The 72,089-nt window shown below is 31.7% G+C and overlaps 1 protein-coding gene across 1 annotated transcript; it reads left to right on the top strand.

The window, feature by feature from the left end:
- Positions 1-29,085: 29,085 nt before the first annotated feature.
- Positions 29,086-57,411, top strand: LOC129001632 (ras-GEF domain-containing family member 1B-like). The gene is made up of 11 exons (XM_054429002.1): positions 29,086-29,207; positions 44,042-44,305; positions 45,098-45,184; positions 47,779-48,006; positions 49,539-49,805; positions 51,184-51,738; positions 52,151-52,294; positions 53,428-53,624; positions 54,535-54,686; positions 57,095-57,167; positions 57,293-57,411. Exons 2-11 carry the CDS (start codon positions 44,120-44,122, stop codon positions 57,312-57,314), a joined length of 1,911 nt encoding a protein of 636 aa, XP_054284977.1. The 5' UTR covers positions 29,086-29,207; positions 44,042-44,119; the 3' UTR covers positions 57,315-57,411.
- The last annotated feature ends 14,678 nt before the right edge of the window (positions 57,412-72,089 follow it).

Genomic DNA, 72,089 nt, shown 5'->3' with positions numbered 1-72,089 from the left:
ATATTTAACATTGAGACAACAATAATTGGTGTCAACTGTACTTTTTTTACATTAAAATAGGAGCTATTATCCAAAGAAATTTTAGATAAAACTGGTTTAAATAATAACATTTGTGTTATTTATAAATAAAACTTAATCAAATAAATGGTCAACTTTATCCATGTGAGTCTAATGTGATAAGACAAAACACATAGCCATCGTTCTGTTACTTAAATAATGAAAACTCTACTACTAATCAAAACCAAATAACACTAAGTAAGATAATTCCATACTTATGTTCTAATACAACACTTAAAATTATTCTCTTTTCCTACTCTCTGACTCTCGTTTCATTGGTAATATCCCCATCCGATTTGAATTTCAAGAGATGGCGATGACATAATTGATATTTTACTTGATATCTTTCGTTTAAACTCTCCGAAGGGTGTCGTTACATTATAAGAGACTGCAATAAATTTCCTTATGCAAATTGTAATACTCTTTTTGTTGAAAACATATTAAATTTTGTATTCCTTATGTATAAAATCGGTTGCTTTTCTTTTCCTGTGATACCGTCTATATATTTCCGATGTATATTTTGCCACTTTATTAAAAGCAGTTCCCAAAAGATGCAAGTTTGTGTGATATTTTCTTATATTTTTTTGCTGCCCCTATACACAGTGTGTATGGAGCAAATAGCCTATTGTTTTCTTCAACATTTTCGAGATTGAGTTTAGGATGGAAATCTTTGTTTTTGATCCCACAGAACTCATACAAGTGAATTTGATATGATACCTATTTGTTCGTGTGTTTGTTTATACATTATTATTTTTAAATCATTAGTAGGCCTACATTTTTACATTAAATTAACAAACACATAGAGTGTGCGATTTTGGTTGTAAGTAGAGGTGTAGCCCCAACAATGCTGGAAGTTTGTCTTAATGAAAACTGCTGCCAAGTGTAATTTCCGTCTGCTGTTGACGTCCCTTTTCAATATTTTACGATTTCATTTATTTTGGAAACTAATTAGGAGCTCAATTTGAAAAAACATATATGATGCTCTAAAAATAGACTATTGCGTAGTACCCCCTCTCAAACTGTAATTCTATGATGTTTTAAGAATTTCATATAAAATCTTTAAACAAATTAAAATGTAGTGGATTAGGCTTTATTTGTTCATATTTTTATAATGGATAGGCAGTGTTTTTTCTGTTAGTAGCTTGAATTATAGCTGTCAATATTTATTTTATTAAATAACAACAGACCTACTAACTATCAATACTATTTTGTTACAGTCGACAACATGACGTGCAATACTTATGTGCTGCTTTAAACGTTTTTACGTTTGTAAACTCTAAGATAAAACACAAATAAGAACATTTTACCTAAAAGATAAAACTTTTTCTAATATATTATTGTATGCGTGGGCAAATACACATAAGGCAGTTTTAATGTTATAAGTCAAGGGGTTTACTATGCAAGGCATTAGTTTGCCAAAAAAATTGTTAAACTCCTCCACTTTTAGTCGTGGAAAAACCCGACAAGAAAATCATATTTCATTCATCATTGGTTGGGGTGGATGATACATCCATTCTTCAGCATTTTTGCACATCTTACCTACTCAAATACAGTCTATCAACAAATACTGTCACACGTATTCTTTTACTTGCCGAAAAAAGCGTGTTATAACGATTAAATTATCGTACCCTTGCTTTATATTGACTAACAAACGTAATTTGAGATATGCTTGTTATTATAACTTGGATAATCTATTTTAGTTAAACAATTCAGGCCGAGAAATCTAGCCTTCTTATTCAATTTGCTTTTATGTAAACTTTGAGCATATTGGCAATGGTTTGGTAATCAATCTTTACATGTTGTTATTATTATACAAAGGTGATGTATCTTTGAAAGCAAAGCCTTGACACCCTTGCTTTCAATGTGTGATATTCGTATGTACAAAATAATGTTAAGTGTTAGGAGTGAACATGTGTGCTATTACTATAAACTAATTATATGAGTCTGTTCTTGCACTAGAGTATTTAACAGTGGACAGGCAATAATCTTCTAAAAAAGATTGGAATAGTATTGTTTGACTAATTTGACGTACCTATATTTTATTTATTTGTCGTTATAAGATAAATATGCAGTTTCAAAACACCTATACATAGAATAAATCTAAAATTATTGTTAAGTATAGTTTTTACCAGCTTGATAATTCAACTAAAAAGTCTGTACTCTAGATATATACATTTAACTTACACTTAATTCTTGCTTGTCCTTCTTTTTGTAGTTCTTTCTTTCGTTAAAAATCAATGTAATTTGTATTAATGTTGTATTAATGTAGTATATTTATACTTACTCTTTACTCATCCTCTGGAATCATTTATTTACTATTTCAGAAAGAATTGTATGCCATGAAATAGAACTTATAGTTCAGATATCTAGTAAACCATCGGGAACCAATTTCTGAAATTATGTTTGAAAAGTTTATGTTTGGAAAGTTTAATTTGGTGAAGGATAAACAAACGTCAGCGAAACAACACTCCGTTGATTCTCAGGAGTGTTGGTCTTAATTAACCCGCATTTCTCACCTTTATATTGGACCTTTCATTTCAGAATAGCTTTCAAGTGAATTTGCTAAGCAATTAATTTTACGTCAGTGTTTTGAAAATATATTTTTGACATTTTTCTAGTATTCGTGTTCTAGACGAAATTTATATTTTTCGGAAACAAGTAAAATTGTTTTTAAATTTTCTATTAGTATGAACAAGGATGTTTAACATCTCATGTTAAACAGGATGTTTAACATTTAACATCTCAAGAGAAATATTAGAAAGAATGCAATTCTTTCAACTATAGTACATATGTAAGTGATGTTTTATCATTGGAGTGGCATAGACAATGGGAAACAACATTAAATTAAAATTCGTTAAAGCCATAAAAAGAGCAATTGTTATAGTATATTTAGATCCTTCAATTGGGTTAATAACAAATCACACTCTGGATGATGAAATTCAGGAAATAATGTGATATATATAATAATAACAAGCTAGTTGTATTTTGTTGTATTGTATTGTATTGTGAGAGGGGCCGTACACTTCATTTCCGTATCAATAGGCACAGATCTAAAACAAAATATATACATAAACGAGCGTTGTATACCAGATGTATAGGGAGAAAGTTCAAATATGTGTTCACTCATTGACTGTTAATAGTGAGGTGTGTATAATTTAGAAAACTTGAAAGTAACTTGCAAATTCTGTTAGTAACCCAGCGTTAGATAATCACCAGAGACTTCACGTCTCTTGTTAGTAATTAAAACAGTGATGAAGAGTAATTTACTCATGTCATTAACATATTCAAAGGTGAAACCTTGTGAAACCTGTACAACGATATGTTTAAATAAAAATTGTTATATGAATGTTGCTTTATTTTAAAAATTATTAAACTATCCAAATTGTAAGTAGTTAATAAGTTATACATTTTACTGTATTTATTTTTAAATATCAGTTGTTATTTCATTTTGTAACAATCCTATTTATGATCCTAATTTTGGTTTGGAAAAATTCCCCCTATAGAAAAAGAAGCTATTACTAACAATACCTTGAACCAAGAACGATTAACCTTTTTAATTTGATGACCCCAAATGTAGAAATAGGTAAACATGGCCCTAAATGTGTTATATACATATATGTTTTTATCCCATGTTATCCTTATGAAGAATGGGATTTAATTACTTGGTTTGGAATATGTAAAAATGTAAATAGCATTTAGCGAAAAAAAAATATTTTGTATTTATTTATGGTCGGTGTTTGCTGCTGTTGTTATAGCTATGAAAATTGCTGTTTTGAAGTAATGTTAATGCAATATTTCCGTATTTGCTTACAAATGCTTAAGCAATTAAAATGTTAGTTTATATGTTTTGTTTAAGGTAGTTTTATTTAAACTGAAACTTGATAACAAAGCTCTAACACAAATTATTAAATTCGTACAATAGGTAGGCATGGTAGTTTTAAATCGGCACAAAAGAATATTCTGGATGAATTGCTTTTCAAACTAAGTCTGGTTAAAAAAAATAAGCATCCATGATATACGGAAAGATGTCTCTTTTGGTTTAGCTTGATATAAGGCCCCTCATGCATTACACCCTTGAATTATTAACAGACCTAAAGTAGTGGTTTATCCTTGCATAGAACCTGGTGCTAGATACAAGTTTGGCAGAATGGTTTTTCACCCATTCTGTTAGAACATATTTAACTTTTTTTTATAAAATAATGCATTTTTTTGCCAACAATATGTTTTACAATTGTAAAAATGAAACATTACGTATGATAAAGCGGGTTTTTTTTTATTTTGCATTAAAGATTACAATCAAGTAAACACTATTATTTTCATGAAAATACTTCCAAAAAATAGGAAAAAATCTAGTAACAGCTAGACGATCTGAGAAACCTGACTAAGCCTACATTTGCCTATTATTCCTTTATGATTTTGATTTGTATGGACTTAGGTTGATATGCTACACTATACGTATATAATTTAAACATAGTTTCCGTTTGCAGTTTGCAACACTGTACTACGATTACTACTTAACATAATAAAAAAATAAAATCTTACATTTGAAAATTATGGGAAAACTGTTACATTTGTAGAATAAGATGGCGTACAATTTATGTTACATATTGAGATTTTGGTAATTTGCTGTAAATAGTTTCTTATTTGTGAGGTATAATGAGCTATTTTAAGGGTGCTTAAAAATTTAAATTATAACTTTGTAAAAAAGTTATTTATATTTAACTCAAACTAGTAAAAAAAAAAAAATAGAATTCTGCTAATTGTTTAATTGTTGATACAGTGGGCCTTTGAAAGTTAAAGAGCTCTAAAATTATGGAATCCTCTAATTATGTACTTGCTCATTAGTGTATTGGTCTAAGAGGATGATCCCATAGTCCAGGTTATATACCCTTCGGGAGTGTGTGGTCAGAGCATTGGGTATTGAGTCGTGTACCTAGGCGATCTACATGTACCCACGACAGCAAACTGAAATTAACTATAACTAACAATTATTAACAATTAACCATCAAATTAAATCTACCAAACTAGGGGAGAGAAAATGACAAGATATTACTATTAGTTTTCTGATGACCATTAGTGTTAGATATCTTGTAACATAAAATAACCCTGAGAAAAATTTATTTTTTCATGCATCGTTGAGCTACAACTGTAATTTTGCAGCTAAATTATGAAATATCTATCAGCCAAATTAAGCAATCAGTACGCATAGTTATTCAATAATGAATTATATTTCATTTAAACAAAACAGCATTATGTAAATTAAGTAACTTACTTGTTCTGTGATATATCCTACAATGATGTGGATACTTATACATCCATGTCTTTTTTTTAGAGTAAACACAATAGAATAATCATTGTAAGCGACAGCTGGCCATGCCAATGTTGTATGATCGCTCCAAGCCTCTACTCTATTTTTAATCAAAACTGCTGCCAAGTGCAACTCATTTCTTTTGTATAGGTCTACATGTTTATTTGAAATTCCAATTATTAGTTATTTATATATTAGTAATACACCCGTTTTTAACGTATTTATACTGTTTTTATTCATAGTAGTTTGTTTATCATTTTCGACGTGTACAGCTCAAGATGGATATCCAGAGTTTATTGCTAATCAGTTTTAATAATATTTAATTTTATGATCATGAGTCGTTTAAAACTTGTAATTAAAAGAAAATCCTTGCTCTTTTTTTAATTTTCTGTGCTGTAATACCTCTTATCCCACTGCAATATATTATTTGTTGTAAAATAAATTAACCATGTTTATTTTATGCTGCTCAACACATACAATCCCGTCAAGCTCTATTAGTTAAAACAATTTTCGTATTTTATTTTCATTGCACAACATTTAGTTATTATAATCATCACTTTTTAATTCACTATGCAACACAATTATAATATATTTTCAACGCTATTATATTTCCTTTCGCATTCTACTTCATAATGGATATTACAAATTAATTACATACTTTACCGCTATCTGTTCACTTGAAAATGCTACAGAAGAAGAGTTGGTTGGATCCCAATAGAACTATATTTGTAAGACTTTGTGAGTTTTGATCAAATGTTGGAAACACAGTCTATTAAGATAGGGCTTAAAGAAAGAATTCTTAAAGAAGTTCTTCTTCACATTAACATGTATGCAACTAAATACAAATTTAATTAATTGTACTTTTTATTAGTACCGGTACGTCCAAAGAATAAAGTTTTAAAACGAATTGATTCGGGTTAAATCAATACTAAACGTAGATGGAACCAAATATTGAGCGATACTTTGCAGTTCTTAAATGGTTAAAATGAAAAATTAAATAAACATTTTACGTGGCCACAATGGCACATTTTTTATTAAAAATGTCAAGAGTAAATGTTAGCTGTGAGAGCCAGTATAAAGCCGCGGCTCAGTAGTTAATTAAGAACTCCGATGCCAACACTCTTTAGAACCAGCCGAGTTTTGTATTTTCTCAACTTTTGTTTGTACTTCACTAAATTAAACCATTCAAACAGAGTTCAAAAATTAGTTTCTTGTGATTTTATTCTCTGTTACATCGAAAACATACTATTTGTTACTAAACATATTTACATGCATAAAATGTATTCTATAAAAAAAATTAATGAAATGTGTATACATTTTACATAGAGGAGTATATAAGTATTTGGGCAATATAAAGCTAGTGCAATGAAAATACGAAGTAAGATTTATAAAAATTATAACATCATTAAATAAATGGGATAGTGCTATAAGGAAATTACACTTAGCTGCTGTTTTACTTATAAACTAGAGACGTAATGGATCTGGCGGCTGGATTGCACTGTTACTACGTGTCTTAATCTGCATTAAACGGTACTTTAGTTTTTGATGAAACAACATTAAGAATTTCAGTATACCAATTAATTTTAATAATACTTTTAGCCCTAATAACAGAGCATACGATTCAATCCTCTACTACTTTTATGGCTTAACTATTTAGCCAAAATCAGTGCAATAGAGCTTCTAGACCTATAATATTGGTGTTCAGCTATCATGAGTGTGTGTAAAATTCTTGAAAAACATTAAGAGTTGTCTGTATACCGTATACAGTATATCTGACTTGTTCTACAGTGTAGTTTTTTCGTATGTAGCTTTAATAACGGATTCGAGATAAAAGATAAATCAATGGTTTTTTTTTTCTGAATGACATATTTTTAGGCACGGTGTTATTAATTTATAAAGATCATTGTGGGCTACACTTACCTTTATGTTTGACTGGGATGTCCAGGAGTCTGCAAACACATACAAACACACATATACACAATCACGTAATTGATGCCATGGACGATTTTAGTATTTAGTAAGATGTTTGAAGTTATTTCAATGTATTTATTTCAATGTAGCCTTCTTATTTTAGAGCAGGTAGTTGTCTTATGTAAATATGAAGTTATCTTTTATATATAAGTAGCAAATTGATATTCGTATTACCATTATAATGTTGACCATAGAACTATCTCATAATTATAATGAAGATGCCATTTCTTGAATACAATTTTGCCCTTAGCTCTTAAATTTTCTCCAATAGAATCAATATGTTTATGGATAAAGCATTTGTGACCTGGTGGCATAGACGTGATGTGATGTGAAGAAAGATATTTGAAGTGATAAAAGCTGACAAAGGAACTTTTTGTATGAGAACTTGCATCACTCGTCATTCCTTTTAAACGTACAGTTCCTTTTTTGTAGAAAAAAACTGTTTCAGTCGTTATAAGATTACGTGCATGAGGTCTTACTTTCAAGAGCTTACTATTTGATAATTTTAATAAATACACTTTTTTGCCATATAATTTCATGTAAGGAATATAATGTTAACTACCTGATATGCATAATAAAATGAGTATTAGACCTGAGCTTCGATATCTAACCAAAAGCAGTTTTATATTCGTCTACTTCATTATAACACAGCTTCGTTATGTGAAAATAAATTGATAATGAAATTATAGCTTCTCTCTTTTTGACTATTCGTTAAATTCTAACATAAATTGCGACAAAAGAGAAAAAAAAGACAGTGTTTCCTTTTTAATCATTAAAACTAATTTAACGCTAATTAATTAGTGATATGGATACATAATTAGTAGTATGTTTTATTATGTCTATATCAGATTATGAAACAGAATATTTATGACGTAGATGACCTTTGGGTTGGTTTTATATGATGAAATATCTACTTGTTATAGTGATAGTAGTTCTTAAAAATAAATGAGTCAATTCCCATGCTTCTATAAAATAAGTTTCTACCTTTGTATTTTATACACATCAAATAAAAAAAAATTATTTATATGATTATAACTATCACTTAACCCATAGTCCTAACAATAAACGTTTACAATCGATGTTTTCGACAACGAACAAACGTTGAACTAACGCCAGACCTGATACGATGTGGAGAGTCAGCACTTTCAACTAAAACGTGCTTGTTTGACTTTCCCTTCCCCAATCCTATGTTACAGGGAAATGGACGATAGTCAATTTATTATTTTTAATTATTTTATTTCTGGGAGCTTGATTATTATTATTTTTTTTTTTTATAGCCTAAACTTGATTTAACCTTATCTCATGTCCCCATTGTTTTTAACAATATACTGTAACTGCATGTAACTAAAGCATGAATTCCATAAACATATTTTAATGAATTCTTTAAGAATGTTACGTGTAAAAATAGGAAAGACGGTTAAATAAAATTACTGTTAGATATTATGCTAGGAAATAATTTTCAATCACTGGAAATTGTGAAAACATATTTCTACATTGTAGTTACTCTAGGAGGAACATCAGTTTATTATTATTGCTACGTTCAAGCCTTCACCCCTTAGCCTTACCCTGGTCAGACGCCTTCCCAGAAAATAAACACGGAACTAGACTCTTTAAATTAAGAATTTAGTAATCGAAATTGTGAAATGTGTAATAGCCTGGGGTACTGTTTTAACCTTAAAAAACGGTGACAGACAGATATAATTTGAATCTTCACCTTGGATTACCAAATAGGTTTGCACACATTTGACATACCGAACATGTTTAACTTAATCATATAGTTTCGTACGATGTAAACCAACAAATTACAAGGGTAGTTTTTGGAATCAATTAAAAATGAAAAGTTACAATAATTGTGATGAAATGGTCACACATCAAGCTGTGAAACGTGATATCACACATGTCAGTTTCAACGATAATATTGAGCAGTTATACATTGAAGCGTTGTTGATAACTCTACTTATATAAAGTAACACCCCTTTTATTACGAACTGATTTAATAATGTAATTTAATAAAACTATCTTCATCACAACTCAAGACAAACTGAATCAAAACATAAATAATTAACAATACAAATTAAAACAAAGACCATATGTCAATTAATATGTGAACATTACCAACATCTTCCTTTTTCCAAAATATTTTTTAAGTTCTTAAAAGGTTTCTATTTCTAATGTAATATTTTCTTCAACGCACATAATGTTTTTTTTTTATATCAAACTAATTTAATATTGTAATATCATGAAACCACATTTATCACAATTTAAAAGAAACTAAATCAAAACACAAACAACAACAAATAAAAATAAAGAACCTATGTTAATTAATACTAGCAGCCTGTGTCCCTTCTTGACTTCAAAATCCGTTATCTATTTAATAATGTAATTGATAAGGATTGAAAAGAACTGATATGGATCATAAACATTAACAAATGAAGTTTTTGGCCCGAAAAAAAGATTATTTAACATAGCTTAAATGGAACTGCGAAAACATATGTTAATGCTATTAGTATAGGATTCAGGCCAACAACATCATTGTTTATGTTTATGATCCATGCTGGGTACTATTCTAGTATTCGTAATAAGGATGAAAACAATTATGTCTTATCATATTACTTGTTATTATGTCCTATTACTTGCATTGCGAGCCCTATTATTTTCATTGTGTGTGCTATATCTTCAAGGCATCTTAGAAAAAAAAATAGAGATACTAATGAAATATACAATGAAAACAGAAAATCTATCGCAAGTAATTTTCTTCTTTTTTACACTAATAACATTATAATATTTTACCTTAACTTCCTAAAACATGAATAAATCATACTATGAAACACAAAATCCTCTCGCAACACAATATCTAACGGAAGCAATTTTATTTTTTACATTTTACAAATAACAATTTACTTGAATTCACTGAAACGTCACCGACTAGAGATAACCCCATTTTCATATAGATGTAAACGAAATAATTGAATCTTGGCCATCTGTTTTGATGTAAACAAAGTAATCATGAAAAAATTCAGATGTTTGAAAACAGAGTTCAGCACAAACTATGGCATTTTAAAAGCCTAAAGGACGAAGGGCTTTCACGGGATATCATCCAAACCCGCAAAAGGCACATCTAGAGGATAGCTTTAATTTGATACCCAATATGACTATACAAATAAATATTTAGAAGTTGATTTGCTGCACACAAAAATCCTAAAAAGTCTTTTAATAATATAGATGTGAATATTACTAACATCTATCTTCTTTCTATCTATCTTTTTCTACCAGGTTTTTAAGTTCTTAAAAAGTGTCAATTTTTTTATCTTTAGCAAACAAATGATCGCATATCAGCTGCTCGTCAATTTCCTTTTTCAAAAGATTGGCCAAGGCTTCAAATTGATATTTATTTTACCAACGAGTTCATGAAGTCGGTTGATGTAATCCGTGTATGATTCTTGAGCATCTTGTTTGGCACTATTAAAATAATATTGTTCGTGTGTAGAATTCTTTGCCTCCTCAAAATATTCATCAAGTCTTAAAATAATTTTATCCGCGTCAGATGGTTCATTGCATAGCTTGTTATTAATCTTACAGCCTTACCTCCTATTACTGAAAGGAATAGAGCAAACCGAATCTTCTTATTTGACAATTTGGTAGACTTTGAGCTGAAAGGTTCTGCCAAAGTACCGTAATTCTTCCATTGGAATTGGAATAACTTCCAGTTTTCTGTCGCATTACGTTTTTTTAGTAAAATCAATTGGTTCAGGAGGTTGTATTATTCATGTTCTCAACTTTTCATACATGACACTATGTTGGTAACTCTACTTATATGAAGTAACACTACGTCTATATCAAACTATTTTAATATTGTAATATCATGAAACTACCACAACTCTAGACAAACTTAATCAAAACATAAAAACATAAACGTTTTTTATTGCTGTTTATTTAATAAACAACAAGAAAATAAAAACAAAGAACATATGATAATTAATATGATAACACTTCCAACAAGCGTAAAAAATCTTTTTAAAATTATAATAATATTTAATTATAAGTATACTTTTGAATAAGTATTACATTTTCGCGTATGATGTTATAAATATAGTCCTGTTATGTATTTATCTGCATACCATATATGTTATTAAAATTCAACATCTTAAAACATACATTAGTGTACTCATCTGAATAAAATAGATACTTCTTTCTCCATGGATTTCAAAATGGATTTTTCTTTAAAATGGATATCTACTAGCATGCTACCATATAAAGCACTGTGAGGTATACATTGTCTACTAGTGTGGGCCTGTATACTATGATACATAGGTTATATAATTTAATTATTTATTTATTCATACGGTAAACACAATTTTTACAATCAATGATATTTAATTATAATTATAATGTAGCACTATGATGTATACAGACTACTAATGTTGGTCTGCACCAGTTAACAATCTGAATGTCTGTTTCCTGAAGGACGTAGCCATGCATGGGTCGTGATATCCATTACATTCCCCTTACACCTATACTATGATGCATCACTGTGTGATATAAAACTACTAGTTTACTTATCTGTCTATACCAACCAAATGTGTAATATAGGTTCCTATCAAGGAAAGCAGTAGGTGAAAAAACAACATTTAATTTTAGTAAACCTGAAAAACCATATAAAATTTTAGTGATTTCGGTGGAATGGAGAACAGCTTTTATTTAATAATTTCTGGTCGAACGCTGTTTGTCAAAGACTTGAAAGTGGGTTATGATTTACTGTTTATAATACATTACTATGTACTTAAAACAGTACAATGGTTATTTAGTTATTTCCACTTTGCATAGTATAGCCATTGACTAAGGAAATTAAATTAGGAAATAAAAACGTTTTTTCCCTTGTCTGTGGTATAGCTCTGATATGCTATGCTATAGTTATGCAGTAAGAAGTAGTTAACCTGTTTCTATACATTTACTTCATGTTTTGTGTATTAATGAATTCCTTTTTCCTGGCTAATGGCAATTTCCAGGAAGCTTTGACATAAAACTGTCCAGTGCTCTGAGCCACACATATCCAGCTCAGTGGTTCTGAATACTTTATGTTACCGTTTGGTGATGTGTTAAATATAGGGTTCGGTTTGAATTCGGCGACATGAAATATTGTGATACTGAAGGAAGGCTCTTTTAATTAGCTTAGTGGATATATCTTCATTCATATTTGTGTTAAAATATGACACAGTGGCGTCCCCATCTTAAATAATTGATATAATTTGATTGATCAATTTTTTTTCTATTTTCACCCTTTACATTTGTACTGTATTTTATTGACTTTTAGAACACTGCAAAATGCAATTTTTATTACATTTACATTTTATCTTATTTACCCAGGTGAAATACTTAGTTTCATATAGAGACAATAATTTGCCTTATTCATAATTAATTTGACTATTAATCATTTTCAAAGATCATAAAATGGGATATATAAACGTTTACGAAGTACTTGAACCAACTAAGACACTTTCATAGACACGTAAATTATAAGAAACAAAGTTTATCTGGATTTTTTTGAAATATATTAAACGTGTATAGTTAGCTTATACGACATTATTTTAAATATGATTAAAACTTATTACACACCTGATTAATGGTTTTCTATATTATTTAAGTTAAAAATGTATTATTTAATGAATCTGAACGTGCGTGTGCTTAAAACCTGAATATAACTCGGAACAGACCAGTTTCTCGTTTCAATTTCGTGACGTGATCGTGATATTTCAGAGAGCTGAAACCCTAATAGGGCTGTTTTAGAACTGTGTCCTGTTCAGCCATATTCAATTTCATATCCAACTGCACTAGTTTGGGACAATGATTCGACATGTTGTAAACATCTGTTTTAGTATTCTTTTTTTTCCAAGTTAAAAATCGAAATCAAATTAATCCAAATTAAATTCTGGTCACAGATTCAAATATTTAATTTGTATCCTTTGATGAACACCAATAAATTTTACATGAAACCACTTATGTAACCTTCTGGGAAAAATAGGCGAAAATATTAAATAAAGTGTTTTGAGTTGACAGACCTGGATATATACAAGTTAATTATGGCAGGATTAACCGGTATATCACAACTGTGTGAAAAAAAAAATACATTTATGTGTGTCTAAATCGTCAGTGTTCCACTTGTAGAGTAGTTTGTTCATATTTTTTGAACATCTTTAATGCGTTATTCAAATAATTATTATTTTGTTTGTAAAAAAACCTATGAACCATGTTTTGAAACCACTCGAAGAGACAATAATCCTGTAATAATAAGACTGTATTCGAGCAAAATTATTTTACAGCATTGTGCTCTAGTGCCGAATCATCGATGGAAAAATGCTTTTAGCGATTTTTCTGTCACGATGAGAAATTAGCCAGTGGAAAACACCTGGACCAATGATTACGAAGTATTTCGTGCCCATTTCATTTATGTTCCCTTAAGATAACTATTTACAATGATCTATTATGAACTTGAATTCTGAAAAATTAATAAAGGAGCTACTTTAAAATACGTTTCTATGCCATGTTACATTTTTTTTTTTTATAATTAGAATGGAAATATTTTTCTTAGTTGAACAGTAAAAAAGTAGTAGCTAGTAAAAAAATATCACTTTTGTAAAATATATTAAATTATATTAAATTTTAGTGTGTGGATAAATGTAACAAGCCGCAAAAACATCCCTCCAAATTAATAGGCAAAAACATATAAGCACTTCCTTGAACCGTTCTATAACTGTAAATAGGATTTATTAATTTTTTTTAGTATAAACTTGCAGCTATTTAAAGTTTTTAGAGTATTATTTTTACACAAAATATATTTTTAATGCGAATTTTCTAATGATAGTTATAAGTCGTGGTAATAATATAACTTTTGCAATTCATCCAAAAAATACATACACTAATAATATTATTTCAAAGTAAAATTATTTAATAAATGTCGATACATTGGAACCATCAACCATCAAAGCATGAAGGTATTTTAACTAGACGTGGTCTGGTCAATGTATAAAAAATATGACATTGTAAAAATACTCTTTATCGTGAGTAAAGTAACAACCAGTGCTTGAAAATTCACGTGCATTTGTGGATGCTTTATAATATGTTAGAGCCTTTTTTTAAATACAGTAAAAATTTATAACTTGTTGCTTCTGCCGTATAATACAACTTTTAGTTCTCATTATGCAACCAAGTTAGCTGTAGTCTTTTATAAAACTACGGTGAATACTTCCTATCTACAACACTTCCAAATATTGACTTAAAGATATTCAATGAAATGGGTGTGTTTATTTACGAGTATTGATCTCAAATATTCCTCAGTGTATATTAACAATCATAAAATTTTACAATTGCTTGATAAATTTTCTTTTATCAATAAAATAATATCATTATAAACAAGTCAGAACTATGAATTTCAAAAGAAAATGACCAAGTTTTAAATCAAAGGAAAATGAAATATTAAAAGGACATTTAATATTAAAGAATAGCCCAGATGTCTGCTATTCGTTCTATAAAACATATTAAAAGTATAAGTTTGTATATCATACCATTTAAAACTCGGGATACATTACGCACACTTATAAAAATTATCAAATACATCCCATTTAAAACATATAAACGCTATCTAAGAATTTGGAAAGCGTTTATAACGGAAACAAAGATGCTTGGGTGTTGTTTGTTTCTAGTAGTATACGTCAGATGTACGCCTATTGTGGTACTGAAAGAAATATGTGTTGTAAAAAATAATCTTTTTCAAAGTGCATGGCAATATTCTTTGTTAATAATGATGTTTCTACAATTTGCTGCAATAATTAACTATTAACACAAAGTGTTGTAGATAAGTTTTTAGAAAATTCCTAGCACAGTTAAATGTTATTTCAGAAAAGGTTTTACTAGCGGATATTTTACTTAGTAAAAAAAATTCTCCCTCAGATTTTTTTTATATAAACATTAATTCATAAGTTAAATACCATGAAAAATTGTACAATGTTTCCGCAACGGCAAATAAAATATTCCAACTTTTAGGACTAGATTTAATAGTAGAATCCTTTTCAAAATGAACATTCCATCCCTACAAAGGCATATATAAAATCCTTTATATAAAACATAAAACAAATGATCGCAGCATACTGGGCTAACCGACCGCCCGTGCTGAACCATTTACTGCAAAAATCGAATGACACATCCAGATCTGTTACGTTGTCATATTTGTAACACAGCGTACGTGTGTCATCTGGCTTTTATTGTTTCGTTTATGGAATTTCTTAAATAATGGATTTTTGTCGGCTTTTTGTTTTAGAAATGAGTTTTCGAGCCAGTTAAACTATTACAGTATAAGCAATTACATTTTATATTTTTTTCTTACAGTCAGGAGCTAAAAAGGAAATTAAAATGGAATAATGGTTTATTCAAACAAATAATGGCAACTGATACAAGAGAATCCACATGAATATTTGAAGATTGTTTTCCCATTAGAGCTTCTAGTATATTTAAATATTAGGCTACTATAGGCCATCGTAGAATAGTGTTAGTACTTTTTTGCTTGACTATCTGATATTGATTATACGAAGAGATCTATTTTAGTGAATTTCCTCTTCAGTGAAGAATTTATTACCGCAGTTGGGATTGTAGGACCTGGGAACGATTTTTTTTAATTTTTGTATCCTTAGAGGACATAAACAATACTCGAAACTATGATTGTATGTTTGGAATTATTTGATGAACATGTAGGGCTGGATAAACGATCATTAGTTCTAAAAACACGATTTGGAGTGGTTTGTAGATTAATTATAACTTTTTTTTATGAGCTTATCATCCCATTGAAAATACTTATTAGATTAATTATAACTTTTATTTTTAATGAGCTTTTCACCCAAATGAAAATACTTAATACAATGCAAAAACCTTTGCATATGATTATTATTAATTTACTGTATTGGGGTGTTGTTGTACGGTCAAAGGTTACAGAGAAAGTTAAAAAACAACTTCACATTAAAAGTTATTCATGTAATTCATATGAAGAATAAATAAACAGTTTTACGAGTAAACACAATTTTCATTCCATTTAGCATCAAACGTACTGCTCGTTCAATCCAATGCTATTTAAATATTTATTTAATCTGATATGTGTACGGAAATATTTTCAGTTAAAATCTAATAAGTCAAATGGCAGCTCACTTAGACTACAGTTTTGTTCTACCAGGTTTTAGTTTATTTTAGCCTAATTTCATATATTGACATTAAGAGACAGCGTTGTATGCCTTGTAGGTATTGAACTTTGATTAATTAGATCCCTTCCTTAATCACTTATCATATCCATCTATCTACTTTAGAGTCTTTACACATTATCCGCATGTAATTAATTTTATTTTTATTTTCTTTAGCTTTATTAATCGATTAATGACAATTGATGACAAACACTATACCCCCTCTTTACTATCTTATTTCTGTTATTATATTAGAACCATCATATACAGAGATGATTATTTTATTAAGGTGTTTTAATTAGGGTCATAGGATGTGGAATAAAATGCATATACACGAATAAGGTAATTCAATGTAATATTTCAATAAGACAGTGTTTGGGTTGTACATTTAGGGTAAAAGGGTATAAATGTAAGTTGTTTTTACGCATTACAAGATGATTGATGAATGTTCATATCGATTGGTATTGGGATTTCAATTTGAAGCAAAACAAAAATGTTCATCTTAAATATATACGAACCAATAACATTATTGAAGGAATGCACCACAAAACAATACTGTTATTTGTTTTATCTCATAGACAAAAACAGTATTTCACCCAAGACGAAGGATATTTTTCCAAAGTTCCATTGCAGAGGAAGATTTTAAACAATTTATCGTCACACCAAATCCAGTAAAGTGCGCGGTTTACTGGGATTCTTAGCTGAAGTGTCACTTCTGAGTGTGGACGACATTATGAGCTCTACTTTGTGTTAGTCTTTTGATGAAATATTATACCAGTAAACAACTCCCGGTAATAAAATGAAAACATTAGAATAGGGTTGTTTTAGACGGAACTATACTTTTCAAATCAAACCAAATGGAATATCTTATATGATCTTACAGATTATGCAAATGAAGATTTGTATTAAATGATTATATTAAAAAGGTGACAAACTTTTATTACAACATTAAAAATACTAAATCTTGATCCATTGAACTAATTGAAAAATAAAACAACAAAAGACAAAATACCAACACATGGACGGTAAACAAATTTTATAATATAAATAAAGTTAAAGATTGACAACACATGAATTCATTCCAGATGTAACTTATATGCACTTTTCTGTCACTAAAGCTTCTATTTTAAGAGTGGACAAACTTTTAAAAATAAAATCTATCTTAGTAACTCAATAAACCTTCAATGTGTTATTTATTTAAAATTTAGAAACTCAGAAGACTTCATTGAAGCATATGTGGCATAACCGTTGACTATCCCACATCGTGTGTGGGATGAAAAGTGTAGGTGATGATTTCTAACGTGTTCATCACTGCACATAATAAAACCTTCTAAGCAAATAGTTACGAAAAATATAATATTGCAGCCAATTGAAATTGAATATATTAAGCCTCTTGTCTTAATCTTTCTTAATCTATCTTAAATTAACTAAGATTATTTTGAACCATAATTTTAACAGCATTCATCATTGGTTTTATTTAACGTGTATGTTATGTTATACATAGCTACACGTTCTTTAAGGGGTGTTTAAGACGGTACAATACGTTTGACGTTTTATTATATGACAAAAGGATTGATTGTTTAATTCCAATCTCATTACAGTATTGCATTTTATAAGTATTAGGTTCAAATGTGGTATAATCGTCTTAGTAGTGAGTATGAGGTTAATTAAAACTTGATTATCTGTTCTGTTAATTATTTCGGCATTATAAATTGAGTTTATGTCCATCAAGATAGTCCAGTACTCTAGTGACTGGTTGTTAGTCTGGGGGTCCAGTAACACCAGTTCGATCCTGATAGAAGTCAAAATCAGATTATGGTTTAAAATATGACCCAGCTGTCCTTATTCATCAAGTATTTAATAATTATTGTCTTAGCTATAGAACCAGCTGATCGTAGTCATAAACAATGCCGTCATCTCATCATTAATATTGAAAACTCATCGATCACTGACCTTAGTATTAAGATATCACCCTGATGTTAAGGCACCGTTAAAATATCATTAATTTCTATATTTAATACAAACTGGCAATTCCCTCCACCTTCTAACTCGATTCGTTGAAAGCGAGCTTTACTACAAACCACTAATAATACATTACTAGCTAGGCTAAAACACATTATTACTGGACTGTTAGTTTTGATCTAATAATAATGTGCATGACTACATAGAAAGACATAATCATTTTAAGAATGTTTCCTCTTAGGAAAATACTGTGTTCTGTCTTTGTCAAAGTATAAAGGAAGAAAAACAAACAACCAACTACTTGTTACGTTACCTCTATGCATTCAAATACATGTACAACACGCTTCAAAGGAATTGTGAAAACCACCACCTTAGAATGTTATACATTAAGAGACCGCGTGGTTTCTAACTGAAACCAATGTGAATTTGTTTACTCAAGAAAGTCGTTTCACATTTAAGTTTTTTTTTCGCTTAGATAATGTGAAATTTTACGACAGGTGTTTCAAAATATCAACAACACCAAAATGCCATAGTTCTTTATTCCATAAATACAACCTGTACATATATATTCAACTGCTTATAATTAAAATTATTATGTGCTACAAAAAATGATTTGTTAAGTAATGTTTCATTTAAATGTCTTAAAATGTGTTTTTAGTAATGGTAGTAAAAATCCTTGCCTTGCTACTGATTGGAATAGGTGACGGTTTTTATTCTTGAACGTGCTGTAAATAGCGTATAAGATCACCTATGTGGTACTACTACTATGTATATATAATGTAGTACTACTCACTCATTATTATAGCTGTAATAACATTTTTGTAACTGAGAGATGTACGGACATATGGCATAGTTTTATAAAATGTTTTATCAGCTTTATGGAAATTCCAAGTTAAATGCATTTTCGTAAGAATAGAGATAAGAAGTAAACAATTAATATTTTTACTGTTCCTGATTAATAAATATGACACTTTTTACAGACCATGGTGACTATTTTAGCTTGATATCCACCAAAGAGCTATTAGTCATACAGACAATCACAGATTCCATTACAAAATAGAATCCAATTTTTGATTTGGTCGTTATGGAGGATTTATAAACATCACCTGAACCTTTAAGATCTTTATATAATTACGACTGAATTGGTTTTCCAATGTCGTGATGGTTGTGATAAAAAAATACAATACTATTGAAAACAAAGCTACACAACAGATGATAAATAGTGATTGATTCTGATTGGAGACTCCAATCATCAGACTATACAGGCAAATTTTTTTCCCCCTAGGACGCTAGGCACGAGCCCGGAATTGTTTTTCACATTACTTCAGGTTGGACCTAGGGCTTACGGCATTATCACTTAGATCAAATCCATTGGTCATTTGGCGGGATTTATACCCGGGGCCCCATAGGAACCAGAGTTCCTCTCTAACCACTAGATCAGCTCGCTCCCCGGACCATATAGGCAAATGGGTGATTATATTCATAGAGTTCATACACGCACCGTATACAACTTCACTTTAAAGCAAACCCAAATATATTACTTAAATCTAGAAGAGCATTGTAATTAGACACGTGACCACTGACCCCAATCTTTCCCACAAGAAACGTCGTTTCAGTACCACCCACTTGCTGCCAATCAAGTCCAGTTAGTTAAACCGATGTGCTGATTAAAATTGTTAGGTTAAAGAAATTGATTTCGGTGCAATGTTTAGTGGATTAGTGGATATAAATTTGTGGTAGAACGTAGGTTGTTAATGTTTTCAAAATGCGTAAATATTCCCTGTTTATAATGTATAATTGTCTATCTAAAAAAAGTACTAGGCCTATGGTTAGTTTTTTTTATTTATTGTCTAACTGTTAATGTTATAAAGTTAAAAGTAGTTAACCTTTTTCTATAAATCTTCCGAATGTTTTATGTAGGCCTAGTAATGAATTTATTTTTACTGCCTAATGGCAATTTCCAGGAAGCTTTGACACAAAACTGTCCAGTGCTTTGAGCCACACATATTCAGCTCAGTGGGTCTAAATACGTTATGTTACCGTTTGGTGATGTGTTTAATATTTGGTTTGGTTTGAGTTCGTAGACATGAAATATTGCGATACTGACGGAAGGCTCTTTTCATTAGCTTAGTAGTTGCATTAAATTTGTGTTATATTTTACCCTCAACATTTGTATTTGAGTTATCTACTTTCAGAACACAAGACAACTTTTTATATAAAAAAATTTACCCCAGTTAAATATGTTGATTTATATAGACAATTATTTTACTTATTCCTAATCATTATCAGTCTTAAATAACATATAATGTCACTTGTGCAGATTGAAGTGCGGTGGATCTGATGTCTGGTTAAAAAGTGCCCGGATAAGAAGGATTCTACTGTAATCAGATCTTTTAAACACCGTCCTCTCAGTCCTAAATTGTTTTAGCTATCAAATCACATAATATCTTCGAATTTCTATATCTTAGCTTTTTAGTAAAAATGTTTGTTGTGTAAATAGCCGTTTCAAAAATGCTCTTAAAGGGTCATAGCTATTGTAATTTACAAAAGCTACAATATGTTTAAAACTTATGTAAGCTAATAGGTTATCGCTGACTGTAGTCCGTTCACAAAATTCAGACTCCTTTCCCTAATACCGCTTAAACTTTGTGATCAGAATAAAAAAAAAAAAAATTTCTATGCAGGGTATGGTTATGTGGAAACTCAACATGCATTTCTTGAACAGTGAGTATCGTAGAACAATGACTGCTCCTCTTGCAAGGAATTTATATTTTAAAGATTGCGGCTACACACAGAACTCCTGACAGTCCCAGGATGGCGGAGGATTGACCAACCACCCGTGCAGAATCGTTTAAGGATCAGATGGAATGACATAGACAGACCTGCTTTGTTGCGACATTTCAAACACAGGATATATTTCATCCCACGTGTTTCGTGTAACGATCACACAACTATCTGTCGTTTCCCTACTGTTTGGTTATGAAAATAAAAATTGTTTTTAGAAATAAATAGTAAAATATAGGATTACAAATTTGTAATACAATTATCAGGCTTTATCCTTCCATCGAAACTTAAGTAATCTTTCTGGACACCCTGGATATTGATAGTTTTAACCGTTACATTTTGGTGTTACAGAGAGATAAATTAAAACGAGACTCGATTCTGCTTTTTAGGTTATAAAACGTTAACAACTAAAAGCTTTATTGTTCAATTTCTTGACACGACTGAAATGTTTTATAAGTATACAAAGCAATTTAACTACTAAATTAGCTGTTTAATAAATAATATGACTTTTTTTTAATCTGTGACAAATTAACTACTTGTATTAATTACTTGTATTAATTATAAATTAATTACTTGTATTCATTGCGTTGTTAAGTGCACTTAGTATTAATAATATGATTATTATAACATAAGCTCAGAAACACATGCATAGTAATCTTTAAAGAGCTGAAACATAAATCAAAGAGAATACATTGCCATGCTCTCGATATATTAATACAATTTATTTTAGCTCCGTTTCAGATAACAATTATTTTATTCATCAAAATCCGATAAATGGTTTGATTGTATAGTATATAAAAATATTACTAATCAATGACATATTTTGTTGGTTGTTATTAAAGGTACTCATTGATAACTTTCAATTCAATTATTCCTTTCAATCTAGTTATCCGAAAAATATTTTTAAGGGCAACAGCGAAAAAAAAATAAAATGGAATTTTAAAAGTTGTATCGACCGAAAATATGTATGTGATTTTTTTTCTATGGAGTAGAAACTTAGAGTGCTCTCTAATAGCACATAATCTTTCAAGAACAAAAAAATACTATACATTAACATTAGGTATAATATCTTAATGTAATAATCACTGTAATGGTCCTATTTTTTAAAGAAAATAAATGATTTTATCGCTAGTCAACCAGGGTGGGTGGAAATGTATATGAGTCACTCCATGTTTAAGTAGGTACTATATGATTTTTTTAATGTGTTTTGTTCTTAGATTCCTGGTGAGCCTACATAGCTTAAAGCAGAATTGGGCCTTAAAAACTGTTGGGAATTCCCTATAGATATGAAGATAGCATCGCTTTAAGAAAGGTAAGCCAATACTTAGCCTATCGCAGTCTGCCGTTGCTTGGATACCCGGATAAGGCTTTGCAAATTACAATCTAGATCTCTGAAAGTTGGATTTTCGTTATTAGATGAAACTCCAGAATCATTACTATACAATATTGAAGAATTGCATTATTTTAAGTTTTGAACTGAAATTAGAGTATACCAATTACAGTCTTACAATATAATTTATTACTTATCCTCACTATAACCTACTGTAAATAGTTTTTAAAGAATAAGGTAAATTGAAAAAAAGGGTTCACTATCATCAGGACGTTCAACAGCTCAACTTCTAAGAAGTATTCTTAAGTATTTTTTTACGAAATGTTTAATTTTACTTTTTTCTTTTCAGTTACATAGGTTCAGTGTGACTTCCACCAGTTTATGTTGAATGGTTATTTAAAAAAAAATTCAAGACATAATACATACTTTGTAATTTTAGACATATTTGCTTAATTGTAGCACTTTTCCAGGTGTTATTTTAAATTTTAAAATTAAATCATCATGTTTCACTGCCATTTTAAAGTTATCTACTGAGAAATACCTGGGCCAATATTATTATTAAACCATATACAAATTGAGTAATAAGACACCCGTCACTGTAAAACGATGCCAAACCCTTTCAGGAATACTAGGTCATATAAAGTTAGTTTAAAGTAAGATTTAGGTACTAACAGCGTGTGTTTAGATTAGGAAATGTAATACTTTACTCTTAAAGGTTCTAAATGAAAATGTCTGACTTTATTTTACGATCAGTTTGCCGTATTTTTCAGAGTGAAAGTTAAGTTGTCTTATCTTGATTATTGTTGTAACCTGTCATATGTTAGACCGAGCGATAGCAGCGCTCTGTACCCTGGCGGACGGCAACGAGGAAAACTAGAACTATTGCGATTGTTGCCCGCCAAGTAGTTGTAATTCAAACGGACGCTCCAGCGTCAGAAAACTTTGATTTTGTTTAAATAAGAAAATGTATAATTTAGGTTTGGATATATTAAGTGAAAATAATTGATTTGTAATGTATAGAAGAGCTAAGTGAGTTTATTTGTTTTTTTTTTATAGGCTTGTAAAATTTTAAAAAGCAGGGGGAAATGTTATGCTAGTACGTAGTTTGTGGAGTAAATTTTAAAGTCTATTTATTTAATTTGAATTTCCCGCCCTTAGCGCCACTTGCGGTGGCCGAGGTCCGCAAATCTTATCTATCCGTTGGGTTTCAAATCGTAAATCATTGTACTAGTGGGGGTGCTGGCTACAAGGTTGCATGGCTCCTGTGATTATGTAAGTTTTACAATTATTTAGTTTAAGGATTATTATAGTCATGTTTAAGTGCTTTTTCAGGTGCCATAATTATTTGAGATACATAATCAACCAATTTTGTAGAAGTCATTATTACTGTAAAATTTCGTTCGCCACGTGTGGTCAGTTAGCCTGTTTGAGTTTGCAAATTTCTTGTAACTTTAATAACTTAGTAACTCAACTCAATGAATGATTTTTGCTGAACACTTTATAAGAAATCCAAACCAATGTTTTATCTCTTTTAATAATTCTACCAACAGGTGTCTTGTAATATTAATTTATTTTAACTTAAGCTTGTGAATGGTTTTGCAGACGGGAGTCGAATTGTACCTAGCTAAATCTAAGCTAAACATTTCCCAGCCAACCCCTGCTGTAATGAGTAATGTACCAGTCTATATAATTGGGTAATACTAATAATGGTTACTTCTAGTATATGTGTAAAAGGGTTATTTGATTTTTTTAAAGTAATAAATTGCTGAACCATAATTCGCTGAGTCATTATAAATTGACTCCCCTCGTTCACTGGTCAACTTGGCGACCCTCTTGGCTCTGATCCTCAAGCTAAAGGAAGTGGATCTAAATTCACTTCATAATTATATTCAATTGGCCACCCTGGAATAATATATATATATATATATATATATATATATATATAATATGTCATAATATTGTTCATATTGTGTACTGACTTGTCACGTTACTTGTACTAGATAGTTCTAAGAACATTAAGTATTTAACAGTTAAGTATGTACTAAATACAGCATCCTCCTTCTGTTTTGTATTGTAACTATCAATTTAATAGTCCCTCAAGCATCTGTTCAATAACTTGAGTATTTATAAGATTTCATCATTGTGACATCTTTGCATTTAAGGAGTATAAAAATATACATTATTTGTTAAAATATTTCGGGTATACAGTGCAACATTATACAATTAAAAACATCTACATTGTGAACCCGGCTTATTTGAAGAATGGTGCACAGTCAAGTTATCCTGAAATCCTTTTCTCGTTTAGTAGCTTAACTTGTTTGGAGTAAGTAATAACTAATAATATTCTTTTTTAAACATGGGTAGGCTATATTACGTAGAACCCACAAATTATAATTAATAGCAACACATAATTTTTACTTGGAATATAATAATGTACTGGCTAACAAAGAATTTCACTTGAAAGAACAATTGTATCACAAAGTTCCTTTGTAACAGAACACTTTAAACAATTTATCGTCACACCAAATCCAGTAAAGTGCGCGGTTTACTGGGATTCTTAACTGAAGTGTCACCTTTGAGTGTGGACGACATTATGAGCTCTACTTTGTGTAGTTCTTCCAATAAAATACTATTGTCATAAGTTTTTTATTATTGAGCGTAGCTCTTTGGGATCAACTTCAATGCAACAAATAAAGCAACATCACTCAATAACGGCAGAACACATTTCAGCTAAACTTAACAAGATTACTTAGACTAATAGTGAGATGGTTAATAAACAAACAAATTTCAATTAGATAATGCTAATGAAATTTAAAACTAACTTAAAATTTCAAAATTTTAACATTAGGCTTATGGGACTAAAGTAGCCATATGACAGTTTTATGTTTACAAGAAAAATGTAAACAAGAGAACCATAAGTGGAGGACCAGTGACTACTTTCTTGGGAACCTATTTGTGTTGCCAGCTGATTAGAAACAGCCAATGTTAGAAATCAGGATTTAATAAGCGATATGTTGAACCGAATCGAAATCGATATATAATCCGATAATACATCACAGGTTATATTATGTTGAATTACATCGACGGTTCAATAAGTTATTACACTTATTAATAAAACGCAGATTGAACACTGATCTAATTTAGGTTTGTGGGGAAGGTAGGTCGGGGTTTATGAGTATTCGTGACTTAAGTGTTTTGAAGTAAGGTTAGATTAGGAAGGTAAAGTGTAAATTATAGGTAGGTGATCGGGTTGTTTATTTGTGTTGCACCAAATAAACTGATAATATTTTCCTGGTCAAAACTACCATAATGCACTTTTGGAAGAGGTATCTGAATAACAAGATGTAGTAAAAAGAAATATGAATTATTATAATTTTAATCAATAAAACCAGCATCTATTGACTTTTTTTACATTTAGTTACTTATACAAATATAAAATCACGTTTGTTCCGCTCAACTGGCTTTCACCTCTCTGAAAGCAACCCTAGTTAATTTTTAACTCGCATGAATTCTTCAATAATTAATTATTGCACAAATCCTTTTCGACGATTCATTTGATATTTTTTTAACTGTTGTGATACTTAATCCATAGTAGTGTTATAGGTTTTGTGTGCCAACTATTAGTTGAATAATATCCTCTGAGTAAGATAAAACTAATAGATGTATATATATATTCAATAATTTCAAAAATGTTTGCCACGCTTCCTAATTGTTTACCTTAAGTTGTTTGGATTAATGAATAATCTTTCTTTGCAGCATAAGAAATAATCGCTAGCTTGTTAGTCATGTTTAATAGTTGTCAACTTGGTCCGAAGTCAAATTGCTGTTAGGACAGCTTTTCTTGAGCCACTGTTAGTTTGTCTTTGTCTCCAAGTCCCTTTGTCATTACAGTTGAAAGACGTTGTTGCTTGAATAAAAGCCACAAATAAATCTTAAACTGATATAGTTTAATATATATATAGACGACTAACTATGCAACCTTTTTATACTTTTTTCAATAATCAAGTATCAAAAACTTAATGTAGTTTTAGATGCACGTCATACATTGAATTAAATCGATCTCAAAGGTTCAAAGTGAGTAAAGTGGCATTGCATATACGTTCACGAACATTGAACAAGAAAAGGTTATCCAAGGCAAGGCACATAAATCGATATATAACTACTATTATATATAGTTGGCACACATAGCATTGAAAAGATAGTCTGATTATAAAGATAGCTTAATAGCACATGATTGCTAATTCAAGAGCTTAGATTTAAAATAAAGCGTTTTTAAATATTTAAAGAGTGCTGTGATTCTCTCTTACAAATGCTAAAGTTAAATGACTTATATTTATGGTATAGCGTGTGTTTAGTATGCTTTGTTCAATGTAATACCAAGAGTACGTTTGTTAAGCTTTATAAGTGTTCTAAAATTTTGCTGTTATTATCCTACTAATATTATAAATGTGAAAGTATGGATGTTTGTGTAACTCCGAAGTTCCATCACGTGAAAACCACTGGACCGAATGAGCTGTCATTTTGCAGAGTGATACTTGATAGTCTTATGAAACACAGGCATATTAAAGTTGTGCAAATCCTATAGGGCTATGCCCCACGGGGGTTCAAAATTGTCCATGTTATTCTTATAAGTATTCATATCCAAAATGAATTTGACCAGCTGCTTCAACCAAGCAAGTTGGTTCTATAATTTTTTAATAACATTAAAAAAGTTACAAAGCTTACCAACCGGGTACAGCTCTATTTCTTTGTATTCATGATTTATACTAAGCAGCAAAAAGGTGTGATACACAATGAAAACTGGCAAAGTAAGATTGTTTACAGTTTTTTATGTGTCTAATTTAATAAATAATTTGTTATATAGTGTAAATGTTTGGTAATTAACTATTTTCTATTGTTTAGGTGCAATGGTAGAAAGTTATAGCGATGATAATCTGTTATAATATAGCAAACCCCAAATTTAAAGAACCAAGTTTTCTTAAAACGTGTCCTCCTCTATTTCAAACTCGAGCACGAGTATAACTGTCTTAAGCACTTTATACTTACACGCCAACCCCGTACAAAGAACGGGCACTCTGCTAGTTAACTAATAGTCTCACAAGTAATGCGCTCGGACGATTTCTTTATACTACTATTTGGATTGTGTTAGACCGTGTTGATATGCTGATCTTTATATGGAAGTATTCCTTGTCTCAAAGAAGTGTGAAACCGTTCAAAGCAAACAGATTGCCATTGAAAGAGAGAATATTGTTTTCTGCCAAGGCAATGTGAAATAGAAAGGAAACAAGGTGTACACACACACACACACACACACACATACCCAACAAAGATAACAGAGGCATGTCATTTCCCTTTTCGTATAAGATGTATCTAAAACCTGTGTGTAATGGATACAAGTAAATTGCTCATCATACAAACAATAGTAGCGTATGTCACAGGCTCATGTATTAGCCAACATAATCATCTAGCAATCATTTTTTTGTTAGTTTCATGATGGAAAATTATAACTTCAAGTTTTGTATGATTCCCAAGTTTAATTGTAAAAATTCTGTTCGGGCTTCAATATCATACCTACTTTGGTCCAATTTTCCACTGTTTAACTAAATCATCTAAAATACTGGTAATGGCTTTTGTTACGTGACGCTGAATAATTACTCTGTGTTTAATATTGAAATGTCAATAAATCAACATTTAAGTAAGGAGTTTATTATCTGAGTAGTAGCTGAAATATTGACATATGTGCATGCTAGGTAATCCAACAATTTAATTTATAAAAGTATACTTTGCAATCCTCAAAGGAATAAACTTTAGATATTTATCGTAGGATTACGCAGGAAACTGAAAAGAATGTTGAGAGCCTACAATATTCGTAGACCAAATAAGGAAAATTATTGTTAAGTAAATTATAACTTCCATCATAGGTGTAAATTAAGTTGTTGTTAAATAAATTATTTTAGGGGTGGATATTTTTAATTTGTTCATACTAGGATGCTGGAGACACGAGCCCGGGGTTGTTTTCCACACTTCTTGAGGCGAAGTGGTTGCGGCATTATCACTAGATTTTTCCGTTTGTGATTTGACGGGATATAAACCCGGGACCTCAGGGACGATAGCCTCCACCCTACCACTAGAGCAGATCGCTTCCTGAGGAGTGGTGTATTAGGGATAGGTAAAATAATGGTTTGGTTGACCATTCGAACCTTCGGACTAGTAAAGTTTTGGAAGTAAAAAGTTGAGATTTAGATGTAGAAATGGTACAATAGGAGACTGTAAAAAGTGGTTCAGTTGATATAGGGACGGATGTAATAGAAGTACAATGATTATTTTCGAATGATAAGCGCAGGTGACTATGATGACGTAGTCAAGACCTAAGGTAAGGCGTGGGTGGTAGGTGGTGGTGTAGATGGTGGGGGAAGGCGCTCCTGTCAGTCCCCCACGGTACCCCGTGTAGTACGCGTCGTGGAACAGAACCCCCCTGTCATCGTTGTCGTGTGCTCTTAGTTTCGCGAGTTGCTTCTGTTGATTGAAAAAAATATAACTTAACCATGGTCTAGTAAAACGCTTTGTGATATATTGAGTAAGTAATTACCAACTATTCAAATACCTAAGTATGATATTTAATAAATTATTATTTTTTTCATTGTACGAAAAAGAATTTTTTTTACAAAAATGTTGAATATTTTAGGAATATTTTCAACGACGAAAGGTTCTGTGCACCATCCAATATCCATAGAACGATCATAGCTTTTTATTGCATGCATGATACGTATGTGGTAGAGTTCTTACGGGTATATACAATTTGTAGATAATATTAGCCTCATTTATATGTAACAAACTACTATTGTAGCTTAAGCGAAATTCTTTTATGCAATACATTATTTTGCGTATGTAAATTATCTACAGAATCTTGGTAAATAAATTGCACAAAACTAGTATTGGTATCCAAGCGAAAACCAACTTATAAAATCGATCCTATTAACAAGTATGATAGTATCATAGTATATGTATAAACCGTTCATGACATCCATGCAAGCCAACTGGATTGCAATAATATAAAAATAAAATTAATATGTAAAAAACTGCTGTAAAAAGATTCAATAGCCTAAACAAAGAAAATGCTACATTACAATGTAAACACTGTTAAATTCTTATGGAACCTATGTCCTTTGATTCTACAGCTTAACAAATGCCATTTTTTATAAAATATGGACCCTTCTCTCTAATAATATATTCTTTTACAATCCTCCGTTAATCGATACGATGTCAACGCACTAAAGACAGTTTTAGCTCAATAATATTTCGGGGCGTCGACGCTACGCATATACTGCAAGCAAAATATTTTTCCTGAATATTTCAACTGTTTTTATTATTAAGTAAATCTTGTTTAACTAAATGCTGATTGTTAAGCAACACACGAAAACTATTATATGAAATAATATGCAACATTTAAAAAGAGAGCAAACTTTAGTAAAGAGTACTGATTTCTCCTTTTTAAATCATAAATCATACATAAATCCATACTAAGAGTCCTCAGTGAAAACATCCTAAGTTAACAATTTCCCAGAGAACTAATAAACACATTTTTTTCCAATAAATGAGATTCTAACAACCTATATATTAATAGGCAAGAATGTTTCTTTAAAACCTTTTTTCTCAGCTTGTGTGCATCGCAGGGAAAATCTACTCATACTGTTACAAATATATTTTCCTGTAGATGTGCAGAATCCGTTTGAAAACTAAAATAGAATGAGAAATAAACACAAAAAATTAATTTGAAATTAAACAAAAATTAGCACGGGCTTTATGGGTTGTCATGCTGGTGACGAAATAACAACGAATTATAAACAGAAAATCAAAACAAATTGAAAAAAATCCAATCACATGATTTATCTACAGTGTGGGGTGAAAAATAGAGAAGTCTGTACAGTGCATCGGATTTTTTAGCTAGAAGCGGGCTGTGGTGTAATATCTTTGAAGATAAACCTTTTTAGTGTGATCATGTTTTCATATGTGTCAAGTTTTGAGGTTAAATCAAAACAAACAAACTTGCATAATATATTCTTTTAATTGACAATAGTTAAATATACTTACTCTACTTTAATAAAATCACTTGGTCATTAAAGAATATTTACTGTGAAATAAAGACGTGATTCCTAATTCCAAATCAACTAATTAATGAATTGTTATTTAATTATTGTCTTCAAATTAAGTGATAGTTGCTTTAAAAATAATTAATTTAACATGAGCAAATATTAAAATATTGAATCTTCTTGCAAAATTAATGTCGATCATTATATTATTAGTTGCTGTGACTGGGATACACATGATAAACTGATGTGACATAATGATGATTTAAGTTTCGTTTAGAAATATCTTAAGACCCAGACCCACCTTTTAAGGGCTTCAATTAAGTTAGGGTTCAGAATTATATACTCTCGATATGACGAGATAAACTTTTATAGACTAATGTTTTGAGTTTTGTCCTATTTAACTTATAATTAACAGCTACATTGTATTGCTAATAATTTACTTATGAAATCTTTTAAGTTTTACCAGGTACCAAACAGGAAAACGTTATACGATAGGCCAAGGTAGCAGATTCGAATTTGGTTTATAAAATACAGTAGCCTAAATACTTAATGTTTTCTAAAAAATCTGACAATGACAAATACTAAATTAATTTATTTGATCTTTAATGAGCATTCTTTCGTAAATTAAAACAACATGCCCCTAATTTACAACGTGCCAGTCTGTTTGTTTTGATTTCACCTAAAAAAATTGACATGTATGAACACATGATCACACTCACTACAGCCAAAAAGGTTCATCCTCAAAGATATTCCAACATACCTCAACCCCTTCTAGCTAAAAAAATCTAACTGTAAGCCTATATATTTTTGGTCGAGTTTCGACCACTGGATGACCTCTAGTACGTATTAAATGTTATTAAATAAACAGCTTTCGTATTTGTTTTTCATTTGTTTGTTTTTTTCAATCACATAATTTAATTCGATTTTACATATATAACCAATTATTACATTTTTAAAATACTATAACACTACTTTTCAGCCTATTTACAGTTGTTGATGGTTTCTTGTGGTATTTTCAAATCATAAAACTTTAATTTAACCTTTTGCTATGAAAATACAATAGTAATTCAATAATATTAAACTGTATGTATCGTTAATACTACCTCAGTATTTTTTATATATTTAAGCTATAATACGATGGTTAAGGAATACTGCAACTCTTTATTTTTGTAAGATAAGCGAGGCCGACGCTCAGCTCAATACTACTGCGGTTGCTCCCATTTGCATTTCTTAGTTGAAATAGCATACATTTGTCTACCAAAAGATCATATTTAACATTTTCTGGGTTAGGATACCACTATTTTACACAACTCAATAATTGTATTATGTTAAAAATAACCGGTCAACAATGTTTATACAATTAGTTCTTCTATTAAAAACAAATCTGTTCTAATTTCTTTTGAGAACGTATAGGTAATATGTTATTTAACGCTAATCGTAATTTTTTATTGTGAAATCAAATGCGTTTTTAAAGTTAAGTTAAATTTTAAACATATAACAACTAAATTAAAACTACATTTGTATGTTACTGTACTTATTGCACAACACAATCATATTATTTTATTTTTATAACCGACTATTATCGAAAAATAGTTGTAGGTATTTAAAAAGTAATATTCAAAAAAGCTCTCATAAGATTAATCTCAGTAAAAATACTCACTTTTGCTAATGCAGTTAAAGCAAAAACTAATAATTACTTGTTCTAAATTTTACTAAAGAAAAAAAAAATTAAAGAATTATCATAATACTAGCTGTAACCCGCGGGCTTTGCCCCGTTTAATTTCTTAATTTTCAAGATTATCTCGTTCGCATGGCTCAATCACGTCCTGGTTGAAGTTTGTTCGCTACGCTCACTCACCTTTAGGTTGGAGCTCGTTCGCTACGCTCACTCACCTTTAGGTTGGAGCTCGTTCGCTGCGCTCACTTGCCTTCAGGTTAGCTCGTTCGCTACGCTAACTCGCCTCCAGGTTGAAGTTCGTTCGCTACGCTCACTCACCTTTTGGTTGCAAATTAGCTGTTGTCATAAATGTAAAAGAAATAATAGTGCTGCACCCTGTTGGTAATCCTTGTAAATTTAATGCTATTGAACATCATAGAACAGAACCAACTTGTTTAGTTGAAACAGCTGTTAAGATTCATTAATTCCATTTCTCATAAGGTTAACATGGGAAACTCCAGAGCCACTGGGGCGGAGCCCGAAAGGATTTTTGAAATAAGAATATGCCTATATGTTAATCGGGAATGTGAGCTATCATCATGCCAAATTTCAGCCCAATCCGACCAGTATTTTTCGCGTTCACTTGTCACAAACATACATCCATACATCCATACATCCAAACTTTCTCATTTATAATATTAGTAGGATAAAAACATGAAGTATACATTTTAACCTCTGCTATATATTTTTAAACCACAGTGAAAGATAGTGTTTTAGCGTCTTAAAAAATTACACTTTCTTAAAAGATTAATCTAAACAAAATTATGGACTTATTAGATTACACTTTATTAGATGCAATCGTTCAATTTTATAAGACCCATTAACAAATTTAAAATTTAGAAAAATATAAATAATTTGAACATTGTTAAACTAACTGTTTACGGTACTAGAGAGCCTAAATACCTTTTTATTAAACCAGTATACAGTATGTTGTTAAGGTTTACTTTATTAAAGATCGTAATGTAATGCTATATCTTTAATGAATCTCTTTGTAAGAAAATGTATCAAGTATAAGCTTTTTTACTGTAGACGTAGACAATATTATTTTCAACTCCATATACAGTTTAATACCAGAGTAAAATAAGTTCTTGCCTTGTAACGATGGTATTTTTGCATATATTTTAAATTGAATGATGTGTCTCTTTGCCCAATTAATGAATATATTTTAGAGGTTGATTTTGTCGAAAGAAGCATACTACGAGACACAATAAACACATCCTTAATTTAATAACCAGATAAAACTACTATAACAATCCTTAGTATAGCAGTGGGGAATCATATATATTAATTTGTAGGGTTTTAAATTTTTTGTAAACTAACTGAATAAGTAAATAGAGGAGCGGTTCAGCGAGCCCTTTATCTGAAAGTATTTGCGATTCAAAACTTAATTTTATTGCATTAACTGTTATAAAACGGTGATATTGTTTAATCTAAAAAGTTAATATTTAATTTTCAATTAATTAATTAATAGACAATAGCATCAGTCCACGAGCCAGAGTTAGCAATGTCTGGTTAGTTTGAAAGGTCAGTGTAGTTGTTCTTGCATTCATAATGACTCTTTACAAAACAGACATTGCAGTGAATTAAAACATACTCTGAAACAGAGTTGCAATGTAACTACTATGCAATGTAGCTACTTACAGATGCAAGATGAGAGCGGGGTGAGGTGTAATGCAGTGTGCATTGTGCAGCTTTGTTACATACCAAAAGCCAGCTGATCTGTACAGTACTGCAGCATCTATCTATATATATAAAATCCAATGTATGTTTGTATGTTTGTATATTTGTATGTTTGTCCTTTATGGACTCCAAAACCGCTCGACAGATTGTAATGAAACTTTTAGGCATTATTAAGCATTATTCAAGAATGGTTTGTGTGAAGTTTGGTGCAGATCCGTCAATAGGGCTCCGCCCCAGTGGCTCTGGAGGCAAGTGAGCGCAGCGAACGAGCTCTAACCTAAAGGTGGGTGAGCGTAGCGAACGAACTTCAACCAGGACGTGATTGAGCCATGCGAACGAGCTCATCTTGAAAATGACCGAGCATGTGACATAAAACCACAATAGGACAGGACGACGTCTGTCGGGCCAGCTAGTTCTATATATAATTAAGTTTTAAAAATCTTTGTACAACTAAATCTAGAGTTCTGCTGGACCGATTTTATTAATTAATGGGTCGTTGGAAAGCTTAAGTCGTGTGGATTTGCAAATAATTATAAAATTGTGATTTTATTAAATATTTGTGGTAAAAAATTAAAAATAACAAAAATACATTAAAAACTGGGGTTTTCAAGTTTCTGTTTTCAAGATTCTATTCGTAGCCAGCTCCCTTTATTAAGTATTGTCAAGAATTACATAGTAGTTATTTGTAGTAAATTTTATTCTCTTTCAGAATATCACATTCACTTTGGTCGATTTTTTCTCCATTTAAAAGATATTGGCAATAATCTAAGTGATCTCCAAATGTATAGTGGTGAGAAATTTCTGAATTATATACATTTTTGTTAAATTTTGTACAACTAAATCTAGACTTCTACCGGAGCGATTTTGTTACTTAATGGGTCGTTAGAAAGCCTAATTTGTGTAGATTTGCAAATAATTATGAAAATTTGAATTTATTAGATATTTAAGGTAAAAAAATAAAAAATAATACATTTAAAACTCCTTTTATTCCAGGTTTATATTTTTAATTTTATATTTGTAGCCAACTTTAGGCTGCCTTTATTGAGTATATTAAAGAAATTCATAATTGTAATTTGTAGGAAATTGTATTCTCTTTCAGAATATCACCTTCCACTTTGGTCGATTTCCTCTCCGTTTCAAAGTTATTTGCAAAAACGTTAAGCAACCTCCAGGTTTATAGTAGTGAGAAAATATTGAATTAAAGATGTTGTTGTTAAACTTTGTACAATTAAATCTACAGTTCTACTGAACCGATTTTATTTATTAATAGGTCGTTGGATAGCCTAATTTGTGAAGATTCGCGAATAATTATTAAAGTACTGTTGAGGTTGCAAGCAAGATCGTTTGGCTATAAATCGATGATAAATAACTCCATTTTTTTGAACAATTTGTGTTGATCGTGATTTAGCTGCGTCCTTTAATGAAATGGAAGCTGGTACAGTATTCCAATGAAGGTTCTTAGGTCAAAACAAATAGAATAACGTAATTAGAATTAAGTAAATAAATCTAAAACTAAAATCCATATCCAAGATATAATCAAATTTATATTTTCTGATTGAGCTATACAGTATCTTGAACTTAACTAATTAAAACTATCAATATCTCAAGTGAAAGCCTTTGAAGTATTTTAAGACCAAGACATATAAAATAACTTAAATAAAATAGAGTTACGTATCATTGATTGCAGATAGGTACTAAAACGATTGTATTTATTGTTGATTCGTGATTCAGCAGTGTGCTTTAGGTAGTCCGATCTTAATAATCAATAGCTCAAATGAAAGCTGGTATTTCACTTAAGGTGTTTAGATCAAAATGTATAATGTCTGGAACACTTCTGGAACTGTTGGAATACATCTTCAATTAAAGAGAAAAAATTAATTCGTCGAGTAATACATTAGATAAATTAATGATGATGCTTGATGACAAATATTTGCATGCATAGCTTTATTTTAAGACCAAAATTATGAAAATTGGGCAGGTAGGAGAGCCCTTCTGTAAACCATCGCCCGCCTGCAAAACATTGAACTCGAAAAAAAAATTTAACCCTCATACGAAATGTACAGGGAGGCAGTTTGTGCATAACTTGAAATATACGTCAAAATCAAAATGAATACCGATGCTTGATGGCAAATCTGCGGTACGTCCACACCTTTATGAAAATCGGTCGGGTAGATGAGCTAATAATCAAATCATACGAAACAAGTGTTAATAACTCAACAGCTTATTGTTATATTGTTATCTAATTATTTTTTCTTTGATTAATTGTTGTTGTTTACAATTTGCATTCATGTTTAAAGTGTGTTCCTTATGTTAAATGTGTGATTTTAATGTTATGTGCTTAAACTGTACCATTAATATTAGTGAGTAAAGTGGTGTATGGATTTCATAACCATTATTTTACTAGAGACCGTTGTATTTAACCACAACGGGCACTGTTGCTAGTTCTATAATATTTTATAACTAATTATTTACTGTAAAAGTTTTTACCTCAAAATTAATTCATGTTGCAGTATTTTGTAAATGCATACATACCTTCATTGGTTCTGGTAGTTTTGTCAGCAAATGCAATGGACTTAAAGTATGTAAGTTAGCTGATACAGCCTTAAGTATAACCATGTATAAAAATAATACAATAATACAATAATAAATAATAAACTATAAAAAAATATTACTTAAAATTTCCATACAATCCATTGCATTGTCATAGTCAATAGCTCAATGACTAGATTGGAGTGGTATGTTCTCCTTATAGGCTGTCCGGAAAGAAAAACCAATAACTTGAAATTTGAAGGCTCGATAACTAACCATTGTTGTGGTTTACTACCTTGAAGAAATTAATGTTAAATGAATGTTCAGATGTACTATTAAATGTTAAATTTGTAAGTACATATCTTCAAAATTAGTTATCAAACTAATTTTTATAGAATGAGCTGGAGATGTGCATAATCAAAATAATATCTTTAAAAATTCTTTACATACAATTTTAAATAACTTAGCTTAAAAACTCAATAAAAGTAGTCTAAACTTATTTGATTCGTATATATTTTAATTAGTAAATATCGGACGATATCCTTAACGTTTACCTTAGAGTGAATAAACTTATTAAACTATTATATTTTCTACAACTTATCCTTATTAAATCTGAAGCAAAAACACATTCTTTAAAGAAGCAAACCTAAATATACCAAAGTTTTTATACTGCAGGTAGGATTAACGAAATACGTATTAACTGTGGGAAACCCCGTTCTTATAAAACTTAAATGAAACATCTAGAAATCAACTTGTAATGTGCAAATTTGCTGCTAATGAAATGTTTTTTCGCACATGTATAGCAGGTATGTGGGTTTCTGTCTAACCCCAGAACCTGGATCGATAGATTTAACCACTGTAATAGTTATCCAGTTTTAATCATGCCATTTTACACTTTGGAATAAGTAATTTTATTACCTCAGAGTAATGGAACATCATAAAAAAAGATTAAACAAGTTTCCACTTACCACGTTGATGTAACGCTTATATATATATAATGCTTATATAATGCTTATATATTAAGCATTTACAATTTAAGTTTCACAATAATTAAGTTGTACGTAAATCTTCTTTAAAGCAAAGAAAACGTTTCTTTTAAGAATCAAGAAACAAGCAATAAAAGTTCACTGTCTGTTGTTTTTCTGAATTTTTATATAACATTTTTTTATTATTAGAATGGCAAATACTCTTGTGCTCTAGAAAATTTGATGATCCTTTATAAACCATTACGCTATGTCGCTACACTAAGAAGTGTTACTTCTATAAGTTCCAAATGACGTATTGGCTTACCGTATTTGGAATAGTCACTGTATATTGAAACTACTTGTAAATATTGATAATAGTTGAACATACAAAATAGCTCATTTATCATGTTAGTTCAATTAAATTAGTCCTAGGCACTCTTAGTAAGGAGTAGTTTTCCAACTCTGTCTGAAAAAGATAAATTAATTGTTTTACAGGCCACAACTTAGTTATTAATTAAAAGTTAAAATGGACTTAAGGAACATTTATTTATATTTTATAACTTTTAGAAAGCTTAAAATGAATTTTAATGTCATTTGACTATGATGTGAAGTGGTCTTGAAATTTCAGTAAATAAACCGTCTTCACCCTCTTTACTTTGTCTGTGGTGATGGCTTAGCAAACCTAAACCGATTTTTGCAATCTATTTCTTGCCCTAAATCATGTACAAACGAGTTTGGTATTTATGTTTTATCACAACGCAGTTTTTACATATTTAAAGAAGAAGCATTCAGTAAAGGATAACGACACGTGGTTATTATATAACTTCTTTTTCTGTCCATATTTGTTGTTACATTGATGATACACTCATCAATGTAAGGCTGTGGTCGTTGAAGCGAAGTGTCAACGCTTCGCGCCTCTTACAATAAAGTCGAGTGATTACGTAACATTAATTAAGCTGACAGTGCTGACGTCACGTCAACGAGTCAAGTGTTGACGTTGACTCGGTGTAATGGATTTACATAATTGAACATGTTAATAGGTCTTTTCAGTCATAAATCTTAATTAAATATGGCAAACCTTAGAATTTGCTCCTAACGATTATTTTAAAGCATTTATAACATTCTGTTTACTTTCCTAGAAGATATAAGTGCTTTATTTCAAACAATCACTAATTTTACCTTTGCAATGAAGGCTGGTTATAGTTCTCCAATAATATACGTAGAGTAATGTTTTAATTAGATGAGTGTGAAAAATCATATTTGTTTTTTATGGTATTTTGCTATTTAAACACTATTTTGTTTTTTATTTATTTTGTTTTTGATTGGTCCATGCTATTTGATATCTATATCTATAAAAGGAAAACTATGTATGTATGTATGTAATGTATGCACCTTATGGACTCCGAAACCGCTCGACAGATTGTAATGAAACTCGTAATCATTATTCAAGGATGGTTTGTGTGAAGTTTGGAGCAGATCCGTCAAAAGGGCTCCGCCCCAGAGGGTTCTAAGGGCTCCAGTGTCACTCTTGGAACTACAACGTTTACAAATCTATATATTAATTTGAAACTGGTTTTCTTTGTGACAGTTAATTTAAAAGAATGGCTGGGCGTAGAAACTCGGTAGAGGTGTCTAAAGAAAGGTATTGGTCTGTAGATGAGCCATCAAAAGAGAAACATGGTGAATTTCCTTGGGGCTTTGCCCCAGTGGCCTTTAAATTCCCATCCCATGTTATTCTTATGGAGGAAAACAGGGTTTTTGTCACAGCTAATTGAGAGAACGGCTGGGCGTAGAAACTTGGTAGGGGTCTCTAAAGAAAGGTTTTGGTCTGTAGATGAGTAATGAAAAGATAAACGAGGTAAATTTCCTTAGAGCTCTGCCCCAGAAGCCTTTTAAGTTCCCTCAGCAGATTTGTTTACATTACGACCATATGCAAATTTTACACTACTTTTTTATGAAATAGCTGTTAATGTTTGAATTGTGATTTACTAAATTTGTCAAAATGAAGTATTTGCAATGGTTTTTTCAGATTTTAAAATTAATTTTCTTCTGCATCATGTCATGTTTTGCAATATAATGTTCTATTACCAAATCAGTGGAACATCCTAATATCACATTAACTCTTTAAATTAATTCTTATGGAGTTAACTTATATCTATTGTATGGGTTGGTTACTGCCTTTTTTACCACTTCTTGGAGATTGTACGTAGGCATGTTGCACGTAGACAATATTCTTTGGCGTATTGCATCTGTAGACGATATTTGGGTTGGTGTAATTATTACAATGGAAAAACGTGATAAATCCTGGACAATTTGATATACTAAAAATAAAAACGAATTAACACTGTGCTACATTAATTTCTTGAGCAATCATTGAAAGAGCCGATTTGCAAACAATGGAAACATAGGAAAGACAAAAAACATAACCAAGTAGAACAAATATAAATAATATTTTTTTTTTCATTTATAATCGTTATTATAGAAAATCTAATGCGGCTATGAGTGGGAAACATTTGTAGAAAACACTAAAAAACTAAATCAGCTTTTGAAAAAAGATAAGATATTTACAAAAAAAATTTGATTATATCTAACTGTTGTGTACATCTTGTGTATTTCCATAATCTTTGAGGCGACTCTTATAAAGTCATCGGAAATTATGACTGTTATTCGTTTTTAAAAACGCCTGTAATGCTTTGCAATTGCTCAAATTCGAGCAACAGGTACACTAGTAAATATCATTTTAAAACAGATGTTAACTTTCACCAACTGTTGGTTTGAATAATCACAACATTCTGTATTAGTCATGATTTGGAATATTGCCACAATATATCCACAGAATGCAGCAGAGGAAACTATTTAATTTTTAGATAAGTCCAAATATATTAAACCCCAATCGCAGCACACCTGTTCACTCAATAACGTTTGAATTCTCCCTACTGTATTAAAAATGTGAACATAAAAAGTAAAGACCTTTATCAAAGTAGAAAATTTATACATTAATACACCTAATAAATATATAAAGATATGGATTATAAAGAACAAATTACCATTTAAAATTATAGTTCTTAGCGCAGCAACGCGGGACGGTTAACTAACTGCTAGCTGTGTAATAATAAAAACTGTTCTAACACTATAATATATACTACAGATTAAGTTAGTTTCAATTTGTAAATAACATAATGGTTATTCGTTTATTCAAACTGACAGTCAAACAGTCACCTGGTTTTTGTCGAATATCTTTTGCACGGTTTAATCATATTCATCAATCGATTTTTTATTCAATTAGTTGTTAATCGTATAAAAAACTATTGCATGACAAACTTCAGGAAAATAACTCTTTCAATAGTTGAACCACTAACGAATGAATGTAAGCTAACATCAAATGTTATATTTTTTGTAATATGTCAACGGTTGAAAAACACTCATGGCTGTAAATAAATAGCTTTGGTAAAGCAGCGCCTCTTTAATTAAACGTCCAAACGATATATTGGGCTAATTGATTTTTGTCGTAAATCGACACAGTGTCACTCTGTATTTAAAATCTAAAAAAAGGTTGTTGAAATACCTGTATGAAAAACCTTTAGAAAATAATGACTTTTAAAATAAAAAAAAATAAAAAAGTAATAATATAATTCTATTTTTTTGTTATAAATGTTTTTTCCTAAAGGTTAGAGCAAGCATTACATTTTTAAATCTTTGATGACAATTTTTACGAAATGTTTTGAATAATAATATTTATTCAGTACACATTAAAACTAAGTAACTTTAGATTTCAATTTACCACGACAAATTTAGTGCTGGTAAGCCATTTGGAATAGAAACTCTTTCAGAGCTTTGGAGAAGAAGTACAACACCCATCCATGTAATAACCTCTTTCTAGGAGTACTTCAAAGCATAGTTTACCAAGCCACACACAACCAAGCAAACTTCTAAAAACAAACGAAACTTTTCCAATTTACAGAGCAAAAATAGTTTCCCTTGGTGGAACCCTCGGCTCTGGGCAAGTTCTGTATTGCAGTAATTTCTCCTCAGGCAATGTTGTAGACCAATAAATCTAACTGACTTTTCGTCAGACAAAAAATGTCGCAGTTCCTAAAATAATGGCTTTATAAATGCAAATTATTGTACCTCCTTGGCAATAGATTTTTACAGAAAATGCCATAAAGTCTTGTGGATACGTTTCATTAATAGTTTATGTGCCTTGAAGTGCAAATACAATTAATGACTTTGACAGTGCAAGATTGGATAAATATTATAATCCAAGATAGGGAAGACTGTCAAATGGGTGTTGTACCCCCGCCCCCTAACTATAACCTACGAGCCACTCATCATATAACAAAAAAATAATAAATATAGTTACAATTAATTCTTTAAAAGATACTAAATATTTTTCAAAAATCTTGAATGAATGTACATAAACCGATGGATGTGTAATATATGACAAATATTTGTTAAGTAATATTTTGAATGAACTGAATTTTTTAATCAGCAACTTGTAAATTCTTTGTACAATAAAAATCTCAGTTGTAAAAAAATTAAGCCTCTGAATTGTTTCGTTGTTGTAACAATAGATTTACCCAATTCTACGAGAAGATAAATAGTGAGTAGGATTTTTAAAGCTCATAAAAGGGGGAAATATATATTATTATCCGTGCTAATTTGCAATTTAATTATGTGCACATAGATATAAATGTTTAAGTGCAATGTTTTACTAAAATTCCTTTAAATTGTTTTGGGATGATACGATGGCACATTTATTTTAATTACCAATTTAATGTATACAAACAAAGTATTTACCTATGTGACCTTTTCAAACAACATCATGAATGGGAACTAACTGCAGATATAATAAATAATAAGGTCCAGTTTATGATTTGATTGGTATATAGCGAAGAGTTTATTATTTAAGTATTGAAAGAAGTGGTATTTGACGAAAGCCAATTTCGCGCAACCAAAACCAATCAAGGAGGCTGATGACTTGACGAATGGGTTCCTTAACTTGATTACATTATTGATTGCTTTCTATAAACTTTAGCTTACATTCCGTGGTTGGATCAACTTTTCTTATTTTCACTCTACACAGCATTTCACAGTTTGATTTGCTAAAGCTTATCTGACCTAAACAGAATTAAATCGTTGGTTTGTAAATCACAGTTATTATTCTAGAATCTGACAGCAACATTATTGAATTAAAATGTTGTTATAATAAAAATTTTAAGTATATAAAAATACCTATGATAAAACGTTTAAATTTAAAAGTGTAAGGCAAATAATTAGTCGTCCGTAGGCACGCGATTTGGTAATAACGATACAACTCTTGTTTAGTTTTTGGTATCAAATTAGAAAAGATTGTGCCTATTACGGAGAGACCATCTGTCACGTAGTTATGATAAGGCATTTTTATCTTAAAGCTTCAGAATTAATTCTATGTAACCACCTTAGATGTTTTGTGTTTAACTTGTTAAGTTAAATATACAAAATCTGTGGTTTAGACCAGTAAAATGTGTGTAATTGTTTTACGTAGAACTAGTTGACACAAGTCATAAAATTCTTTAGGCATAAAATAATTTAGTTTTACAGCAATTACTGTACCGAAAAAGTGTATGCAGTGATCTTATCACCATCCATGTGTTGGTAAGAATGTCAAGAGTGGAAATGGTTTGTAGTTTTAGCGTCACTCAGAATACTAGAGTCCACTTACCCAAACATGTGGGTGCAAGATGCTGACAAAGGGTTTGTCATGTATTGGCGTCGTCACGTGGACTGCCGGAAGTTTACTCGCCCTCTAAATGTTTGTTTGTGATTGCAGGGTTGAGGAAAGTGGGATAGTCACTTATTAGCATTGTCACGTGTACCGCTGGCAGTCTACTCGCCCTCTAAATGTTTGTTTGTGCAGTGGGATAGTCACTTATTAGCATTGTCACGTGTGCTGCTGGCAGTCTACTCGCCCTCTAAATGTTTGTTTGTGTTTGCAGGGTTGGGACAGTGGGATAGTCACTTATTAGCATTGTCACGTGTACTGCTGGCAGTCTACTCGCCTTCTAAATGTTTGTTTGTGTTTGCAGGGTTGAGGAAAGTGGGATAGTCACTTATTGGCATTGTCACGTGTAGGCCTACTGCTAGCAGTCTACTCGCCCTATAAATGTTTGTGTTTGCAGGGTTGGGACAGTGGGATAGTCACTTATTAGCATTGTCACGTGTACTGCTGGCAGTCTACTCGCCCTCTAAATGCGTGTTGGTGTTTGCAGGATACGGATAGTGAGTTAGTGGAGTAGTGGCGACGTCAAGTGTACTGCTGGCTATCTACTAGCATTCTACATGATTTCTCTGTCTTTGCAGGATGCGGACAGTGGGTTAGTGGAGTAGTGGCGACGTCAAGTGTACTGCTGGCTATCTACTAGCATTCTACATGATTTCTCTGTCTTTGCAGGATGCGGACAGTGGGTTAGTGGTGTAGTGGCGACGTCACGTGTCCTGCCGGCAGTCTACTCGCCCTCTAAATGCCCGGATGGCGATGTATCTGTTTGCCAGTCGGATTTCGGCGGCAGTGTGTGTTCGCACCCCGCCGTCACCGACGCTCACCACCACCCCCGCGCCGCCGCCGTCGTCCTGGCCTGACCACGCCTCCACCTCCGTCACCACCGGGCGTCAGGTCTGCCTCCTGCAGCCGAGGAAGGCAAAGACCCACAAGAAGGTCAGTTATGGCTATTTACTATAGACCATTTTGTAACAGTTTAGAGCATTATTGATGACTTGGTTGATGAACCGTAGCTAGACTTGGCACGCTCAGTATTGTGTTATGAGTATTTGTCTAAGCAATGCTAGTGCATTACACTTGGTATCAGGTTCGGTTAAAAGTCAGGCAACCTGTAGGGTGCTAATGCGTCATTTAGTCGAGGCGGAGTGCTAGAGGGCCTGAGTATATCTGTGTTAGTACTTGTGTCAATGCATTTGGGTTAACAAAAGGAAAGTAACATCAATTAACAGACATAACAAGCTTGAAATATTTGACACTGTTAGTACTGTTTGTTAAGGGACAGGAGAAAAGTTCCACACACATGTAGCTAGCCAGTAGTAAAAGAATCCTGAATTGATCACACTACTTTCTAAAATCTTACTCTACTCTGTTGGACAAAGACCAAGGAATTTTTGTCACATCACTTCAAGTTGGGTCAACAGGTGACCTAAGCCCTCGGGACAGTTTTTCTTTCAGTTTATTTACCACATAGACCGCATTTTGGTCAATGCTGAGTTTCTGGGCACGCATATTACCTGAATGTGTGACACAAAGGCAGTTATCATCGGATTATGTCTACCGACTGCAGTCCTACATACTTTTGTGCCTCAAGTGCGTACGAGTGCTCTTCAGTTCTTCCTGATCCTGCCCAGTAGATGCCGATATAGGTATTCTAAACACAAACCTTAACAATCCGGTATATTAATATTTGTGAAATGCAATTCGGCTGATATTTTTTTACGATTGAAGGTGGTGTTGGCGGTGACGCCTGAAGACTTGGAAGGCCGAGTGCGAAACCCAGACAACCAGGGACATCCACCACCTTACCATGAGTCTGTGAGTATTGTAGTGTGCGCTTCACATAGATTTGTTAATACTTATAGAAACAAACACAATTGCTTTACCAACATCAATGACGGTATTTGGGAGTTGACAGCTGGTCTGACTATTTACTACTTAACTAAATACATTTATCATAATAGGTACAAGGTTATGAATTAGATATTGTATGGATGATAGTAGATATAATCTATAAAATTATTAGAGGTTTGTATGGCATCGTTTACTATGTTCGACAGACCATTATGATGAAAATGTTTTCGTGACGGCAAGTCTGAAAATGAAAACGTGTTTTTGTCATGAAACTGTTCTTATGGCTTACTGTAAATATGAAAACAGCAATTGCAGCTTACACATAAAAAAACGCATATTTGATGCAAAATACCCCCGCCGCAGTAATCCTGCCGACTAAGCGAATTTCCGTTTGTCTGAATTGATTTTCAGTTAAATATATTTTAATAACATTAGGTTTAACGATTACCTAGGTTTGCTGCTACAAGGAACTTAATAAAGTGTGTTTTTGAGTAGAATATTGATAGCTTAGTACAAAATAAATCAATTTGCCAAGTTTGATCAAAATATATCCATAAACAAGCAAATTACAACATTTGACAATATTCTCCATAAGAATAACATGGGAATTTTAAATTTAAAATTTTTTTAATTTTCTCCGTTACTTATAATCGAACAAAAATACTTTTATATACTAAATTATTTGTTTTTTTAAGCTCTTTAAAAAGGCCTAGAGAGAAATTGGGAAATTTAGTGTTTTGAGGGTCAAAAGTGAGAAAAACCAATTTTTACCCCATAAAACCCCCCCTAAAGCCCCGTTCCCATGGTCCGATCATGCTGGTTCGCGAACTCATTCAAGTTTATCTCGCTTTACACCTTTAAAACCAAATTTCATCAAAATCGGACCAATATTACTCAAGTTATCGCGTTCACGGACGTATATATATATATATATATATAAATCTCTATATATATATATATATATAAATCTATATATATGTATATATAAATCTATATATATATATATAGATTTATATATATAGATTTATATATATATATATATATACAAATTTTTACGAATGGTGTTTTTGGCCTCTGGGGACATCAAAATGAAAAAGTAAATCGGTCCCGGGTCTAGGTCTTACCGTGCCACCTACGGTAATAGCTACTTCCCTATAGGGAAATTCGCTAAAACTAGATATTTTGTGATATTTGAATATTAATAAGTAATCAAGGACACTATTTTGATACATACCACATCATATTACAAAATTAAACTGCTTTATACCAATAAAGATCCATAAGATGCCTGTAAAAATATTAATTTACTGCAATCGACAATCTAAATAAAATTGTTCAATATCATTGTGCTTGTAGGGTTCAGTGTGCATTTCCTACCTGCACAGGGTGATCGACAAGCTGTGATTTACGTGTTAGTTTTATTTTGTAATTAGTAGAAAGTATTATATATAATATTCTAATAAAATATTTGAGACTTACTTTTCTTGTATATAAGAAACAGCATTGATAAATAATGTAATCCATTTCATATTAACAGACTATTGTTCTAAATAATTTTAGAGTGCTGACGCTACAAGTCCATTTTTAATTAAAACAAAAGTGTTTAATGAAGGTGCTATAAAGATGATTTCTTTATCTGATGCAATTACACGAGAAAGATAATTAAGATCCTTTACTTTGAAAGTTAAGTAAGGTAATAAAAACTCTAGCTGCTTCAACTAAATCTTTGCCTTTGTAAAACAAAAAACATCCATTTGATATCAGAAATTCATAAAAGTTACAAACATATAAAATAAATATCACGTTTTCGTATTTGTGTTTCTCATTTTGAGTATCTCAGTATTACTACAGTAATACCATGTATTTCAAATATTTCAAAAGCCATATATAGATAATTTTTTTTCAAACCTAGTAGACCGACTCACATATTATACTATGAAATATTGCTAACTTATTAGGTATTTGTCATTGAAATAGAAACAAGTTAGATAATATATTTATATAGTACCAAGGCTTCACAACAGATAGTGTTATGTACTTATACTTAATAATTTAAATTATTTTATCTTTTGTTTACAAATCCAATGGCCTAAAGGAATACTAATAATATTCCTTGTCCTGACTATGTATTTGCAGGAGCCACCACCTCCCCTCGTGTACGAGGAAGGTCACTTGGTCTCTGGTACATTGGTGCTCTGACAGGTTTGCTGGTACCCACCACCAGCTCCTACACAGACAGAGGTTAACTATTAGTGTTACTGACTATGTATTTGCAGGAGCCACCACATCCCCTGGTTTACGAGGCAGGTCATTTGGTCTCTGGTACATTGGAGGCTCTGACATGTTTGCTGGTACCCACCACCAGTTCCTATACAGACAGAGGTTAACTATTAGTGTTACTGACCATGTATTTGCAGGAGCCACCACCTCCCCTCGTGTACGAGGAAGGTCACTTGGTCTCCGGTACATTGGAGGCTCTGACAGGTTTGCTGGTACCCACCACCAGCTCCTACCCAGACAGAGGTCAACTATTGGTGTTACTGACTATGCATTTGCAGGAGCCACCACCTCCCCTTGTGTACGAGGAAGGTCACTTGGTCTCTGGTACATTGGAGGCTCTGACAGGTTTGCTGGTACCCACCACCAGCTCCTATCCAGACAGAGGTTATCTGTTTGCATTCCTGCTAAGCTCCAGACTCTTCGTTCTTCCTCACGAGCTGCTAACCCAGGTCCTCGCCGCTTGTCACGCTCAGCAAACCAACATTGACAAACCATCGACTGCCAAAGTAAGTTAAACTTTAAAACATATGAATTTTTTTTTTTAATTGTTGATCAAAATTAGCTTTTGAAGACGCTGTAAAGTAATTTTCTTTTTACCCGGGATATAAAAGGAAATGAACGTTCATAAATATTTAGAAAGTAAATAATAAAGTAATGCAAACATCTTTTGCAGATTAATATAAAAAATACAAAAATCTCGAGCCAGAAAACCTAATTTTCGGCCCTAGTTAAGAAATTTACTATTGCAGCAGGATTGATCGGTGATAAAGTGAATTTATCTGGCCTGAGATTGCACAGATCATATCACTAACATTGCTATGAGGTAATTATTTGAAAATCATTGCTAACAATCCTATCACTCCATCGATGTATTTCATTGAAACTAATAAAACAGGTCGGGATGAGAAAGATTTCAATCATTACTATGGAATTTCATACAATACGATTTTAGAGAAAGATAATATTTTATTTATGATTTCAAAGCTTTAGTTACCAAAGCCAGGATGCAGATAATGATCACCTCGTCAGATATCGGTTGCTTTTGTCTATTATACCAATGGTTTGCGGTGAGCTGAATTTTATTAGAAATTCAATTTAAAAAGATTTGCCTACACGAATTTGTTGCTTACACATACTTTACTTACATTATAATAAGAACAGCAAAAGGTTTCAAGCACATAATATGTATATGTAAATAAACTGTTACACTGCTCAAGTGAGGAAATGGGTATAGAGTTTGCTGAATTCTCATCTCACCACCATACCATATCAGTGTTTTATCGCAGTTTTATTGTTTTTAGCTCGAGAAAATGGCCATTTACGGTGTTAAGGGATTTCCAAAGTCATAAAAAGTGTAAAGATAAGAAATGCGATTCTATTAGATTCCATAGTACTATCTTATAGAGTCAAACGTATTTTTTTGTTTGTGTATTCTTTTAAAACCTATTTTACTAAACCACTGATTTGTTAAGTTAGTAAACTTAATAAAAGATTTTTAATTTTAAGTCACACGTGTTTACTTATCTTAACACCTTTGGCATTTTTGAGATTTTTAAGGAACGCTTTAAACCCTGGACATTTATCCAAGATCAAAATTTGCATATATCGTGTCATGAACCTTATTAATTATCCTTTTAGCCTGTCTTTGATATTTTTAAATTAAATGTGTTTTGTTGTTTTACCATATGTTGAATATTTTAAATGCATTTCTTTAGGAGTTAGTCATGTCTTTGGAATGAATAAAGAAGCCTGCCGGTACGTAAAATTATTATGCTATTATGTTTTGCTAATTATTTCAAAAATAAAAGTATAATATGTCGTCATTAGACAGATAAATTACAAATTATATTTGGGTCAGTGGCAAACCCACTTAGTATTAAACGAATTCTGTAAATCTGAAGGTATTAACTCTACCCTGACAAATTAATGTCTAATATGGTATTTTAGAGCCTTAACAAGTTTGAAAATATATTTAAAAGTGTATTAATATCATAATGGGTGTATATACACTTGTAAGAATGACTTAACTTCTATGAAGGAGCGGCTGGAGCGAATCATGCCACCGATGGTGAAACTGCTGGAAGAGTGGACGGACATGTTCCCCTACGACTTCCGCGACGAGGCGATGACGGCGGCAGTCCGCGGCATCACCCAGGGCTGCGACTGTGTCCCCTGGGTCTGTGACGATGTGTCTCGACTGCTGCAGACTCTACTGGCCAGACTAGCCAAGCTGGACAAGTTCGAACACCAGCTGACCGCCCAGGACACCGGCCGCCCCGTCCACGACCGTATCAAGCTACCCGCGGTAATCATCTTTGTATTTTAAAATGGCCTTTTCAACAAATTGCTATTTAGTAATTTTAAAATTTAATTTTAAGCATTTATACTGAGTTAATACAACATATTCTTGGTTGTTAGCAACGGATTGCCTGTAACAGTTTGATGTTTTCAGGGGGAATGAGAAATAGCGGGAAGTTACATAAGGAGATTAATATATTCCCGGGAATTAAAAGTAATTTTAGAATCAAGTTGAAATGATGTATTATAAAATTGTAATTATGAATAAATTTGAAATCCCAAGCTACAAATTAATATAGAATTATCCATAAGTAACTACTTTTTATACAGTAGATTAACTACTATATTGTAACACAATGAACTTCGCAGTTATCTGATTACTGATTTGCAGTTTTATCTGAAGATACCAAGTATTCCCCTTCTTTTATGTGAATTGAAATAGTTATTAGTATTTCAGATTTCAAAACGGTGGCATTTAAATACGTTTAAACGCCACTCTGGTCAACGATGTCATTTGCAGAACGTTAATTACTGAGCTAAAATACTGTTGCCCCAGGAAATTCAATGTAATATGGGCTGAAATATTCCATAATATATCTTAAAAACACATATTATGTCAAGTGCATTATACATCCTGAAGCTTAACATGAAACAGTTATATTTGTTACGTTTGATTTATATCACCTATTAATAATTGTTTGTTTATACCAAACCTTCAAGGAACGCCATTGGTTAGGAGAGCAATGATGTTGACATTCTATTAGAGAACACCAAAACATATAATGAAACTTTTTATAAGTCGTTTGTGTCTTTAGACGCTTTAATTACGATATTGTTAGGTTAAACTAATTTAATAACCCCTTGGTTAACATTATCAAAAAACATACGACTCCTTAATGCTTCTTATGAATGCTAAGATTTGAAGATATTGGGTTCAAATGGTATGGGATGACTAATAAATAAGTGATATTTGTATAAAAGATGAACTATATTCTCGAAAATCTCTGTACTATTCCAAAGATAAATTATTATCCTCAGAAATACATGATCTGTAGTCTGTTCATGAACCAACAAATCCATAGGGGGTTCAAAAATTGGCAGTTATAAATGACCTTGTCTTCACTGCTATCACCACAAACATGGCTATGTGACTTTAACTGTGATAGTAATACACTTTTGTGGATGATCGCAGAGACTAGTATAAAGTTTCTTTTATTATGAAAAGAAGCTGCATATAATAACAGATTTAAATGTTATAATTTAGTTTTTGAACTCTTTGACGTTGGTGTAAGTCATACGTATGACCGGAGGAGTTTGTTCTAGGATACATGCATGACGTCTCTCATCCTCTACAACAGCTGTGTCAAAGCAGTGTTTGTTCTCAGACAGATGCAGCAGAAGTCTGTCGCTCTCCCTCGATGTTGGCTCAGCAGCTGACGGCCGTGGAGTTAGAGAGAATGTCGTATATAGGACCGGAGGAGTTTGTTCTAGGATACATACTTGACGTCTATCATCCTCTACAACAGTTGTGTCAAAGCAATGTTTGTTTTCAGACAGATGCAGCAGAAGTCCGTCGCTCTCCCTCGATGTTGGCTCAGCAGCTGACTGCCGTGGAGTTAGAGAGAATGTCGTATATAGGACCGGAGGAGTTTGTTCTAGGATACATGCTTGACATCTCTCATCCTCTACAACAGCTGTGTCAAAGCAATGTTTGTTCTCAGACAGATGCAGCAGAAGTCTGTCGCTCTCCCTCGATGTTGGCACAGCAGCTGACTGCCGTAGAGTTAGAGAGAATGTCGTATATAGGACCGGAGGAGTTTGTTCTAGGATACATGCTTGACATCTCTCATCCTCTACACATTACCAACACTAGCAACCTTGAGGCCTACATCTCCTGGTCTTCTCGCCTCAGCTATCTGGTCGCGACTGAAATATGCAAGGTATATGTTCATGTTGTTTGTTTAATTTCAAAATGTTGGTTAATCAGTGTCAATGTCTATATTGAAAGATGTTACAGGCTTGTAAGATTAAAGATATAGAAATTCAAACAGAAATGTTGCCACCTTAAAGTTAGTAATGTCATATTAAATTAAATAATCCATTGAAAAAAAAACATAGTGGCCAACAGATTTGATAAGTTTCGAAAAAGTCAAAAGTAAACTACATTTTCAATCCACCTTGCTTACACTTATAGGGGTGAACATTTAATCATTCTTTGTGATTTTTGAGGCAATTTAATGCAAATATGTGTAGTGTACATAGTTATAACTACCAAAAATACCTACTAATGTAAATACTTAACACTCTCTTATGTAGTATAGATTATAGAATGACAATTAGGTCATTTTCCAGTACTCAATGAAAAAGCAGCGGGTGAAAATGACCGAGTTCTGGGTGGAAGCTGCCAAGGAGTGTTTCAACATCGGGAACTTCAACTCTCTTGCTGCCATTTTAGGAGGACTAAACATGGCCCCCGTCTCAAGACTGTCTAAAACGGTAACTTAATTATGATAAATAGAATGCCTACGTTATATGATTCAATATAACTTGTATACCATCAAACTAAATACTAGGACTGCTTTCATAGCACTGAAATCCAGTTAAGCGGAACTATCAAGTTTTATGGTTTTAAATAAACACATTTTTTATAGATATATTACAAAATAAAACTACTGTATTTCATAAATGTAACTTATCAGTTTCGCTCAGAACTATCAACATGTATAAGTTTAATTAGTAAAGGTGTGGACATTACATACATATCCTTTGTATCGATATTTTCCTGTGTTTGCTTGCTAATGTCATCTGGTGGTTCTGGTTAAACTCGACCTTGAGCCTAACCAATCGAAATTTTCTCAATCTTGGCCAGATTTTGCAGCTCAGACAGAAATAATCCTGCATGGATCCATACGATTAGCAGATGTAACTTTTAAAAAATTTGCCTGCTTTGAGAGAATTGAACAAATAGTTGTCAACATACCTTGTGATTTTTGTTTTCTTACATTTGGTACATTTAACATAATTATAAAAAGAATTGTTTTCAAGTAAGTGTTCTACTGACAAATATCTCAAAACATTGCTAGAAGTAGTTGTTCATGCGTTTCGGGAGTTTCTTGCTCGTCTTAATTTTATACAAATATCTGGCAGTTTTTGAGAATGCATTCTGCAATTTTCCTATGACACTCTTATGCGAATTAGGTATATTCTTATAAATCGAAAACGCAAAAAAGGTTTAACCTTCTTAGGCACTAATATACCCCAAGTCGTTGCCAACCCAATAACAATCATGCTTCGTCGCTAGTCCCAACTGTTTATAATCCATGGCTTGTATTGTCTCCACGGAAAACTCCACGGATAATCTCAGTATTTTCTACTGTGATTCTGAATTGATTATCAGTGTGAGTAATCTTGAAATATTTTTCTGAGAAGGTGTGTTAGTATTAGAACAAGGACTAACGGACTAACTAGCTTACTTAAGGACTAACGGTTTTCATTGATACACAGTTTCAGTGTTATATGAATGCTATTTTTGCTTCTAGTGGAGTAAGACTGTGAAGACTGGCGGTTCAAGGCAGGCCATTTATTAATAATCAGTTTCAGTGTTGAATGTACGTTACTTGTGTTTGCAGTGGAGCAAGAGCAGCTGTGAGAGACTGTCGGTTCTCAGACAGGCAATGGACGCCACCTCTGACCATGACAACTACCGCTCCACGCTCAAAGCTGCGGTGTGGAGGTCTGTTGGTAGCTCTGGACAGAACATCGTCGTTCCTCTCTTCAGCCTTCTTGTGAAGGACCTTAACAACCTCACCGAGTTGTGTTCAAAAAAGTAAATAAATAGTGATTCTGTATATTTAACTACTCCGTATATTTAAACGATGCATGAATAAAAAAAATATTTTCTCTATAAAATAAAACATTGTAGAATATAATTTTATGTTCTGATAGTCGCTTATATCTCTAGAGAATTGTTTCGTAACCGTGCAAATCCTACACGCAACATGAAACGGGGTTTCGAGAGCTACTTTTATGATTTCCCTATTGGATGTAGACTCGTTAGAAGTTAAAATTATGAAAATGAAGCGGATCTTACAGCATTTTATTTTACATGAATGTTAAAACAGTTAAACTTTGAAACTGTGTTAACACATCCATAAAAATGTCCTTAGTTTTATTTTCGAACAGTTAATAGTGTATACATGATATTATCACGAATCTATATTTAATATAGACTGAATACACTATCATAAAACGTCGTAAATGAAAGTACTTACCAGAATTGCTACCTTAAATCAGTAACTCGCTTGGAACAGACATATTAACAAGCTGACAACTAATAGCTCATTTAACTTTAATTGGCTCATTTGCAAATTTTATTCTTTTTTACTAGGCTACAGCAAAACGACTACTTAGCCTAAGTGAGTAGTTTGAGGTTGTTGCATTGTACAGGCTGTCAACCTAATATTTTTGTACGTTTGTATACAAAATCCTTATTTACTGGAAATGTACAGTATCATTTGTATTGGTTTTTTAGATTATTACGTTGGTCGGTTTTTAATTGTTAACCTATGGCAAGTCTCATTTATTCTGTGTTGAAAACGCACATTCCTACGATGGAGTTTCTTCTTGAAAGAACATGTTATATAGATATTACGTCTATAACTTTTAAAACTGTCTTGCTCTCTGGTTTACTATAAGCAACGCCGATGGTTATAACAAAGGTGCAATGATGTCCCTAGGTTGTCGAACGGCCACATCAACATGGAGGCAGCGTGGTCGCTGGCGAAGAGCCTGGCAGACTTCATCGGCTGGCAGCAAACCACTTGTCCTTTCCCACGCTGCTCCAAGGCACTAGCTTACCTGCAGGGCTCTCCCGTCCTGTCTGAGAATGGTACAGTACTTTATACTTATACTTTATACTTTTCAATGAAATAGCGACCCTACAATAAAGTAGATATTTTAAAGTATGAATGAAGATGAGTGTAGGATGAGTGGAGCGATCTTGTTTCCTTGTTAGTGACTTAGGCCGACATATTTCTTAGACACAGCTGTTAATTAATAGCCCATACAGCCGATAACAACTGAGGGAACTACAGAGTTTATAGTTGAATAAAAAAAAACATTTTTGCCTTGGTTAACGAATTGGTCTAAATATCATGATAGTACTGGGGATACTCTTAGTACTCACTAGTGCGGACGTTAATACACACCAGGGAGTATCGTATTCATAGTGCATGCCTATAAATATCCAAAATTTTAATATATTAGTTTTTTTAGCGAATTTCCCATATAGGGAATAAGCTATTACCGTAGGTCTCATGGTAAGACCTAGACCCGGGACCGATTTATTTTTTCGTTTTGAGGTCCCCAGAGGCCAAAAACGCCATCCGTTCAAATTCATATATATATATATTATATATATATTTATATATATATATATTTATATATGTGTCCGTTAGCGCGATAACTCAAGCAAAATTGATCCGATTTTGATGAAATTTGGTACAAACGTGTAAACCTACATTTATTTGAACGAGTTCGCAAACCAGCATAATCGGACAATGGGATCAGGGGTTTATGGGACGTTTTATGGGGTAAAAATGGGTTTTTCTCATTTTTGACCCTAAAAACTTTAAATTTCTAAATTTCTCTCTAGACCATTTTGAAGAGCTTAAAAAAACAAATAATTTAGTATATTGAAGTTTTTTTGAATGTTCATTGACTAGGGAGAAAATTTAAAAAATTGTAAATTTAAAATTCCCATGTTATTCTTATGGAGAATAAATAAACTGTTCTAGTTTGCTTGTTTATGGATATATTTTAATCAAATTTGGCAATTTGGCTTATTTTATACTAAGCTATCAATATTTCAATTGAAAAAACACACCTCAACATCTTCCCCGTAGCAGCAAACCTAACTACTCACTAAAATTAATGTTATTTAAATAGGAAATAAATCTGTAAATTTATAGGGAATATTTTAGTAGAAATCAAGCCGGGTAAATGGAAATTCGCTTAGTATGCAAGCTTGCTGCGACGGGGGTATTTTATATAATAAATTTCTAACAAACAACAATATACTAACCCCCAGTATCGGAGAAAAATTGCTTACACTCTTACGATATGATATTTAGAGAATTTAATCAAGACAAAACATTTAGGTTAGATTATTAATTGTGTAAGCTGGTCATTGGTCAATGCTATACAGAACTTTGGACCACTGTGTCAGAGATTTATTCTATAAGGTTCAATGGAAAGCAAACATTTGAATGTCAGTAAAGATTCTGCTTGCATCGTCAAACTAAATAAACTACTGTATGATAAACATAGGTAAACTACTTTGGTAAACTACTATATGGTAAAACAAAACATAGGTGTGTTTAGTCTACCAATGGGTTTTAGCTTATCCATCAAAGTCTCATCAATACAAGACAGTTAAATATAAATGTAATTTGTGTGAAATTCATCTCGCCATTTCCCATTAGTATGTTTATAATTGCTTTACGTTTTTCCACTTTACGTTTTGGATATTTTTTATAAAGGTAACGTGTATGTAAAAAAATACTTGTAAAACATTAATAATTTATTTTAAGGAAACAATACAAACATTAAATAATATAAATTTAACTAAACATTGTTTATGACAACAGCAATTTTGGGTAATCAATCAAATGGTTTATTATAGAATCAACATTCAAACAGTGGTTACTAAAAATATCTTTATAAATATTGCACACCGACCTTGTCATATTTATCATAATTATAAGCTGCTCGATAGAAAATACATTAGAATTATTGAAATATTCGCTTTAACACAGTTAATTTCAACATTCAACTAGGATTTTTGCAAACCCTTTCACAAAAACTTTGAAATAACAAGTGTAAAAAACGTAAATATTGTTTACAATGTAAAATGTGTATAAAACATAATCTGACTCACATGTATAGTAAAATAGCTTATGTGTGTAATTGATTGATTAATTAATGCATTCGGAAAACCTTTGATCTCAAAATCAAACAAGCATGCTTCAACCTATTTCAGTTACATAAATATTAGATGCATTCATTCGATTCGGATCCAAGCGTTCATACAAATCATCGATATCAGCATTATATCAAACGGACATACCATAGCTCAATTAGAATGCTTCAATCATGATATGAACATCATTGAAACTATCTTATTCGCAATAAAATATTAATCAATTCATCTTTTCCTGACTTCTCCATACGGATTGATACAGTGATACAAAATCTTGTCTATTATTGTTGTTTCAACATGTTCTATATACTTTTCAGCGCTGATGATGGCGTCTTTTGACTGCGAGCCTCCAGAAACTACAATGGAAAAAGAACACTACATTACACTGAAGTAAGCAGGTACTATATTGTTACATACTTACTAAGTCAAGCTCTGTCCATTGTTAATGTGTTGTATAAAAATAATTATATATCTACATGAATGTTATTAACTTCTGTTTTTATTTCATGTTGCAGGTTTAACCCTGCCGAACACTGAACACTTCCGACCTGCTCATGTCGTTAATCCTATGTACAATGTACAAACATACGAAGATGACCAAAGTGGATTTATTGTTGATAGAAGGAATTATTCAATTGTTGGATGAAACTATCTGAGAAATGTTTAATTGCTGTAAATTGTTTTAAATGTACAGTATTAGATTTTAAAGGGTTAAAGACTGTGATTTTGTGATATGTTTGTAAATAATAAATTTTGTACCGAAGATTTTTAATAAACTTAATATTTTTTTCAAGAAAAGATCTTTGATTAAACTCACCTTTCTCCTAAGGTTTTGTAAACATTTTTTTGTATAGCAAAATTTTCGAGTATATAGAACCTCGATAAAAATGCTCTCATGGCAATTACTAATTAAGAAAAGTGAATAAGGTTAATATTTTATTGAGGTTTGCATTAACATGTGTTTAGTGGTATTAGTTTTAGAGGTCCCACTATATACATATAACATATATATATTAAATTTTAAACACATTTCGTTTCCTGTAGTTTTTTTCTTTCTCTCTGAGGAACATATAAAATGCACAAAGATTAAGGTCGATTAAGAAAAATAGTATAACCTTGCATTTATAAGCTATTAACAATAGTGGACCGAAAAAGGACTATTAAATTCAAGACAATTATCCTAAAGGAAAAAGTATTCAAGTTATGAAATTCAAAGGATATACGTTGAAGAAAATTGCAATAAAATCATGCATTCAAAAATCAACTGTTGTTATACTTGCCAAATACAAATCATATGTTTTGTAGTTGATATGGCAAACACGACTTCAATTAATGTAGAATTTCCATGCAATATGTTTATGGCGACAATTTACATCTGTCAGATGATATCGCCGTCATTGTTCAGCGTTCTAATTGGCTTAGTTACCATCAATCACCATCACTATCCAATAGCCTTTACCAAACTTCCCTATCCGCGTACTCTAATTATATTTAGTTTTTTATGGTTGATAAATAAATAATTACTAAATCGTGAGATTTCTTAACACCATAGGCTTAAAGTGTAACTATTTAATAACACAGTTTAATATGCCTGGGGTCCTATGAAGAGGAAAATACATACACTCTACACAAATTCTAGACACTACAAATACAACAAAAATAGTTGTATAAACTCGTAAGCAATGAAAGAACCTAGTCTCATTTGATTACGACCGATTAAAAAATCAGATCATATAAATAATGGTTCGTTAAAGTTATTACTTTTAACACAATTTCTATTGATTTCTTGGTTATTATTAAATATTACTTAGCTATAATTTTGTAGAGCACTTAATATGTATTTATTAAATGCATAAATCTTTTTTTAGATTTTGTGAGTTGAAAATGAAGAGCCTTGAGCTGTCATTATCTCAAGTTTAAACCTAATGGAATCCAGTTCATGACGGGTTCCTGTATAATTATGCGTTCCATTAACACAATTTTTAACTAAACTAATATACGAGAACAATATGCTCCTAGTAAAACAAGATACTTAATTAAGTTTATTAAAGAATGGATGGTTTTAATAGAATTGTTCTTGTCATTTTTTTACACAATCAGTTAACAATTTGAGTTGTAATGTTTAAAATGGCCCTCATTGTTTAATAACTAATATTTTAATATTAACTATAATATAATTCTAGATTTGTGTTCTATTTTGACCCAATAAACCTATCCCTGATTTTTTTGTATTTACTCATGGGACACCCTGTATATATAAATCTATATTAAATCATGGAAAGTGCTACAGTGTTTATCAATTGTTGCTGAGAGTCGTAGGATGTATTTACAAAATACATCCACTAATCATGTAAATATTTGTGACTGTAGTATAGTTATGTATTTATTTATCTATTTTTATAACACTAAGAAGGGATTTTCAATTATGAATAGTTAAAGATATTGGGTATTTATTTGCTCCAAATGTAGAGTAGAATTTCAAGAATAATTAAGTACAAAATGTTTAAGCGTAATTGTTTGAAATTTAGAACATAGACCTTTTTCAAAGCATGATTAGGTTGTGTGAACTGTATGCCTATTTTATTTTTCAAAAAAACAAAATTAATCACCATACGTATAACTAACAAAATAAAGGTTTTTAGGACAAAATATAGGACTGATACAACTGACTTTAAATATCAAAAATAATGTATAAAAGTAAAATGTCGGTACTGATTAAATCAAACAAAATAAGGTATAATGCAAATAGCAACAAAAACTTGTAAATAGCAATAAGTGCACGTTGTATATTGGTCAATATTTAAAAAGGAGCAATACATTTAGAAGCTCTTAAAAGTTTCACATAATCTTGGATCACTGCAGATAGTCAGAGTCACAAATAACAAGAAATGCGATGTTCTTCCCTTCCTGTAATTTTTGCTGACAAACTCCCCCAATTGTAAACAGTCCAACATTCAATATTAGTTTAATATATAATAATTATAAAAAATATATATATATAAACTAATGTAAATATCAATAAAATAGTCGAATTCAGTATGATTTATGTAAACTGTACAACAATTAGACAGTCCTAGATATAATTTATTTTTCGTAGTTGAAAATTCGCTTTTTATATACACTCAAATGCGTAATTGAGAATGTTATATACCATTATACGGGTGGAAAAGAAGTCCCGGGACGGTTGAATATTTCAAAACGTAATAATGATGCGCTAACTCCTCTGAGGAATAAACAAAATCTTAAACATAAGCATATGTTGATATGACTTTCAAATTAAACGTCTTTGATATTAAAATACAATGCCACAAACCCAAACTCAAACTAAAAACTAAGTAAAAAATTACAGCAATTCAAATATGTATTACATTTGCATTGCTATTGTACGCTACCTATTCAGGAAGGCGCCCGCTAGGAGTCGCAAAAAATCGTAAACGTATGCTGTTGATATGCACATAGTTATTGGTCTTAATTAGTAGATTACAATGCCACAAATTCGAGCTCAAAAGAACAACTTAGTAAAAAGTGGCAGCCGTTCTGCCGTTCAAAGATTCAAAATGGCAGAGTAAAAATATCTTTGAACGGTCATTTTTGACTCGGACGTCCGTTTGAGTTCAAATTTGCGGCATTGTATTGTACTAGTGAAAATCTTTAATTGTATGTGCATATAATTCTGTGCAAGACATATCCCCTAAGGAAGTAGCACATCACTGAGTAATGTTTTAAAATTATTTTAATGCCCATTAGTTGCGTACCAAGTTTTAAAGCTCGATCTATATAACTTTTTGAAATATTAAACTGCCCCGGGACTTGTATTCAATTATCTTCCATAGAAAGGAAATGCAGGATTCTTTAACACACTTTGACATATTAACAAAAGAAATAGTCTGTGTGGTTGAACGTATTTTCTAAACCGTTATAAATTAATTAATTAATATAACTTATAATGAATTTCTTTAAAGCAGAGTTATTATTATATTCGATATCATATTTTTTTTCTAAAATAGTGATGTTGAGATCAAATTGTACTGATTGAATATTAATCGAGCATGCTTTTTTGAAATGATGATGTCTCCACTAATACTTTGTAAAATATTATCGAACATATTTTTGAGCGCAGAAAGGTTGAACATCGTTAAAACTTCGTAATCCATCCAGTAAAACTCTAGACGAAAACATTTGATGGAATGTAATGGAGGAAAACCTTTTAGCAAGTCATTGTTTGTGACGGAGATTGGCAGTGGTGGGTCGAGATTGGATTGGAGCGGTTCAAAGTCCTTTAATATATTACTGTATTTTTATACGTATCTCGAATAAAATCTACTTTATGATCGACTTTCATATTTTAATATAAAAATAAAAACACGATTAAGTAAATAACATTAAGTTAATAAATTCATACCTCCAGTAAGATGCTTTCTAAAACTAAGATTAAATTAAATTAAATTAAATTAGATTAAATTGTGCTTCGAAGTATATTTGCTTAGCCTAATAATACTTTTTATAATTATTTTAAAATTAAACTAGCAAGTTAAATTTTAGTAAAACTTGATTAAAGAAAAAAATAAATTCGTAGTTTTATTAGCTGGGTAATGTTGTATTATTTGTAGAATATTTGGGAAAATTTTATTTAGTAAGGCATACGTAAAATCACAATGGACATGATGACTGGGTTTTGTCAACATTTTTACACATATCTTGTTAAGAAAATAATTGATTAATTAACGTGACTGATTATAATTGGGCTTTAAATAAATGACCCTGACTGAAGAAACAGCTGATCTTATCTTCAAGAAAAAAAGAAGAAAGAAATAGCTGATCTAAGTTCAGAGCAAAAGCTACACTGGTCATCTTACCCTATTCTACACTCATCCTTTACTCATGTTTGTGTTAAAATACGCACCTAGGTGTACGTCAAATAATTGATAATTGAAAGTAAATACATCCATCAAAATGTTGATGATGAAAAATATATTTGTTGGCTCAACAACATATAGTGATAACACAATACCACATACATCCTAGTTAGTTCTCGCTCTCACCATGTTATCACCAGTAGGCTAAGTGAGCTGCTAGTTAGTGGAGTGACGTCATTATCACCAACACTGCTGATGACAGAGCTAGGTGAACAAAATTGTCAACAGCTTGTTACAGCAGATACAAATTACGGTTCTCAAAATCAATTTCAAGATATCTTCAATTGTTGGCCATACACTTTCCGTGAATTTTAGTATGTTACAAAACGAAGTACTTCGTATACACAAAATTGAAACTCATATCAAAATATTGGCATTATTTAAACTCTTGGCTTTCCTTTAATATGCTGCCTTAAAAGTCTGGGAATGAACTGTGATTGGGAAGCGGATACGGTGTATTTCACCAAATATACAGCCGTATTGTAATTTAGACTCTGTAAAAATGTGCTTACACGTGTAATTGTTGTTAATGGAAATAGCACATGATGACAGTACCTCGATGTTTATTTAAGTATTTAAAATATGGAAAATTTAAGGTGTGGCTAGGAGATGTTTGGTAACTAAAACCATTGACTATTGGATACTAAAGTAGTTATATTAATTGTTTCATAGATAGTCAAAGCTAAATCATAAATACTATAAGGTGTCCCGTTACTCTCAAGACACATGTAAATGGCGTCATTGCTTAGGTCAAGACAAACATATTTCACCACAGAAACATGGGTCTGTAGTACATAGTTATCAGTCTGTCTGTATTGTGTTTTGTACACACAAAAAAACCTCTTAACGGTGGTTTGAGATACAGCGCTGAGATTTTGTAAAAATGGTTATCTTATTAACACCTATTTTGGTTTAAAATCATACTATGAATCATCAAGTGTTTCAAAATGGCGGCCATTAATATTTGATGTCAAATTTCACGAAAACCGTTAAGTTTACAAAAAAAGCTGCAAAAGACAAATAAATTAGTAAGTTTTACGTAGTTTTCTCAAGGGGATATGCCTCCATCTATAGGCAATTTTATAAAATATTTTGACTTTTTTCAAAAGTGACAATTTTTTATTCCTTAATTATTACTGAACATGTATGCAAAGTTTTATTTGATTTGGAGAATTTTTTCAGTGATTTTTATAATAAAATTGAAGATGTTGCGCCTAGCAACAATAAGTAAAATGAAAACTTTAAACGGCGTTTTCTCAAAACTACGTTTTTTATTTACTACATTTACGTAAGTTTGAATAACTTTAAAACTACTTATTATTTTTCAATGAAATTTTAACCAGACGTTCTTAGTAGTATTTAGAAGGTTTGTGTGTATAGAGAATATCCTGCAATTATTTATTCCTATAAAATTGTATGTTTTACATTAAAAATCTGATCTTTTTGTGTAACATTTTTCATATTATTGTAAAAAGGTCTACTAAAGCTGTATTTGTTGAGTTACCATGGTTTCAATACACAGAAACGTTCATTGTTATGTGGGAAAGTAAAATATATTTACTTTTTTACATTATGTTGATAAAGAAAAAAGTTATTCAAAACTGAAATTTTTTAAAAAAATTCTTATAATTTTGAAATTTACCCCAAAGTGACTAAAAATTGATTTGGATAATTTTTTTTTTTTATAAATCCTCTAATTTGGTGAAATAAAAACAGAATTAACACACAAAAGCCATTTAAAATAAATAATTTAAAAAAAGTCTTAGAAGATCCCCGAATAAATAGAAAATAACTGATAAATGTCTTCTTTTCGTAATGCATGACCACTTTTCTCCATTTAAACAGTGCTAATACTCTTTTTACATTCACTGCAGTACATATCTATGATTTATAATCCAGGCAAGATTTATTTTATGTATTACTTATTGTTGACAATACTTAGTTTCGATCTTTTAAAAACAAATTTTAATCTTAGCTCGATCATTATTTTTATTCTTGAGGTTTTCTCCCCATTAGAATAAATATAAATTGACATCTATTCTTACAAAAAAAAAAGATAAATAGGCTTAAACAATGTTGCAAAAAACTATAAATACCTAACAAATCTAACTATATTTTACCTCTAGAGGATAAGAGTAGAGCCGTACAACTTCTAAACCAACTAAAAACTCGTTTTGGAAAGTTATTGCGCTTAGGATTTCCCAGTAGTATTTAGACTAATTTAACTTTTAAATGAGAGAAAGATAGTATTCGCTTTACATAATTGAAAACAGTCGTTAGCGTATGGGTCTACATAAAAAATGGGTTTTAATGCTTTAAAAATTACAATTAAACACTTATGGAGTCAATAAGAATCATTAACAAAACATCTACGTGTTACTTCAACATATTCTGTACAGTATTCGTGTTCTGTATAAAATATTTTTAACTTCGTGAATATCGTAAGAATGAAACAAATGTCATTAAATAACAATGACCTATATTTTCTGCCATATTGTGAACGATTTTCAAATTTTTTTGGACTTCTCTGTTACAAGACTGTTGAATGATTCCGTTTAAAAATCTGATTTCATTATCCTTGACTGTTGTAGAAAGGGTATAATTATAGCTTGGAAAATAGTTACCAGTTACAATTAAACAATTAACCCTTTTACAGTTAAGTGTAAGAACCAAAAGGAAATAGGCTGTGCGTTGCATTGCTATTATCTTCTTTTCTTTAGGTAAGGTGTAAGTTTGTCCTATGAGTAGTAATTTTAAAATAATTAACGTTTATAATATTAATATCTCCACGATAATAATATCTTGTTTAATATTAGTCTTTATGTTATATGCGAAATTATTACGTAGCAAACTTAACCACGTTAAGTCTATAATCCATCGGTAAAACTTAAGACGAGAATATTTCACAAAATGTAATGGAAGGAAACCTTTTAGCAAGCCATTGTTTGCGACGGAGATTGGCAGTGTTGGGTCGAGATTAGATGGAAGCGGATCAACGTTCTCTAATATATTATTGCATTTCAGATATGTATTCCATTTGATTGTGTTCTTTACGGTTGAAGTATTCGAGAGTACCATTTATTTCATAAATGCTACGGGCATTGTATTTCACAACCTAAGACTACTACAGTTAAGTTTTAAACGTAATTGTAAGATTTATATGTTAAACGGTTGGCTGGCATTACTTACTGTCAAATACATTTTATGTGGTTACCCTATAAATAAACAATAACCAAAAAGGGTATAGAAAATATAAATTTTAAATTTAATTTAATATATTTCCGTTGTTTGCGGGTGGTTAACTTAGTTATGTATTGAACCTACATGGACTGATTATATTTGTATATTTATCGCATTATAAACAACAAAATTAGTCATTGTATTCTGCAACAAAGATTTTCTTTATTGAATATAAAATTGTATTTAAATGCAGGATCATAAAATCACTTTGACGTTCTATACAGGGTTGGGCAAATGTGTGGATACCTCTAGTTAACTTTTTAATGGGTAACACCAGGAAAACTAAACTCCACATACCTTCATAAGAAATAAAAATGCACTTTTTGGTTGGTATCACAATTTTTCCCGGGACCCCGAAATGGGGTATTTTGGGGGCAGCTCAACAATTTTAAATGTAAAGCCCCATCGAGTGACACCTAATTTTAAATGCCTTTATTAAAGAAGAATATCAGTGAAAACTAGAGGTCTCTATCTCAACCCAGTACGACATGGCGGTCATTTTAAATTTTCATCAGCCTGAGAGAAACTTTTAATGCGGTTAAATTGTACGATGAATTTTCAAATGACCGCCATGTCGTTCTGGGTTGAGATAGAGACCTCTAGTTTTTCTCTGATATTCTTCTTTAATAAAGGCATTTAAAATGAGGTGTCACTTGATGGGGCTGTACGTTTAAAATTTTTGAGCTGCCCCCAAAATACCCCATTTCGGTGTCCCGGGAAAAATTGTGATACCGACCAAAAAGTGCATTTTTATTTCTTATGAAGGTATGCGGAGTTTAGTTTTCCTGGTATAACCCACTAAAAAGTTAATATGGGATAGTGATGCCTACATTTAAGTGGGTTCTCTCAGGCTGATGAAAATTTAAAATGACCGCCATGTCGTACTGGGTTGAGATAGAGACCTCTAGTTTTCGCTGATATGCTTCTTTAATAAAGGCCCTTAAAATGAGGTGTCACTCGATGGGGCTTTACATTTAAAATTTTGGAGCTACCCCCAAAATACCCCATTTTGGGGTCCCGGGAAAAATTGGGATGCCGTCCAAAAAGTGCAGTTTTATTTTTTATGAAGGTATGTGGAGTTTAGTTTTCCTGGTGTCACCCATTAAAAAGTTAACTAGGGGTATCCACACATTTGCCCAACCCTGTATATTAAATATTAGCATTTTACAACATCCACGACGACTGGGTCGTAGTTTGTCTAGCTACTCACAGGACGGTGCAGAAATAAGTTTCTTGGTTGCTGAAGTCACTTAAAATGGCAGTTGTTCTGAAAAGATAATATTTGACAGCATAATATGCCTGTTTGTTAAAACCATAACATGTTAAACATAATTCATAAAATTATTTATTTGTACAATCATTTCCTAACCAATAACATTACAAAAATATTCAAGCGATACAATTTGCAGTTCTGTGTATTCAAAGTAATTTTACAATGAAAATCTCATTTGGAAAGTTGGAAAAGTAAGATAATACGTAATGTAACACTGTCAGTTTAATGGCAGTTACTTAATAAGATTCAAAAAATACTTCTACAACATCTAAAATAGTATCATTAAAACTACTGATGATAACAAAATTTTTACGGAGTAAAATTTTGCCATCAAGCCAAATTATGTGAAAGGCCAACGAGTAACTAATCTCTTCTAAAAGAGAATAATAAAGAAAAGCTAAATTGAATTTTTACCAAAAAATGGGTTTGATACGACCAAGTACGATACTCTAGCTACGAAGCAACAAATAATATGATATGAACTATCTTTTTCATGGAACATAGTCATCATTTTCTCACCATTGGGCTGAGTGAGCTAGTTCGTGGTGTAAAGTCATCATCACCAATACTACTAATGATACTGCAAAGGTGAGAAAAGCTGTCAAAAGCCTGTTACAGATGATACAAATTACCAAAACTAATATCATGTTTCAAATCCTGCAAGCGAAAGAATAAGCCATTTACACTTAAATGAGTTTACATTAATGGAGAGCTTTATAATGCATTTTAATCTATTTAATTTCGTAGCGGCTTATACTTTTAGGTATAGGACGTAATATATATATTTAATTTTTTTTTTTAAGAGGTTTCGGGATTTTTAACTGTATGTCTAAAGTATTTTATACTACCCCACTCAAAACTTTTACAATCCGAACGCAGACACAACTAGTAAAGTGGATAATACCGCAATTCAGTGTTGTACTTTGTATTTCAAAACTCATTACTATACCTTAGGTTTCCAATAAAAGAGGATTTTCTAATTATATTATAATATTTAACCTTTAAAGTTTTATAGCGATTATAGAGAACATAAATAATGAAAGGATTGCTAATACTTTGAATCAATGGACACTGTATTCAAACTCACAAAAAGTGAATATTACACACTATATCAACACTGTAATAAACTAATACCCGTATTATCACAATACATTAAAATATGTTATTGTTGTATAAGTCTGTTCTATTAGTCATATGATTTATTTGTGTTTAAACATCTTTTGTTGACGGATGATTTTTGTAAACATGTTTTTGTAAACATTGGTTTAGTTTGGAAATAGAGTTTGTTGAAACAAGATGTGTGTTTAATATTATTAAATTAGAAATAGAACATGGTGGCAGCTTAGTGGATTTTTATCGAACTGAAAGTCTAAAACCACTCGCTCCAAGGAGAATGCAGTTCCTTATGCTATATCTACCCCCAGGGTTGTACCAATACCTTTAAAAAGCAAGGTGAAAGAGCAGTTAGAGAATATGCTTGAAAAAGGAGTGATTGTCCCAGTTGAACACGCGACTGATTGGTAGTTTGCGCAAAAAAGAGAGGTGGGGTTACGATCTGCGCGGACCTATCCAAACTCAACAACAGTGTGAAACGTCGGTTTTATCCTATTCCAAAGATTGAACTTTCATTGTCCGAGATCGCGGGAGCCAAGTACTTCAGCAAGATCGATGCGAATTCCGGTTTCTGGCAACTGAACCTTGCAGAGGAGTCACAAGATTACACAACATTTGTCACCCCTTTCGGGAGGTATAAATTCTGTAAGTTACCTTTTGGAATTACATCTGCTCATGAAGAGTTTCAGCGCCGTATGTCAAAAGCTTTAGAAGGGGCAAAGAACTGTTTAGTCCACATTGATGACTGTTTGATATGGGGAAGAACGAAAGAGGAACACGACGAGCCGTTCTAGAGAGAGTGCAAGCTAATGTAATCACTTTGAATAAGCAGAAGTCTGAGTTCTGCAAGAAGACTGTGACTATTTTGGGGTTTGTGCTGTCTAAGGAAGGAATCAAGCCTGATCCAAGCAAGGTACAAGCAGTTGTGGACTTACCAGCCCCAAGTAATGCTAATGAAGTCCAGAGATTCATGGGCATGATCACTTTTCTGGCTAAATTTATTCCGAACTGCAGTGAGATTTTAGAGCCAATTACGAGCTTGTTAAAGACTAAAAATGATTTCTTTTGGGGACCAACTCAGGAAAAAGCTTTTGTCACAGTAAAACATATTTTATCATCACAGCCATGTTTAACTGTTTACGATCCGGAAAAGCCCTCGATTCTTTCTTGTGATGCTTCAAAAAAAGGTCTTGGAGTGGTTTTACTACAAGTTGAAGGAGAAAACAAGAAACCTGTGGCATATATATCTCGGACTCTAACGCCTGCTGAAGAAAACTACAGTAACATTGAGAGAGAAGCGCTTGCGTGCACATGGGCAAGTGACCGTTTAAAATGTTTCCTGATGGGTAAAATGTACACAATTGAGAGCGACCACAAACCGCTTGTCTCAGTTTTCAAAAGACAAAATTTGGACGAGCTCTCACCAAGGCTACAGCGATTCCGAATGCGTATGATGAGATATGATTATCGCATGACCTGGGCCCCAAGAAAAGAACTTGCCATAGCAGATCTTCTATCGAGAAGTCCTATTCCGGCTAATGAAGATGGCGAATTGACAGAAGAAGTGGAAGCCTTTGTCCATGAAATCAGTATGATTAGTATAAACACTACAGACGAAAATGTGACAAAAGAACTTCACTCACAAATGAGGGATCCAATATGTGCACAACTCAAGTTAACAATTTTAGACGAATGGCCTGGAAAATCAAGTTTACCTAATGAGATTCAAGAATACTTTAACGTGAAAGACGAGTTAAGTTGTATTGATGGGTTATTGCTTCGAGGAACTCGGATGATAATACCTCAGGAACTACGAGCGGAAATGCTCGAGAGGCTTCACAGTGGACACTTGGGAATCACAAAAACAAGGAAACGTGCTTTGGGAACCATGTGGTGGCCTGGAATTTCTCAAGAAATAGAAAGAAAAATCAAATCGTGTCCAGTGTGTATTCAGAACTCAACTAATCACAGTGAACCATTGATTCCAGAACTTATGTTTGGAGGGAAAATAAGAGACAATCTTCCATCTACTTTGGTTGGAAATCCTGTGGAAAATAAAGACTTTTTTGATAGGGAGAATAAGTACCAGTCGAAGTATAAGATGCAATTTGATAAAAGACATGGAGCGAGTGGTTTAAGTGAATTAGAAGAGGGAAGCATGGTATGGATCACAGATCTACGTAGACATGGTAAAGTAGTCAGGAAATTGAACAAACCACGTTCCTACCTTGTGGACACTGACAAGAGAACCATTCGACGAAACCGGAAGTTCTTAGTTCCTGCACCATACTACGGAGAAGATTGTATTCTTTCAAACTGTTCATCTACGGTCCTTAATTGTCTATCTAACCCACGTGATCGTCCAGACGCTAGCACAGTTACCCGTTACAGAAGGTCCATCAAGATACCGAGGCGGTACCGAGCTTCATGAAAATGTAGACATCTTGAGGCGGGATGTTGTATTAAGTCTGTTCTTTTAGTCATATGATTTATTTGTGTTTAAATATCTTTTGTTGACAGATGATTTTTGTAAACATGTTTTTGTAAACATTGGTTTAGTTTGGAAATAGAGTTTGTTGAAACAAGATGTGTGTTTAATATTCTTAAATTAGAAATAGAACACAATCATTGAGATGGGGACGCCCCCTAGGTCCGTATTTCAACCCGACTATGAGTGAAGGATGAGGGTAGAATGGTGTGTGATAACGTGTGTAGCTTTGTTACTGACTAAGATCAGCGGTTTCATTATTCATAGTTAGGATACAATGTACAAATTAAAAAAAAAACTGCATAGGCACTAGGCAGGTTTATTGCTTAGTTCATGACCTGATACCAGCCAGAAATAAAAAACTAGAAGATAAATATACCAATAACACGACAAGTGGAAGGAGGTTATAACTATAGCTGAATAGCAAGAAGAGTAGCAATATATAAGTTTTAATTAGTGCTTTGTGCTTTCATAATGTCGAGCTATCCTGAGAATGTAGATAAGGCGCAAGTATGAGTATATTACGTATGTATAAGTTTTAAAAATCTTCATTTTGTTAAATGAAGATTAAAACTGTTCTAAACTGTTAGAGGAAGGAAACATACACACGTGATAAGTTAAAAAAGGTGATTTTGATCTATTATGAAGCATTGTTTTCACTTACTAAAAACCATCAAACCACACCAGTAACTCACTTTTGTACACTTAATGTACAATTACAACAATTACAAATTACATAGTAATTTGGTACTCAACTTTATTTCATGACATCCCATAGCCACGACAAAGCCCGTGCAGCAACCAGGTAATAATAAACAGCCAATCACAGTGGGATTAACTGGATACAAGTGTAGTGCATGCGTAAGCTGTTGTATAATGTGCGCTGAAATGTGGATGCTCATCTCTGTCCATCTCGTGGAAAGCTCATCAAAGTCTCCATATTGCACTTTTAAGCCGCCCAATATTGCCAATAGTCGTTATAATCCCATGCGCACCATGCTCGTACTTTTTAACAAGTAACTGAGAGTCATATGACTTTTGTTATATCACTCAAGAACTAAGCTCAGACAAATGTTGACGTAATATTTAACTTGAGAACAAATAAATCTTTTAATGTATTTCAATATCATTTGGGGAAATATTTAGGTTAGGTTAAAATCGACGAAAGATTATCAGATTTTTAAGAAATTTATTAAAAATGTGTAAGTCTAAGTTTATTCAAACGAGTTCGCGATCCAGCATGCCTATGAAAACGGCTTTGTATGGGGTTAAGATGGGGTTTCCCATTTTTTTTAATTTTAAGCCGTTTTATAGAGGTTAAAACAACTATTTTTGATTATTGAAGAGTAGTGGCTGCATTAACGTCAAGGAGGAAATAAAATAAAAAATAAAACTAAATGTAAAATTTCTAAGTTATTTTGATGGAAAATAAATATACTTTAGTGTTTAGTTTGCTTGTTAATAGGTTTTATTTTTTATAGTTATTGGAAAATGTGTTTCTTTTTATGCTTTTATTAAAAAAAAACATATTCTCTTCTCTGTAGCATCAAACTAAGTACTGTAGTAAGTAGTAGTAAGTAATGTATATTTAATGTTAATGAAATTATAAATAAACCTAGCTAGGTAAAGAAAATTCGCTTAGTCTAACGCTTCGCTTAAAACACCCTGTATAAGATGTTTATAACTTTAAACTAATGATTTGTATTCGTGTGTGTATTGAAGGCGTATAGTAGTATCTGAGGTAAAATCAAATCAGGAATTTAAACCTTTATGTAAAAAGCTTTATCGCTAACATTAGTATCCTCAAACCTCTATATACCAAGACGTAAAAGGATGAAAACTGATGACAAACTGGGTTCTCAACGAAAGAGGTCGGAGTAAGAAGATGTTTGTCTGAGAGCTCGTTCATCAGAGTGACGGATCACACCCAATATACAGCTTGGGTCGCGAGGAAAACTAACGGTCAATAAACTACTGGATATCACACACAATATGCTATCCATCTTTGGCAACAAGAAAAACGAATATTGTACTGTTAAACGCCATAAATTATGTGCTATGACAATCATTTAATAGCATATTTACAGGAAGAAGTGTTAACGTTCAAATTAACGGTAAAAGAGTTAAAACACCCTTGCCTTATACAGTGTGTAAATTAAGTATTGATACAAATCTGTATTTATAAACCGAAATAGATAGAATATTCTGTTTGTAGCATTGATTCTTGAAAAAGGTTCCGCTTAGAAAAAAATGTATAACCCCCCTAAAAGGGTAGGGGGTAG

Source organism: Macrosteles quadrilineatus, unplaced genomic scaffold (assembly GCF_028750875.1).
Source record: "Macrosteles quadrilineatus isolate MER2022 unplaced genomic scaffold, UCM_ALF_1.0 Scaffold_1__1_contigs__length_201487025, whole genome shotgun sequence".
In the NCBI taxonomy this organism is placed as follows: domain Eukaryota; kingdom Metazoa; phylum Arthropoda; class Insecta; order Hemiptera; family Cicadellidae; genus Macrosteles; species Macrosteles quadrilineatus.
The sequence above is the reverse complement of the archived record's forward strand: the minus strand, read 5'-3'. Positions and strand labels throughout refer to the sequence as shown.

Excerpts from the sequence above, each read along its gene's own strand:
- LOC129001632 (XM_054429002.1), top strand. The coding sequence starts at position 44,120 with ATGGCGATGTATCTGTTTGCCAGTCGGATTTCGGCGGCAGTGTGTGTT. Across the intron at positions 44,306-45,097 it reads AGGCAAAGACCCACAAGAAG|GTGGTGTTGGCGGTGACGCC; the intron begins GTCAGTTATGGC and ends TTACGATTGAAG. Across the intron at positions 48,007-49,538 it reads ACAAACCATCGACTGCCAAA|GAGCGGCTGGAGCGAATCAT; the intron begins GTAAGTTAAACT and ends ACTTCTATGAAG.